The sequence below is a fragment of the Mustela lutreola genome, chromosome 7, assembly GCF_030435805.1.
Source record: "Mustela lutreola isolate mMusLut2 chromosome 7, mMusLut2.pri, whole genome shotgun sequence".
Lineage (NCBI taxonomy): Eukaryota > Metazoa > Chordata > Mammalia > Carnivora > Mustelidae > Mustela > Mustela lutreola.
This window is the reverse complement of record NC_081296.1, coordinates 36,764,936-36,816,035: the sequence shown is the minus strand read 5'-3', so window position 1 is coordinate 36,816,035 and position 51,100 is coordinate 36,764,936. Positions and strand designations below refer to the sequence as shown.

At 53.6% G+C, this 51,100-nt stretch overlaps 4 protein-coding genes across 15 annotated transcripts; 1 reads left to right on the top strand and 3 right to left on the bottom strand.

Annotated features, from left to right (window-relative positions):
• Positions 1–2,446: 2,446 nt before the first annotated feature.
• ULK3 (unc-51 like kinase 3) lies at positions 2,447–9,416 on the bottom strand. 9 transcript variants are annotated; one of them, XM_059180363.1, is made up of 16 exons: positions 9,241–9,409; positions 8,458–8,598; positions 8,251–8,371; positions 7,586–7,690; positions 6,713–6,856; positions 6,415–6,497; positions 5,771–5,926; positions 5,518–5,623; positions 5,274–5,314; positions 4,962–5,064; positions 4,767–4,831; positions 4,615–4,693; positions 4,491–4,531; positions 4,087–4,134; positions 3,742–3,808; positions 2,447–3,623 (listed from the first exon to the last, which is right to left on the bottom strand). In XM_059180363.1, exons 1-16 carry the CDS (start codon positions 9,340–9,342, stop codon positions 3,607–3,609), a joined length of 1,419 nt encoding a protein of 472 aa, XP_059036346.1. In that variant the 5' UTR covers positions 9,343–9,409; the 3' UTR covers positions 2,447–3,606. The 9 variants fall into 9 exon arrangements, 7 of the variants coding, with proteins under 7 accessions (XP_059036346.1, XP_059036349.1, XP_059036351.1 ...); XR_009355361.1 differs by lacking the exon at positions 4,491–4,531 and having other exon boundaries at positions 9,241–9,410; XM_059180366.1 differs by lacking the exons at positions 2,447–3,623; positions 3,742–3,808 and adding an exon at positions 3,815–3,978 and having other exon boundaries at positions 4,039–4,134; positions 6,415–6,480; positions 7,584–7,686; positions 8,256–8,371; positions 9,241–9,416.
• Positions 9,417–9,972: 556 nt separating this feature from the next.
• SCAMP2 (secretory carrier membrane protein 2) lies at positions 9,973–32,335 on the bottom strand. 2 transcript variants are annotated; one of them, XM_059180370.1, is made up of 10 exons: positions 32,153–32,335; positions 20,004–20,072; positions 19,495–19,593; positions 18,823–18,951; positions 17,626–17,743; positions 16,952–17,080; positions 16,091–16,250; positions 14,982–15,083; positions 11,758–11,878; positions 9,973–11,553 (listed from the first exon to the last, which is right to left on the bottom strand). In XM_059180370.1, exons 1-10 carry the CDS (start codon positions 32,207–32,209, stop codon positions 11,419–11,421), a joined length of 1,119 nt encoding a protein of 372 aa, XP_059036353.1. In that variant the 5' UTR covers positions 32,210–32,335; the 3' UTR covers positions 9,973–11,418. The 2 variants fall into 2 exon arrangements, with proteins under 2 accessions (XP_059036353.1, XP_059036352.1); XM_059180369.1 differs by lacking the exon at positions 18,823–18,951 and having other exon boundaries at positions 32,153–32,333.
• Positions 32,336–35,157: 2,822 nt separating this feature from the next.
• On the top strand, positions 35,158–43,172 carry MPI (mannose phosphate isomerase). The gene is made up of 8 exons (XM_059180357.1): positions 35,158–35,300; positions 35,790–35,917; positions 37,069–37,269; positions 37,983–38,124; positions 38,461–38,643; positions 40,759–40,932; positions 41,889–42,091; positions 42,458–43,172. Exons 1-8 carry the CDS (start codon positions 35,285–35,287, stop codon positions 42,674–42,676), a joined length of 1,266 nt encoding a protein of 421 aa, XP_059036340.1. The 5' UTR covers positions 35,158–35,284; the 3' UTR covers positions 42,677–43,172.
• A 2,713-nt stretch (positions 43,173–45,885) lies between these two features.
• FAM219B (family with sequence similarity 219 member B) lies at positions 45,886–50,099 on the bottom strand. 3 transcript variants are annotated; one of them, XM_059180359.1, is made up of 5 exons: positions 49,818–50,096; positions 49,517–49,604; positions 48,742–48,819; positions 48,281–48,329; positions 45,886–46,809 (listed from the first exon to the last, which is right to left on the bottom strand). In XM_059180359.1, the coding sequence occupies exons 1-5, from the start codon at positions 50,029–50,031 to the stop codon at positions 46,645–46,647; spliced, it is 594 nt and encodes a 197-aa protein (XP_059036342.1). In that variant the 5' UTR covers positions 50,032–50,096; the 3' UTR covers positions 45,886–46,644. The 3 variants fall into 3 exon arrangements, with proteins under 3 accessions (XP_059036342.1, XP_059036341.1, XP_059036343.1); XM_059180358.1 differs by having other exon boundaries at positions 45,886–46,812; positions 49,818–50,095; XM_059180360.1 differs by having other exon boundaries at positions 46,674–46,812; positions 48,171–48,329; positions 49,818–50,099.
• Positions 50,100–51,100: the final 1,001 nt, after the last annotated feature.

Below are 51,100 nucleotides of genomic sequence, written 5' to 3'. Positions count from 1 at the left end.
TGTAATCTGGGCGAATTCAGGAAGATGGGTGACCCTGCCCTGCTCCAGTCCCCTTCTTCTGCCTTCTATTTACCCAGACAGCTCAGGCCTGGTTGTCAGAGGGAGAGGGGCGCAGAGGGAAGCAGTGACTTTCCAGAGGCCAGCTGGTCCCCAGGGAGGATTTGGGAGGGTGTTGGGGTTTGGAGTTCAGCGGACTTCCCCTTCCCGCATTGGCCAGATGGTACCTCCTCAGACACAGATGCCCCCTGGCAGGCACTGGGGACATCTGGGGGAATGTTCGCTTGCAGAGCCCGAGGTGCTGGCAGTGCCTGTTGACCCAGCTGATGCCTGAGGTTGGGTTAGGACCGGGGAGCTGTGCGAGGGGAGTGGGAGGGAGCCATAGAGCCTGCTGCCCTGCCTCTATCCCCGTGCCTGGGGGCAGAACTGTTCCCAGAAAATCCTGCGGGGCAAGGCTCAGGTAAAGCAGGGGAGCCGGGGTGGGTGAGCTGGGGGAGCAGTGGAGTTAAGGCTGCCTCAGCCTTATTCGCAGAACCTGTGCCTGTGTGTGTGTGACCACGAGTGTAAGTCCATGTCTGCACGCATCTGTGAACCTGAACTTGGCTTTGTTGTTTTTGTGTCTGCTGCCCATGGCCTATTAGTGTCTCTGTGTTAGTGTGTCTGTGGGATTTCAAGTGTGTGTAGGAGTTACTCTAGAGAAGGTGATGTGCCCCCTCCCCTCATGTCCCAGCCTCAGGACTGGGCCATCTCCCATGTCAGGGCTGGGACAGCAGCTGGCTTCTGGTGACTGGAGTTCTACTAGGTAGGGGCACCTGGGTGGCTCAGTGGGTTAAAGCCTCTGCCTTGGACTCAGGTCGAAGGGATTGAGCCCTGCACTGGGCTCTCTGCTCAGAGCTCTCTGGGAGCCTGCTTCTCCCCCTCCCCTCTCTCTGCCTGCCTCTCTGCCTACTCGTGATCTCTATCAAATAAATAAAGTCTTTAAAAAAAAAAAAGAGTTCTTCTAGATGACCTCCTGCAGGAACCAAAGTTCTTGGTCCTTCCACTTCTTCCTACTTAGCAGAAGAAAGGGCAGGCTGAGCACAGGGAACCCTCAGTCTGCTCCAGTGGCCCATCTGCTGCTCCCAGGGCTGGCCCCTTGGGAGGCAGAGGGACCCGAGGCTCAGGGGCTCCCCCAGCTTGGCCTAGTGCTGGCTCTGGGCTTGGGGAACTGAGTGTAAGTGGGAGGATGGGGTGGGTAAGGCACGCGAACGCTGGGGCATGTCTGCTCTGTTTTGCGCACTTTCGAAGTGTTAAATGTGAGAGACAGAAACTCGCTCCTAGGAGGAAAAATATGTATTTTTTAAAGCAGATTAGCATATTTCCTATACGTCTCCACCATTCGAAGAGAACCCTAGAGAGCGAAGCCCACCTCCTCTGGCTGAGCAGCCTCCTTCCTTGGCAGGTGGCTTAGACACGACCAGCCTGAGGCCCCAAGAAGTTTCCTTCTTCTGGGCCTCCTCCACTGGCCTCAGCTTCCCTGGCCTTTCCTGTCCCTGAAGTGGGGTCCTCCTCCCCACCCCCATCTGTAGGAGTTTTGGGCTCTTGTTTGGGCACAGCCAATGAAGCACAATGCAGACATCACATACACACAGTGGGGTCCGCGGGCCAACGCTTGAGCCCATTATCCTTCTGTTCCGTTGGGTCTTTCAAGCCCGCCCTTCCTTATTCCCACTCTCCCTCCCATCCAGTCTTCTCCACCCGCCCGCCCACTGGGTCAAGTCACTCTCCTTCCTTTCCCTCATTTTTCTCGAGGCTTTCTTGAGCAGCCTACTCCCAGAGATAACCTGAAGTACATTCCTTTCCCTAAATCTGAAAATAACATTGTGTTGAACTTGTACTGTGTCAGGCTCACATACAGGAACTCCTTTCATCCTTACAAACCACCACCAGCCACTTACCTTCATCCTCATTTTACCAAGAAACCAGCTAATGGGTCCCAAGCTTCAGAGCCAAAGGGCAGAGCCAAGATGTTGGTCATGCCTTCTGCCCTCTAGACCACTGCTTGACACTGCCCCCTAATGGCCAGGCCAAGGGCTTGGGGGGGAAATTAAGGCCTTCCCAGTATGGAAGCCCTTCCCTGGCCACACTGGAGGCCCCTCAAAGGGAGGCAGCTCCCCCTCCCTTAACTCCCCAAAGATGCTCCTGGCTGCGTTCAGACCAGGACATGGTAGGGGGACAGCAGGCTGATGGAAACTGTTTCAGCTTGGGGTCTGGGGAGCTGGGTTTGGGCACTAGACCCTGGAGAGAATGCTCACTGCTGACTCACCAGTCCAGAGGACAAGGGCATGGGGAGGCTGGGGACCTTCCCTGCTCTCCCTCAAGTTTCCCAGCATTTCCTGGGGTCCCTCCAGCCCCAGCCTGTGAACCAGGAGATACCCTATTTTTTCCAGGGCAAGAAGAGAAGCACAAGTTCAGAAAATAATTTAATAGAGAAACCATGAATTACATTCTTTATACCTAGCCTCCTGCAAAGAAGACGCCTCCTGTCCCAAGGAGGCACTAAAGAGCACAAAGGTTATGTATCATCAGCACCCTTGTGGACTTTTAAAATTAAAAGAACCCCCAAATAATTCCACTGGGTGAACACTGTTCTCTAGATTAGTCACTTTGTCCTCTTAAAAGCCCATGTGGGGAGCTGAGGAGGTATTAACAGCGTCATTGGAGAGCTGGCGAGGTCGGGCCCAGAAAGGGGAAAGGACTTGCCCAGGGTCACACATGGGGGTGGGGGGTAGCAGCAACATCAGACCCAGAACCAGGTCCCTGGATTGCTGGCTCTTTCTTAGGGGGTCTGGCAGCCTCCATGCCTCCCCACTCCAAGCCAGGACCAGCTCTGAGGCAAGTAGGGGTGAAGGATGAAGGCTGCAGACCACTCCCCTTGTGCCCCCTGGGCCAGAGCAGGAACAAGGCATGGCTTTCTTAAATCGACCCCACCCCTGAAAAGTACATTATTTTCACGTCTGAAGGATTATCTTAAAATACTCAGAGGGTGAGCGAGGGTCAGCTCCCAGTAAAACTGGGCACTCTGTGGGCCTGAGTCCACACCAAGAGGTGGGTGGTCCCTGAGGGTCTTGGGAGTGTCCTGGTCCCATGCAAGGAGGGAGGTGAGTTGCACTAAGGGTTTCCAGGAAGGCAGGGGTGGGCACAGGGCACAGCTGCCTGCTGAGAGGGGAAGAGGCAAGAACAGAAGTGCCTGCGGAAGGCCCCCTGCCCCGTTCTCAGAGCAAAACTAGAGGCCTCATGTCCCCAAAGTGCCAGGCTTAGGATCCAGCAACCACCACATAACCAAAGTCACATGAAGGAATCTCTTCTCCCAGAGTCCTGGTCCCCTTCCCCCAGGGCCAAGGCCCAGTGCTGCCAACACCGACATGGGCCATCAGACCTCCTGGGAAGTGCAGAAGATCTTGAGGGGGGCTGGGGATCCTGGGATGTGTGTGGGGGGTTGTCTAAAAGTTGCCCATCCAGGAAGCCTGTTCCATAGTGTTCCGGAGGGCCACAGAATTCTGGGCATCAGTCTAAGGGAGTGTGTCCCAATTAGGGGTGGCTGTGGCCCATCCAGTCATCCCTCCAGGATCACTGCAGGGTGCACGCTGTGGAGAGGAAGGGGGGGAAAGTCCATTTTAAGCCTCTGGCACAGAAGCAGAATCCAGGGCCGCCCCCAGCCCTTCCCTCTCCTTGGTAAGGGGCCGACTCCAGGGCAGGACTCACAGCTTCGAACAGACTCCGACAGCCCTTCTTTGTCCAGGGTCTCAGCGGCCCAGTGAGACTCCCTCATCTGTGGAACGTAAAGGCAGTGCAGGGGTGAGAGACAGCGAGATATGGGCACAGGGCCACACTGAGCAGCCGCTAAGCGGCTGAGCATGAGTGCCAAGGACAGAGACAGCGATGGGGGGACCTTCAGAGGAAGACGGAAGGGGGAGACATGTAAGGGGGTGCAGGGGACAGGCAGCCACAGGCAGAGAAGGGCAAGACGCAGCCAGCCCGCAACAGGGGTGCAGGGGACAGGCAGCCGCAGGCAGAGAAGGGCAGGATGCAGCCAGCCCGCATGCCCACCTTGACCTGCTCCTTCAGGTATTCAGCTCGAGCCATGAGGTTCTGAACCTGCCGGGGGAAGACACGTCCATGGGGGTGTGGGCCGGAGGAGCCTTCAAACTGCTTTCCTCCTCATGCTCTCCAGAACCCTCCACACAACCCAAACCAGGCCCCCTGAGCTCTTTATCCGCTCCCTTCTCCAGGAGGCCTTTCCAACCAAAGCAGCGCCACCCTGTCTGTCCCCGTGCCCTGACCCCCGGCACCTGAGCCCCTGATGGAGCGCGCAGGGCCCCTGGAATTCCCCAGGCTGTGAGGTCTGACTCCCAGCCTTGGAACACCCTGCGGGAAGCTGAGGACCCCCAGCACGGGAGCAGGGGGAAGAGGGGAAGAGGAAGCCTCCCAACCCTCTCAACCACGGCAGGCACCTCAGTGTGAAGCAGCTCCCGCCTCCGGCCTGGGGGCTCCGCTACAAAGAGAGGGAGGGTGTGCGGTGAGCGATGGGCAGCCCCGCGGCCTGGGGGCCAGTGGTGATGGTGGGGATGCGCTCACCTGCCAGCAGCACCAGCAACTCCCCCAGGCCATGCTGGTACAGGTCCAGGGCATCCTGTTCCCCACCGGCTTCCTCCTCCTACAACCACGGGGACAACAGGTCACTTCATGTCATGCCCTGCACTTTTCCTGCCCTCGCACTGTGTGCCTACCTTGGCTGTGGCGGCCGAAGCCACTTCCAGGGCAGCAAGGAGGCGAGGCTTGTCCCGGGCCATCTCTGGGATGAGGACAAAGGCTCAGGGTGAGGAGGAGCAGCCTGCTTTCCATCTCAGGGAGACTACCCCATGCTGCTGCCCCCTTAGGCTGGAGGGAAGCTGCTGGGGCCTGAGGCCAGGAACCAGGCCTACCTCTGAGCAAGTCACGTGCAGAAGTCCCCTGCTTCAGCAGGGCCTGATTGGAGGAGGAGACGATGGCTTTGAGCTCCTCAGCCCGGGACACGTACTGCCTCACCTGCAGGAGGGGAAGGGCTGATAAGGTGCTGCCCCAACCTCACCTTCCTCCCCGGCACCCACCTCCAGGTTCTGCCCCATGCTGTAAGGACAGGGGGCCACTGAGATGGACCTGACCCTCCCTAGGAATGAAGTTTTGGTTCTTAGTTCTAAGAGAGCCGGTTTGCAGAGACCCCAGGATCGCCCACCCCAGGAGGGTCCCTCACCTACCTTTGCCTTAATTGCCTCCTTCCGCTGGGCATCCACTTCATCTGCAGATAGTGGGGGTTTGCGTGAGGTGTCTGCTCTGCCCCCCCACCAAATCCTCTGGGACCCTCAAAAGGACCAAGTGCCAGATTTACCCTCAAAACTGCTTTGTCTCCCACAAAACTCTGGGTGGGGAGCTGCTTCTGGAATCCATCCACTGCAGCTGGGGCTGCCCCCCCCGCTGCACCCCAAGGCTCAAGGCACTCACAGTGAAGGGCAGGCACGAAGAAGTCCAGTGCTTGGCAGTAGAGGGATAAAGCGGCCGCAGCCTCTCCGTCCTGGTCCTTCTTCACAGCCTGCACCACAAGGGCGGTCTGGGGGACAGGCAGGTCAGGAGTCAGGCCCATCCCCAGGCTCAGCACGAAAGGAGAGGGGCAGATCCCTGGTGCATCACCAAATGGGGTTAATGAGCGCCCCCCTCAACCTGCCCTCCTCCGCCGCCCCCCCACTGGCCCTTTTACCGCACGAGCCAGGCTCTCCCTGCTGGGCATGTGCTCCAGGTCCACCCAGGGGTGGGCAAAGAAGTCCTGGAAGGAGATGCGACGATTGGGGTCCCGCTCCAGGAGCCGCTGCAGCAGGTCCCGGCAGTCTCGGGAGAGCGGGGGCCGCAGGGGGAGCTGCAGGGAGGGTGGGAGCCAGATCACAGGGGGCCCCAGCACCTCAGCCCCCAGCCCAGGGGCCGGTCAGGGATGCCCCAGAGGAACATGTGTACAGGGGGAGAATTGGAGCCTCGGGAAGAACAGTGACAGGACAAGGCGCTGGGTGCCGGGGGGAGCCACGCCCTCGCAGGAAGCCTTGCTGTTGTGAACCCCATGTACTTGCTTCTCCTTCCCCGATCCCTCTTGGTAAGGCTGGGCCTGGCCTGCTGGCTTTGTTCCCACAGAGGGCCCGCACACAATCAGTGGGGCAGTCCCTTTGCATCCTGTCTGGAGCTGATCCGGGTTCCCAGAACCCTCTAGAGCCCCAACCTCCCCTCTAGAGCACGTCTAGCACCACAAAGCCAGCCTGGAGCCCATGCCCCAGGCTGTGCAGTGGCAGCGAGGGCACCTAACTCAGGGCCCCGAAGCCCACTCCCAACAGGTTGCCAGGGCTTTCTGAGACCCACCTCGATAACCCGGTTGCTCCGGATCTTCTCCTCCAGCTCTGAGAATGACCTGGAGGCAAAGGGGGGCTGCCCGAAGAGGGCTTCTGTGGAAGGGAGGCAGAGGGCAGGCTGGGAGGGGACAGGGTCAAGCCTGGCCTGGCCCACCCCTTGGGGTCGGGGGGCTGACACCTCTCATGGCAGGGACTCCGGGCCTGCAGAGTCACATTCATTAGAACCCCTTAAGAGGGGCCCTAGAGAGGTCTTGCCTGAGGACACATGGTGGAGGTCCGGGGGTTGGGGCTGGGGACAGAGCTCTCACCGTACAGGATGACCCCCACGGACCAGAGGTCCACACGGGCATCGTACTGCCGCTGACACACCATCTCGGGGGCCATGTATAGTGGGGAGCCACGGAGCACGTGCTTCTCGTCCCAGGGAGACATGTGCTGTGCAAAGCCAAAGTCTGCGGGCAAGAGGCCGGGCAGCAGGGCCCTGATTCTAGCTGCTGCATCTCCTGCCCTTTAAAGCTTCACCCTGTGCTCCAGGACAGGGCTCCTCCCCACCCGCCAGGCTCGCCAGGCTCACCAGGATCAATCCTCCTCTGTGGCTTTTGCTCACCCCCTTTCTCTCCAAATCCTAAAGCCTAAAACACCCTCCTCCATCTTCCTCTGGAAGCCAGCCCCCTCAGGCATCTTTTTCCAGGAAGCCCACCCTGATCACATCAGCTATGAGAATAAGGGCCCACCAGGAGTTAGAAGCTGAGGTTTTACCTTGCTTTCTGGCCTCCCAGCCTCAAGTCCATTCTTGGCCACAGCCACCTCCACCCCCCCATCCCCCCATCCCCCAACACTGTCACAGACTGAGTCACGTGTTGAGCCCCAACCCTGGGGACAGACCAGTTCCCAACCCTGCTCACACGGTCAGTCCTTCCTGTCATCACACATGGAGTCCTGACCCTGACCCCAGACTGAGCCCTGGCCCCATCCAGTCCATTGCTGGAGTCGAGCGAAGGGAGCTTGAGAAACGTCCTGCCTTTTGGTGGCGGGTCTATCCCTGCATTTCCCAGCCTGTCATGGCTTGATGACTCAATAGAGGGTATCATGAGAACTAGGGCTGCTGAGCGAGCCTGGGCAGCGTGAGGCCCCTGCACACCCCCCCTCCAAACCCCATCCCTGATGTTCCAGACTCACACCTGCCAGTTTGAGATGGGGCTTCTCCAAGGAGCTCAGCAGAATGTTCTGTGGCTTCAGATCCAGGTGAGAGATATTCCGTTCATGCAGGAACTGCAGGGCACTAGCTGGGGAATAAGACCCACATGGAGAAACAGGGGTCAGAGAAGGCCATCCCTCACCTGTCTTTCACCACCCCGCCTGCGCCCCTGCCAGCCTTATATCTGCCCCTTCAAGCCTGCCCAACTGGACTTCTACACTGGCTGCTCTACCAAATGTTTTAATACTTAAATATCAGGTTCCTGCCACTTCTAAGAATTTGCCCCCTATCCCCTTGACCCGTTAGCAAGTCCCCTCCCCCTCCTAGAAGCCTCCCCAGCCCCCAACCCTTAAAGTCTTGTTATTTTCCTTGGCAAAGCACTTGAGTCCTACCCTTAGGCCCTGGAAAATTCTATGAGTTCCTTATATTGTGTTCCATGTGTGGAAACCCGGACTCCCCACAAAAGAGGGTTCCTCTCTCTCTCTCATGTCATCCTTAAGCCAGGATAGGCACGTGGGAAAGATGGGGCCCTAACAATACAAGCTGAAGCAGAGACAACTACTAAGAATGGTTCTACGCCTGCAGTGGGAGGTTGAGGGGGGCAGAGATCACGAGAAGGGGCGTCAGGAGGGGGTCCGAGGCTTTTACCCAACTGCTGCATGAAGACACGGGCCACTTTCTCAGGCAGAATTCTGCGGGTATGGATGAAGCGAGACAGGTCACCCCCTGCGCAGAACTCCATGATGAGGTAGATGTTGTCGCTGTCCCACTGCGGTTATAGAGGCAGAGAGGCAACTTGAAGAGAATGCCCCTTCTCTAGCTCCCTTTGGGGGTGGCCCCACCCCAGGTCCACACCTGGAAGTCTTTCAGCTGTACAATGTGGGGGTGTCGGATGCTCTTGAGGATCTCAATCTCTGTCAGGAGGTTCTCCACAGATGCCTTGTTCAGACTCTTCTTGGCCACACACTTTATGGCTACCACCTCACGGGTGTCCTTCTGTGGGGACAGGAGATTTGAGGTTTCTGCCTTGAGAGGAACAGAGCCCATGCTGGGGCCCTCCTGCCCCATCACTGGGCCTCCCCACTCACATCAGCCTCCAGGCTTCCCAGCTTCCCCTTCCCAGGCCAGGGAGGCACTGGGCTTCTGGAATCCCGGGCTCCCCACCCAGTCTAATGTTCTCCATAATCGATTTCATTGTATTCTAGAGCGCCCCCACGAAGGTGTGTCATTCAGTGTTCTAGAGCGGCGCACTCCGATTCCTAACTGGGTCCAGCCTTCTAGAACTCTGTCCCAGACTCCTTCCAGCCCACCAAGGATCCTCCCTGTTCTGCTCCTAACATACGCCTATCTGCCTGTGACACCGAGCTTAACCGAGGCCTCACCTGCTTCTCCAGACAAAACAGAGCTGTGTGGGCGTGCGTTTTTGTTTTTAAAACCTAAGGGTGGCAGTCAGCTCCCAGCTCCTCCACCGAAGCGCGGCCGGCCGCGGGCCATTGCTCGCACGCCGCAACTCGCCTCTCTCTCGCCCATCCGGGCTCGCTCGGAGTCTGGCGAGCACACGGGCCGGGCCCTCACTAGTGCCCCAGCCCCGTCCCTGCCCAACGCGGGGGTCCCCAGGGCGCCCTGCCCCGCACCCACCTTGGCGTAGGCTTTGTACACCGTGGCGTACGTGCCGCTGCCCAGGCGCTCAGTGAGGATGAAGCCGTCCAGCCGCGGGGGACCCCAGGCGGGCCCCGCCATCCCCGCCGCCCGGTGCCCGCCGCTTCCTGCTTCACGGCGCCGCGTTCCGGCGCGCAGCCCTGCGGTCAGGGCGCGCGGCCGCGGGCCGGACTCCACGCTGCCCCCAGCGCCGCCCGCCGGGACTGCAGCGCGCTGGGCGGGGCGCTATCCCGCCCCGCCCCCACGGTCCCGCCTCCCCCAGGTGCTTCAGGTGCGCTTCAGGTGCCCTTCCGGGTGCCACGCCACTGGAGATCACGTAGTGGGAGCACCGAGTCTCCCTGTGGTCCGAGGCCCGCAAGCGAGGTCGCTAGGAGGGGGTACGGGGAAATCCCACCCAGAGTTTATGGCTCACGTGAAGGGCAAGGCGGGAGGAGTCCGGCAGAGCAGGTGTGCCCGGTAGGGGGTAAGAGTCAAAGAGGCTCCCCAGGCTGCCCCTCGGGCTCAGAACCAGCGGCTCTAAAGCAGAGATACTGGGACAAGGTGCTTTTGGCTAAGTAGTGTCAAGAAGGCGCTTGGCCCCTACCAGACCAGCCAGAGCAGAGGGGCCAGATGTGGAATCTTTGAGTCTTCACACTAACCGCTGCAGCAACTCAGTGCAGGCTCTGTTGGCCACTCCCATCCTCCCAAGTCCATCAGACAGGAGGACCAGCATTGTCTGAAAATGTCTTGTTTTTATTTAAAGCACAAAAATTGAGACATAACATATACATTTGTACATGAAGAAAAAAATACCAGAAAGTGTACAAAACCTTGGTCACTGCCATGATCAGTGGCTCTGGGGCTGAGTGGGCGGGCAGTCTGCACACTGCCTGGGGTGAGCCCCAGGTCCCAGGCGCAGGCAGTTGGCCAGCTTTTTGAGAAGTCCCCTCAGACCACACATCCGCCCCTGTAGATGGCTTTTAGAGGACAGGGTGCAGTTTTTATCTGTGGACTCCCAGGTGCCCATCACACGGGACACACCTGAGGAATCCACAGGACCAGTGACAGGTGACCTAGGTTCCATGAGGCGGGGGGGGTACAGGGAAGCCCTCAGTAAAGTGGCTCATCAGTCCAGCATGAGGGATGCAGTTCTGGACTGATTCTTCTGCCCCCCGCCCCGGAAGAGTCATACACACGAGATATTGCTAAGGGGAGAAGGCAGAGTGAGGAAGAATCTGAGGCCACGGCTAAGGGCCACTGTCCCTCAGGAGGAGAGGATATAGAAACAAGGCCAAACCACACCAGGATAGTCAGACTCCACCCACCTAGACAACTGTCAAAGGTTGGGCAAAGAACTACTTGGGGTCAATGTCCTCCATCCCTCCCCATCCCCGAATCCCAGCCAACCCCACTGCACATTCAGTAAGTCAACAGAGGGGAGAGGGCAAGGGCTCAGAGAGGGCCCCAGAGGGCACACATGCCTCCCACACCAGGAAGGTGCAGGGGGCACTAAAGGGCTATAAATGTGGGAGAAACAGAAGGCAAGGAAGAGCCTGGGAATGACCGTGTCACAGGCACTGGAAGCCCAGAGACCACCTCAGAGTGATCTGGGGAAAAGAGCTTTCCATCCACCTGGACTGCAGCTCATCTAAAGGGGGGCCTGGGGAGACTAGTCCCGCCTAGGCAGGAGAGAAAGGCAGAACTGTGGAAGCCAAAGGCTGGGCCTGTGCAGCCAGATGCAGGCCAGGCCTGGGGGAGGAGTGGAGTCCCGGACCCTGGCAGAAATAAAACTGCAGCTGGCATGGGCCCAGGTCAGCTGATGATCCCAACTGTGTACACCTATGTGATGTGTGTGGGTATGTGTGCGTGTGCACGCGTGCATGTACCTGTGTAAGGGGAAGTGAACTACAGTCCCAGTGCTTTGAACCTACACCACCAGAGAAGGAAAGACAACTTATTTTTTTCTTTTTTTCTCTTGTGTAAAAAAAAAAGTCCCTGTCCCTCCCTTCCCTCCCCTGGGCAGAATGGAGAGCTGGTAGCTAAGGAAGGAGGAAGGACTGTGCAAGACCCTCCCCAGGTCTGTGCTGGGCATAACCACTGTTTAAGGCACCCATGGAAAGTGCAGCTAGAAGGCAGATGAGAGAAAAGGCTGGGGTAGAGGAAGGAGAGTCAGGAGGACTAGTTCCCCTGGAAGGCTCCTCGAGCAGCAGATGAGGCAGCACTGCGGAAGGTCCTGTTGCTGAAGATGCCCTGGGAAAACTCCTCCTGGGCCTGCTGGAAGCTAGCCCCCGTCCGGCGGTACAGGGAGTGCACCTGGGGAAAGAGGCTGCAGTGAGAAGTGCGCCCTGGGGACCTGCCTAACCTCCCACCCAGAAACTTGGTGAGGACAGTCACTGGACCTCCGGGGCCCAGAAGGGGGTAGCCCAACTGCCTCCAGGGATGGGCATCCCCGAGGCGAAGGCAGGAAAGAGCTGTCTGCTTCCTCCGGCTGCTGTTGGCCCAGCACCCACCACTCACCCGCTTCAGAAGGAACAGTGAGAGCACAGCGCACAGGGTGAAGAAGCCAGCCACCACCATCATGATGATAGACACAGCCAAATGGTCTTGCTTCAGCGTAGACAGGGCTGCGATCCAACCACTGCGAAGGCAGGGAGGAGGAAGCCAGAGGGGACACAGTGAGAGGGGGCCCCAGAGGTCCCCATGAGGGGCTCTTTAAGTGGCCGCTGTAGACTGACTGGCCACCACCAGGCACCTCCCTGTGGCACAGAGCCATGGGCCAGAAGCCCTTGGGCTGTGAGAGCCCAGGCCTCTGTGAAGGCTGACAGGCCCCATGCTGCCCTCAGACAGGAGTGGTCCAGCAGAGGGCCTTTTCCTGCCGCTCTAGGGGACATGGAAAGCCTGGCTGCTCACTCCCAAAGCCCACCCCCGGGAAGGAGGACCACTGGCCAACCCACTGCCTTCATCCTGTCACCTCAGCAACTCCTGCCAGGACCCAGGGCAGCCCCTCTGCCTCCAGTCAGTCATGTCTCCTTCCCGAGCCCCAGTGTCCTTATCTGTAAGAGGGGATAGTCTCCCATTTCTGGACTACAAAGCCACAGTTCTCAAAACAGTGCTGTACTGGCACAAGGACATACAGATCAATGGAAAAGAACTGAGAGTCCAGAAACTGATACATCGACCATCAACTGATTTCTTTTTTTTTTAATTTTTATTATCTTTTTATAGATTTTATTTATTTGACAGAGGGAAAGGGGGAAGCAGGCTCCCTGCTAAGCAAGAAGCCGGATGGGGGGCCTCAATCCCTAGACCCTGGGATCATGACCTGAACCAAAGGCAGAGGCTTAATCCACTGAGCCACCCAGGCGCCCCCATCAACTGATTTCTGACAAGGGTGCCAAGACACCGGTCTTTTCAACAAATGGCGCTGGGCAGCCACACGCAAAACAATGAAGCTGGATCCTGACTTCAGCCAGGCACAAATCTAACTCAAGATGGATCAGAGACCTAATACAAGCTAAAGCCAGAATGCTTAGAAGAAAACCGTTTACTCTCCATGACTCTGGGTTTGGCCCTGGTTTTAGATATGACACCGAAAACATAAGCAACAAAAGAAAAAAATTGGAGACTTCATCAAAATTAAAACCTGTGCATCAAGTGACAATATCACAGAATGAAAAAATAATATAAAGAAGGGGGGAAAATGCGTTAATCTGGTTAGTATCCAGAATATATAAAGAACTCGAAAACAAAATGGCAACCCAATTACCAGAGAAAGACCTGAACAGACATTTCAATGAAGAAACACAAATGGCCAAAAAGCAAATTAAAGATGGTCAACATCATTAGTTATTCAGGAAATGCCAGTCAAAAACCACACTTGGGGTGCCTGGGTGGCTTGGCTGGTGACATACCAACTGAGTATGGTAGACATACGGGTTTTGGTCTCAGGGTTGTGGGTTCAGGCCCCATGCCAGGCTCCATGTTGGGTGTGGAGCCTACTTAAAAAAAAAAAAACAAACAAAAAAACCCACCACAGTGAGATACACTTCTAGGTTGAGAACACAAAAAAATAAAATAAGCACTGGTGAGGCTTCAGAAAAACAAGAGCCCTCGTATACTGCCAAAGGAAATGGTGCGGTCATGAGAACCCTCCTACACTGTGGCTACCCCACCAGACTTAACATGTGACCCAGCAATTCCACTCCGCATACCTACCCCGAAAGAACCCAAACCAGGTATTCAAAGGCTTGTACAAAGATGTACATAGCAGCACTGTTCACGACAGCAGAAAGGTGGAAACTACCCCAGGGTGTGTCCACTGATGAACGGACAAGCGGACGGAAGAGTACTTCGTAAAGAGGAGGGAAGTACTGAGCCATGTTACAGCGTGAGCCTTAAAAACATCACACTGAGTGAGGCCGGCGTAAAAAGCCCCATACTGTATGGTTCCATTTGACAAAATGTCCAGAGAAGGCAGATCCAGATAGAGAGAGCGAGCGAGCGCGCACGCACGAGAGCAAGAGAGCAGCTTCATGGCTGCCAGGGGCTCCGGGAAGGACGGAGCAGGATGCCTACTAAGTACAGTCTCCTCTCAGGGTGATGCAAATGTCCTAGAACTAACTAGTGGATGGGGCCACCTAACACTGTGGACCTACTAAAAGCCCCTGAATTTTTTACTTTAAGATGTGTTAAGGGGTCACTAAAATAAATTTTATGTTCTGTGTATTTTATACTTGATAACAAGAAAGGGGGGTTCTATCCACCCAGCCGCGGGGTTCGGGAGGTGAGGTGGGGAGGCACTAGGAAGCAGGAGGCTGCCGAGCTTATGAGGGGGCAGGACGGGGGGGCGGGGGGGGCAGACCAGAATGCCAGCCTTCTGACTCCCGGCCTGGGAAGCAAAGAGCACTTACGGCACAGCCTGTCTTCTAGGATCTCACTGAGGGTAGTGAGTGATGACATTTTCAAAGAGAAAGGGGCAAGCCCAGAAACAGCAGGGCGAGATGGATGAGGGGCGGCGGCAGGGCAGTGGGCACGCTCGGAGCACAAGGTGAGTCAGGCCCCTCCCTCCGGCCTGCATTTGCCAGCTCTGCTGGAGGGAAGGGACCAAAGTAGTGCAACCCTTCCAGGCTCAGGCTCTCAGCCAAGCGGCTGCCTGACCTTTCTGTAATGTCCCCTGTGCACTGGGGCAGAAAGGAAAACATCAGCCGGCAGCTTTTCTTTTTGAGGCTAATTTTGAGCTGAGGACTCCAGCACCCAGGAAACTCAATCCAGCTCTGTGCTCAAAGCCAGTCCAGAAGAGGCTGGGGCTCCACCTTCTGACATTACAGGGTCTCTGGACAAAGTCACAGCACCAAGTCCACAAAAGACCAGGGCCTCTCTTGGCAGCTACCTGAACCCAAGGGCTTGCCTGGGGCCTGTAGAAGCAGCACCAGCCTCTGGGAGGGAACAGCCAGAGGAAAGGAAGAGGATGCAATTCTCCACAGGACGTAGTCCTGGTAGCCTAAGGGTTTAGGGCCAGTCCACCCACAACACCTCAGAAAGCGGTGAACAGGTGAGGCAGTGAGTGGTGACCCGGGAAGAATGGGAGGGGCAGAGGAGGACACCAGGCAGCCTGCCCCCGACCTTCCCGGCCAGAGTGGAGGATGGGTGCTCTCGGAGGGCTCTGTGGGAGTGAGAAGTCAGGGCAAGGGAGGTCAGGCCACCTCCAAAGCATCACCCCCTCATGCTGCCCCAGGACTCACCTGTCCCCCAGGCCAGGGATGCCTACCAACTGGATGATATAGATCCCTATTTGACAAAAAAATATGAAGAAGAACACGAAGAAGCTGAAAGAGTTGTCGGACCTGTGGAGAGAAGGGGAAACCTAAGGTCATTAGGTAGGCCGGGGGTTCACTCCTCAGTATTCCTCGCTTGGCATTAGGAGCCAGAAGGCAGGATGGGAGCGCAGACAGCTCCAGGGGATGAGCCACACTGGCCAGAGGACACAAACAGCCACAGACATAATCAGAAACAACTTGCCACTAACTGCCCTCCAGTTTGACCCCTTACTCAAAGAGCTAATAAAGTTGCTCCCACTGGGGGAGCAACAACCCCATTTTCTGGGGTGTGTACCTGCATTTCGTAAGAGACAAGGAAATCAATGCCAAAGATAGAAATACCCAATAATAAAACCATTGGCCTGGGTCAAATAAAAAGGTATTTGGGGAACACAGAACTGTAGACCAAACCTCCATTCCCATGTCCTCAGGGGCTGACGTACTGCCTGCAGAGTACATGCAAGGGTTCAGCCACCGCCTGCCTCCTCTCCCTGGGGCCTGCTAGGTTCCGAAGCCTGAAAGCAGCAACTGGGAGGCACAATGCCACAAACGCTAGGGGGTCTATGAAGTAGATCTGCTTGAGCTCATGTATCTATTCTCCACTAGCCCATCTGCACTCAGCAGGCTCAAGAGTTACTGGGGAGGCAGGGGAGAGGCAGAAACAAGCTAGGAGCAATCAGCCATGCAGCCCTTATCAAAGTGGACTCCTTAAAGCCTCGGAAGGGAGCTGAAGAAGCCCTGCCCTCTTCCCAGTAATGCAGCAGACCGCAGGGGAGCGGGTGGGAGCCCAAGGACCCCTCTCTTAGGTCTCCTGTGCCTAGACCAAGGATGGTGCTCAGAGCAGACCCCTGATACAACATCTCAGGAAAATGGCTCCTGACCCCCGTCTGCTCGCACTGTGGATGAGAATGGGAAAGTGGATTCCCCCCCATCCTGTTCTGCTCCAAGACTGGGATGGGGCCCCTGGGCATAAGGCCCTTGGCCTGCTACCTGGGATGCTAGCCATACACTCCCCTTGCCCCAGCCCCACTCACCTGAAGGCCTTATAGATGGGTCGGTACCAACAAAGGAAGGCACAGGGGGTGAAGATGATAAACCACAGGATGGAAAGGCCGAAGTCCACTCCCTTGGAGCTGTCGACTAAGAACCAGGCCAGGCAAGCAAGCAGGTTCAGAAACAGAGTCACTGAATGCACTGGGGAGGGTGAGGAGAGAGAGAAAGACAGGCTGGTGCTGAGGGGACAGAAGGGCTCCCGGGCCCAGCAAACCAGCCCCAGAGAGGATGTGAGGTCCCTACAGTGAGGGCATCAGCAGAAACGCCAGTCCTTGGTCTGCACCAAGGCAGGGTGAGCTCCCCAATCCTGGTTTTTCTGGGACAGCAAAACCAGGGACCAAACCAAGTTCCTAAAAGGTGAGGGTACAGCCCAAGCATATGAAGGAGGGCAGAGGGGGAAGGGAAGATGCAGACTCAAGGGCTGATCCCTGGGGAAGACGTCTTTCAGTGACTCTTGTCCCTGGCCCTAGAGGGCCCACAGTGGAGCTATAGGGGGTCTTATATCCACTCACATTCCTAGGAGCCAAGAGGCCTGTGGGGAGGGAAGCCTTTGCCAAAGGAGGGCCTTTCACGGGCAATGAGCCCCAGAGGAACTCTGCCTCCTCCGGCTAGTCCCACCCTACTCAATCTGTGGTGTGAACTGGGGTGAGTGGGCCTTTTCGGGGGGTTTCCCAGGATAGGGAGTAGACAGTGGAGGGCCAATGTGTGGGCAGAAGGCACCCCCCACCCTGACCCCAGCCCAGCCCTGAAGAAGGCTGCAGTGAGGAGCAGCCAGAGCACAGACAGGGCTCTGGAGTTACACCCCACTTCCCCCTTGCGCTCAGAAGACGGCCCGGACTCACACATCCAGAGATAGTACAGCATCTTGCATATCCGCTGGTAGTCGGCAGGGATCTCCACTGAAAAATCCTGATAGAAACAGGGCTTGACAGGGCACCAGAAGGGCAGGGGTGGCCAGTTGTTCTCTCTCACTGTGGGCCAATAAGCAATACAGTCAGGCTTGGCCTCTGTAGCAGCATGTGGGGTGCACACTCCTGGAGTTTATGGGCCAAACCAGGGCTCCCAGAAGGGGCCAACAAGTGGGAGTCAGGGTCACTATGGATAGGGAGTGGATGGGCAAAGTGGCATGGGGCACGAATATCCACAAGCCACTCCAAGATAATGGATCCCAAATGTACTGGGAAACAAGAGGGCCCAAGTCATTATTTTTACAAACAACCAGCCCATAAACACAAGGGGTCATCATCCCGAAGATGAGGGGGAGTCACACACAGGACCAGTGCCCTACTCTAGCAAAACCCTCCAGAGCTGGGAAGGAGCACAGAAACAACCTATAGTTTGAGGATCACACTGCAGGTCTCCCGGCCTCCACCTCGCTGCCCTTCCGGGCACTGGCACTAGCACCGCTGAGATGATCTAGAGCCCAACAGAGCTCCAGGGCTGCCCTGGCCCAAGCAGGCTCAGGGAAGGCTCCTGCGTCAGGCATGCTGGCCCAGAGGCTGGCAGCCTCCCTTACCGTGTAAGTTGGCCACTGTGTTCTGCAGCTCCCGCTCCTTGCGCTCCAGTTCGGCTGCTTTCCTGTCCAGTTCTTCCTGCTGCCGGAGCAGGCTTGCCTGCGCTGCGGAGGCCACAGCCTGGGGGACACAGAGGGTGGGGGCAGCCGGACACAAGAGACAGAGGGATAGCATCAGCCTGAGCTGAAAATGGGAGGGCCTTGCCCCAGGCAGGGAGAGCCAATACCAGCCCCATGATGTCTTGGGTACCAGAGACCACCAGAGAGATGCCAAGGCCACCTACTGCCTCAACACCTCTGTCCTCTTAGGTGTTAACCAGCCTTAGGCAGGGCTCGTCTCCCCTTCTTCCCTGAGCTTGAGATTAGAGTACCCCCCCTTCTAGAATCCAGGCAAAGTTCAATTACAGTGACCTTTGGGGTAACTAGCAAAGGGAAAATGGCCTCATAAGAGACTAACCTGTACAGAAACCTGAAGAGCCACACCTCACCTGAAGAGCCTGGCGGGTGTGTGTGTGAAGGGGACACAGTGCCAAACTGCCAGCAGTGAGTGCAGCGGGGAGGCACTGGAGGGCAGACCAAAGTGCACCTAGGGCCTCAGGGATTTTAGCACCACCCCACCCCACCCCCAGGAGCAGCCCCCTGATGTCCACCTGAACTGCAACCGGTACACCCCAGGCCAGCGCCCTCAGTTGAGCCCTGCTCTGTCCGGCTCTGGTGACATGCATAGTCCAAGCTTTATCCCCTGTCCAGGAAGAGCAAGGCCTCCCAGAGAGACATCTAGGGAGCTTCACGTGAGGCATTCCAGTGCAGAGTCCTGGGCCCCGCTCCTAACAGGCGCTACAGCCACAGGCGCCTGGCTCCTCCTGAAGTCTACAGTCCTTAGGCAGCGGATCTCAAACCAGTCACCTTGAGAAATGACCAGCCAGGTGTTATGTGTACATACATATGTGTACTCATACCCACACTCGCTCTCTCGCTCTCTCCAAAAAGAGTTCTCCGAAGAGCTGAGGCTGCCTTCGGAGGTAAGTTTCAAGCCCTGGGGGCAAAAGCAGGACCAGAACTGACCACGCTGGACCCTGCTGAGGGTCTTGGCCCTCCCTCCCAAGTCCAGTCAGATGGTGGGAGCAGCTTGGGGCCCATGAGAGTCCAAAACCCAGCTCGGGCCTTGCCCTCACTCAGGCTCATCTACACTTTGCCTACCTTCGGAAGTTTTCGCGTGTAGCTGTCTCTGAGAATACTAGCTCCTCCTAGCAGCATCTGCCTCTCTGAGAGCTCCCTCACTGCCAGGAGTCTGGTAGGCAGGAACTCGCTGGCCTGTCTAAGCAGGAGCTGCAACACACACTCCACTGAGGGCCACGGCCACCAGGGGTAGAGGGGATGGGGGGCAGAGGGGCAGGGTAGTGAGGTGATGGCAGAGAGGGTCAGGCATGAGGCAAACCAGAGCCCCAGCATTTGGTGAAGGGACAAAGGGCAATAGGAAGGAAGACAGGAATGAAAGAGGTGAAAAAAAGAAAAGCGAGAGTGCGAGAGAGAGATTCTGGGCCCCGAGTAAGAGAGAACAAACCAAAGGCTCCAGGAGGATCTGGAATGGCAAAACAGGGGCAAATGCTCTTGCTCAAGACACTGAGGACTCCAGCCTGGTAAGCAGAGCTTAGTTTCTGGTGGTAGTAGTGGGGTGGGGTAAGGATGGAGCCTGGCTGAGCAGACCCTCCACATGCAAATGACTAGCTCCAAGGTCAAGAGGGCCCTTGAAGGGGAGCTGGGAATGAAGGCCCTCGGTCCACCCCCTCCCCCAATCTCAGGGCTCAGCTACTGGTCTGGGGGCTTCCCTTGTTGGAAAGGAGAGGCTAAAAGGATCTTTGTTAACAGTACCTGGGGGGTTGGCTGGGTTGGTTCCACTGAAGGCTGGAGAACCGCCGGCTGCGAGGGCCCAGGGAGCTGTGTGACAGGAACAGTTGTCGCTGCATTTGTCTGCACGGGACACACCAAAAGAGGCAGGTGAGTGGTTGCACCGGTCAGCCTGCCAGTGAGGGGCATTGCCCCGAGGGCAGGCCTGGGCCTACCTTTGCGACTTCCTGGCCATCAATTGAGCCTCAGGCGCTGGGCAGTGTGGTGCTTCACCCAGCACCTCTGGTCTCTTGCTGGAGCCCCAGCTCCCCAACACAGTCCTGCTCTCTTCAGGGAAGGGCCCAGATACAGATCCCAAGGGAGGAACTGGTGACTTCTTCACCCTTCCCCCTACCCCATGTCCATGTTAGGGCTATCCCTTTGAGGATGGAAGTTTCTCAGAGCTGTTTCTGCCTCTGCCAAGGCTTCTTGCCCCAGAAACCTAGCACCAGCCAGAGGGCCCAGGGACTCAGAAAGAAGGCATGCTCACCAACCTCTGAGAAGGGGTTGAATTCCGCCAGACCACCCTGTGGAGCACTGGTCAGCTGGGTCACAGAGGGATCCTGGGAAGGTAACAAAAAATAGCCGTGAAACACCAGGGAGAAGAGAGAACCTTGATGAAGGGGAGGGACATAATGGTCCCTTGGCCCCTCCCAGGGATACCTGGCTGGAGGGACACTGCTGAGGCCCTTCCTGGTGCCCTGAAAAGCCTCTCGGGAAGGCTTCTGTGCCTGGCCCCTGCCACACCAGAGCTGTGATCTCTTCTCCTGGAAAAGGACAAGTTCAGCCCCAATGACTTCCCAGGAGAGACCCAGAACAAGGTTCCCACTATGAGACCTCGGAATAGACACCACCCATGTCCTTGTTAGTGTCCTTTCCAGATTCAAAATGGTTCACAGCATTTACCTCCAGGGACTGGGGGTGTGGGGGGCCGCGGGGGGGGGTGGTGTAGAGAATTATTTTTTACTTCATAACCTTTCTCTACTGTTGTATTTATTATTTTACAGGAAGCACTTATTCCTCTCCATTTTTAAAGGACAGTTTAAGGTTCTGGAACAAAAACGTGCTGCTGGCTGCCAGTGCTGGTTTTATTAAATCAGGCACACTTGCTAGGAATAGAGAGGCATGAAGGGCTCAGATGAAAAGCCGGGAAAATGTTTTGGGGTTTTTTTTCTGGATTCTTTTCAAAAAATCCAAAAATGTCCTCAGAACACAGGCTTTTCTTGAGTTTTCCTTCCTGAGTCTTCCCTTCCCCATCTGACCTCTGCCAAGGCCAGCCCTCTGGCCTAGGGCCTGCACAGCACTCCCTGTCATCTCCTTCTCCCCAGCAGGCCCCTGCTGGCCCACGGTCAACAGGCAGTGGCCTCATCCTGCCCCCTCCGCACCCTTTATCATCCATCCCTTCCCCTCCCCCTTCGCCATATGTAATAGGTACGGGGCTCAGGTCCAACTCCACAGCTGTAAAGGATGGGCTCAGGGCCACTGGACTCTGCCAAGTTCCCGGTTACAAGGCCTCCCCTGGCCTGCCTCTGTGTATCTAACCCTCCCAACCCCCAACCCTCACTACAGTCCACATGCTCCCGTTCTGCTGGCCCAGCTTCACCTCCACTAAATGGATTCTCAAACACGGTATTCACATGAGACAGACCTTCAGAGGACAATCCCCTTACATGTCAGATGTGGAAACAGACCCTCACCATGGCACTGTACTTGTCTTAAGTCTCAAAATGGCTGGCTCCCTATTCTGTACATTCACAAAACCAAGGGTCAGCTGTGAGTGTTCTTTCTGATGTTTTTCACACACACCAATTTTCGTCTTCCCACCTGGGCCTCCGATTCCTGACCAGTGAGACTGGCTGGCTGGCCCCTGGGCCTAGCCCAGAGCTGGGCATGCAGCTCCAACTCCCTTCTTCTCTCTGGATACCTCATCTCTCTGTACCCCACCCAATTTCCTCTGCAGAGAGGCCACCTGGCTATGTGCTCTCTGCTGGCCACCATCCCCATCTAGTGGCCCCTGAAACTTAGGACAAAATGACAAGGTGAGGTTCAGAAGGCCAGCTGAGCTGGAGGAACTGGCCTTGAGGTTATTCACTGGATGAAAGACTAGCAGATTTCTCCCAGAATCACTGGGCTGGCTTCTTGCAAGAAAGATTTGGGGCTCGGGCTCTGTTCCCCTTTTCGACTCAGCAAAGCACCAAGCCACAGCAGACTGTGTGAGCTGAAGTCACTGAAATCAGATCCACCATCCAGGGAACTGGTTACCTGAGTCTGTGTCACAGGACAGAGGACAGAGAGGTGGCTCTGGTAGCAGTTTTCGGTGCTGGCCCACATGTCTGCCTGAGGCGCATACGTCTTAACAGGCAACCTCCAGACCATGAAGAGAGGTCACTTCCTTTACCAAGGTCAGCCAGAAGAGGATTCTGGGGGTTGGTGAGCTGACTACTCTGCTTATAGTGAGCTCTCTCCTTTTCTCTAAAATCTTCAGCACTCGGTTCTGGACCCCTCACCAGACTCACCACAAATACTGTCTCAGCTAGCAGGCCGTAAACCTCTGTGGCCAGATGCCTCTGTGTCTAGTTCAAACTTCCAGCTCCTAGTGTTTGGTGAAGGGCCTGATGTGAAGCAGAAGCTCATGGGATCTTGAAGCTGATGTTCGAGAGGACCTGCTGCGTGCTCTTCTCCACTTTCTCTGGGGAGGTACTGCCCAAAAAGCTAGGGGGCGCCCGTGCCACTGCAGCAGCCCCAGGGCCCAGGAGCACCCTGCCTCAGAAGAGGGGCCTAGAACACTCGGGAAGGCCTGGGCTCCTTCTGAAAGATGAGAAGCTTAGGCCTGGTGGGAGAGGAAGGGAGCTGACATTTACTGGGGATCTACTATGTGCCAGGATTACACAGTGATGCTAGAGTGAAGTTCTAGTCACCCCAGAACAGGTCACGTTTTCAAGCCATCAGATATGAAGGTTCTACCAGCCTTCTTCAACCTGATTCCTTGGAAGAATTATGGCCCAACGCCCTAAGGCAGTCACTGTCTGCAATGAGTTGCCTTCTCCCCCCGTGCATCTACAATAGATCTGGTTCTAATCCATCCTTGAGAGAATGGAGAAAACCCTCACTTCAACCAGCTTCCGTGCTCTGCAGCTCAGCTGAGCAGCCCTGGCCAAGAAAAGCTATACCCCCCCATCCCCAACTTCAACATCATGACCACCCTGCAAGGAATGATTCTCTTTAGTTTGAGGCTGGAGCAAGCCCCAGCTCACAAAGGGGAAGTAGGTTTGTCCAAGATCACAGGGATAGTGGCTGAGCTGGATCCTGAATTTGTCTATCTTCAGGAACATAGTGGCAAGCCTGAGAGGGGAAGGCTTGTTCAGCAGTGCACCCCCAAAGCCTGTTGCAGTTGACAAACAGAAGGTGCTCCATGTGTGACTGAATGAAGGAACCCTGCTCCTGAGGAACACAGATGGGGCAGAACCAGGACAACGGTTTCTGTTTGGTTTTTTATTCCTGGACTTCAGGAAGTCCTTGGGGGATACTCATGGCAGGAGACATGCAGAGTCTTGTATGAAAGACCACACTGGCTGGTCTGAATGAAGACCCTTGGCTTCTACTCCGAACCACAAATAAGAAGTCCACAGAAGCTACGTCCTTTCCTATTCACCAAACGTCAGCTGACTTGTAAGTGGGTCAAGTAGTTATTTCAAGAGATGGCAAGAGCTGAGTTTCACCTATAGAGAGGTAACCCAAAACCCATTTGGTACACAAAGGACTCAAACTGCCTGATGCCCTTTGCCGAATCTGTAACAAAGAAAACACGCCTGCACTCAGTTCTTTCCATTCGGGGAACAGCCCGGGTGTGAGGGACACACCAAGACAAAGAGGGTGCGTTGCCCTCCCAGAGCCAATGATCGATGATCCTAGCAGAGACGTGTGCACAGCACAAGAGCCCAGGGCAGAGTGAAGAAGGGAGGGGAGGAGAAGGGAGGACCCCGGAGGGGAAGAGAGGCCCACCACCACTGGAGAAGGGGAACCCTTCGTGGAGATGCAGTGTCAGGGAACAAAGGGAAAAGAGGCGGGCAGGCAGGCAGGCAGGCTGGAGCTCAGCCGAGAAGGGCCGGGGAAAAACATACTTGTTTCCAGTCTGGCAGTCACTTTCCATGTCACAGGTCCTGGCTGCGCTTGAGCTGTGACTTTGCCATCCTACACTCCACCCAAGCTCCCCGTGTGGGATTTATTTCAGGCTCCAAATAAACACATTAAATAAACACCTAATGAATAACAACAACAACAAAACACTCAGCCATTCTCTCTGAGAGGCAGTTACCAAGACTTTGGAACCTCCGTGAAATCCTATTTGCTTTGGAGACAAGGCTGTGTGTCATATGACAAAAAAAGGGCAATCGTCCCCAGACTGGCTGGCTGGGTCCCAAGTGAAAAGAGCGACAGTGAACCTTGGTACTCTCTTACCTGAGAACCCATCCTGGGGAAAGAGGATAAAAATACATAAAAATCTGGATCTGCAAAGATGTTTATTGCACCAGTATTCCCCAGGAGGGAAAAAATCAGAGGCACCTGGGTGGCTCAGTTGGTTGAGCATTTGATTTTGGTTTCCACTCAGGTCATGATCTCAGGGTGGTGAGATGGAGCCCTGCGTCGGGTTCCGCGCTCAGCGAGGAGTCTGCTTGAGATTCTGTCTCTCCCTTTCCCTCTGCCTCTCCCCCAACTCACTCTCACTCTCTCTCTCTCTAAGAAATAAATTACCAAAAAAAATAGGGCGCCTGGGTGGCTCAGTGTGTTAGGCCGCTGTCTTCGGCTCAGGTCATGATCTCAGGGTCCTGGGATCGAGTCCTGCATCGGGCTCTCTGCTCAGCAGGGAGCCTGCTTCCTCCTCTCTCTCTCTCTGCCTGCCTCTCTGCCTACTTGTGATCTCTCTCTGTCAAATAAATAAATATAATCTTTAAAAAGAAAATTTACCAAAAAAATAAATAAATAAAAATTTTTTAAAAACCCAGAATCAACTTAAATATCCAATGACAGTGAGCAAAGAATGTTTTGGTACACATCCCCCCTGATGGCCTAAACAACCGTTAAAAATCATAGCTACGGACACAGGGCAGCAACACAGAAAAGTGCTTTGTTATATGAATCCCAAATAACAATTTTGTCAAAAGCGCTCATATGAAGAGACTAGCAGGAAAATGCATCAAAATAGCAATGGTTTCAAAAGGCAAGAAATTGCAATGATCTATTTTGTCTTCCAAATTTTCCATGTGATTACATTATTTTTCCCTTCAAAGCACATGTACCCACTCATTTTTAAAAAGAGCCTGAGGACCCACCAAATGAGCAAGGTGCAGGCACGGCCTCTCTCTCCTGCAGCCCAGGAAAGTGAGGCTAAAACACTGGCTGGGCTCCCAAGGCCTTCCTGGCCCTGGCGCCCGGCCTGTCTGCCGTCACACTGACCACCTGCCCCCTCCTTCCACCTTTGTCTCCTCCCTACGCAAACCATCCAACACCAAGCACAGGGCTAGGATGCTGGAAAAAAGCCTTGGTTCCTGTCCTCAAGAAGCAGACAGTGCAGAGAACCAGTAGGCAGGAGGGGAAGTGTGGCAGGAGGCACCCTGGAAGCAGGCAAGGCCAGGCACCTTCACGGGGGAAGAAGGGACTAAGTGCTTGGGGAGGCAGGGAAGGCAGTATATTCAGGCGCTGCCTGAGCTGGATCTTGAGTGATGACAGACGTGTAGCAAGCATGGAGGAGGGAGGCAAGAGCAGCATTTGCAAAGGCACAGCAGCGCTACAGGATGTGGGGCAACCCAGTCGGGGGGCTGCCAGAATTCACCCAAGGTAGGACCAAGGACATTGAAGTTTACTGAAAACCCTGCAAGGGAGCAGCAGGCAGGACAGCAAAGGAGAGACAATCTGCCATGAGGCAGGGCAGGGGAGAGGGGGCTGTCAGGAAGGGGAAGTGAGAAGGTATGAGAATGTATGGAATTTTCCTTTTTTGGTACCTGTGCCTGGGTGTAAGCAGCCTGTTTGGTCAGCCAGGGCTCAGGGATCTTCTGCGCTGGGTCACTTAACAAGCTTGTTTGCATTCAGCTATAGGGGTCACTGTGGGTCCTTTTACCTGACTCAGGTTTCCAGTGCTCAAGTCTGACGCTTAAAACCAGCTTCTAGGGGCGCTTGGGTGGCTCAGTTGGTTAAGCAACTGCCTTCGGCTCAGGTCATGATCCCAGCATTCTGGGATCGAGTCCCACATCGGGCTCCTTTGTTCAGCAGGGAGCCTGCTTCTCCCTCTGCCTCTGCCTGCCATTCTGTCTGCCTGTGCTTGCTCTCTCTCCCTCTCTCTCTCTCTGATAAATAAATTTAAAAAAAAAAAAATCTTAATAAATAAATAAATAAGACCAGCTTCTAGGGGCGCCTGAGTGGCTCAGTTAAGCATTTGACTCTTGGTTTCGGCTCAGGTCATGATCTCGGGGTGGTGAGATCAAGATGAGGGTTGGGCTCTGTGCTTAATGGGGGATCTGCTTGAGATTCTCCCTCTCCTTCTGCCCCTACCCTTGCTCTAAACAATCTTTAAAAAATAAAATAAATCGGGACACCTGGGTGGCTCAGGGTTTGATTAAAGCCTCTGCCTTCGGCTTGGGTCATGATCCCAGGGTCCTAAGATCAAGCCCCACATCAGGCTCTCTGCTCAGCGGGGGGGCCTGCTTCCTCCTTTCTCTTGCCTGTCTCTCTGCCTACTTGTGATCTCTATCAAATAAATAAATAAAATCTTTAGAAAAATAAAATAAAATAAATCATAAAAATAAATAAATAATAAAAGCAGCCTCTACACAGGAGAAGGCTCCGATCGCTGTGGAGTGAAGAGTAGAGAGAGAGGAGCCAGGAATGCCAAGGAACCAGCCTGAAGCAGGGCTGCCAGAGTTTGGACTCCACCTGTGGGCAGTGCTGAACAACTGGAGACGGGTGTCTGCCACAGTGAGGACAGTGCAGTGAGCGGGGAGAGAGGCCTGGACGGGACCACAGTCCACAGGGGTGACAGAGAGAACTGGCATGACAGCTGGGAGTGGAGAAGGGGGGACAGACTCCAGACACCTTGCTTGGGGAGATGCCATGGGCTCCGCCACTCTCTGAGCCAGAAAGGGGAAAGGGAAGTTGAGGGACAGGGTGGCCAGCTTGGGTGACTGGTGAACAAGGGCAGTGATCACAGGGGAAGAAGAACAAGTTTTTCAGGAGTGGGTGTGTGGGAGCAGGGAGAGGCCCGGAGAAGATACTGAGCTGGTCTGGAGATACCTGTGGATGAGGTCTGCTTGACTGTCAGGCAACCTGCAGGCAAGATGTGGGAATACTGGTCTGAAGCTCAGGAGGAGGGGAGGGCTAGAGTCCTGGATATGGTTGGTTTATCTGTTTTCTTGAACTCACAACAATCAAGAGTCGTGCTCTACCAGCTGAGCGAGCCTGGTGCCCCTAGAGCTGTAGACCTGGGATGGCGGGGAAGCAGATGCTACTTGGAAACCACAGTGGGAGAGGACAACACCCACCCCCCACCCTCAGTCCCCACTCGCCCAGTTATGACCTCAAGCATTCTAGCTGGCTGCTACTTCTCAGCTCCTCCCAGGGTGCAGGCTGAAGACCCTGAGGGCAAAGCGGCCTCTGCCGGAACGTGAACTACCCCCTGAAGCAACAAGGGCTGTCTGAGCCACAAGACTCCACATATGATTGACTTGAAGACAATAAGTGATTTAACTATCAGACTGACCTTTGTCCCAAACTTTCCTGAGATAAACCTGGAAGTCTTCCCTCCCCCCAACGCTTTGGAGATGTCTTTGAGATGCTAGCCCGCCATCTTCCGTCTCACCACCGCTCATCTCTCTGCCTCTGGATTTACTCAGGGGCAAGTGGCTGAACCTGCTTTGTTTGGGTCCCCGGGGCCACGTGGTCCTGCACCCCATATGCCGGCTACAATGCAAGTGGAAGCACTTACTCAGAGAGGTCTACAGTGAGAACAAAGTCAAGGACGGAACTCCAGGTTTCACAGCCTGCAAACAGGTGGAAGGTTGTGAGAGTCCCAGTGTTAAAGAGTCCAGGACAGAGAGAACAACCAGAGTGACTGGGCCAAGCAACTGAGTGTGCCTCAAGTAGCGGATGTGCCCAGGCCCACAGTGGGAGAAGTTGGGGTGGGGGGGGACGTGACTGGGGCTGGGCAGCAACAGTATGTGGAAGCTTCGTTACCTGAAATAGGAACTACCCTCTCTTCCCATCCAGCGGGCTCTCTGCACCACGCCTATCCCTGTCTACCACAGGACTCTACCTTTCCTCCTCAGATCCCTCACAGCTCCTTCTGGCAAGTCTTCACTGCCCTCATCATACCCAGCATTACCGTGAACAGATCAGAAGCTCTGGCAGGTCATGTGCTGCTCATTTACCCTGTCTCCTGTGCCGGCCCTTGGAGCGTCAGGAGCTCAGTGATGTGCCTAAATGTGTCAGCATCTCAAGGGAGCACTGCTGGACAGGTCATGCCTTGCTAATGCACACTGCGCTCTTTTCTGAAAGAGTGGTGAGAACCCCTTGTTTGTCCTGGTTAAGTATTATCACTGCTCGGAACATGGGATTATCCTACTCCCAAGTAGCCGCAAAGACAACAGAAGTGTGGGGCTCCAGTTCCGCTGTGTTTCCAGCCAGGCACTTTCTAGCACCCAGCCTGGCTCCAGGTGCCAGCCCGAGAGGCAGGGAGACGACTCCCACCCCCAACACCCCAGTCTGGCAGCTGCCTGGACTCCCACTGTCTGAACTTCACCGTTTTCAACTTTCTCGAGACAGTGCTCCTATTCCGCAGGAAAGTTCTAATGGGCCCATCTGGTGGGTTTAAGAATCCCGACAGTTAGAGTCAAGCTGGAGCCCACCCTCTCTGGGAAGTGGCAAAGCCTCCATGTCTGAGCAGGGAGCTTAGTTCATGCCCAAATCACGTTTCTGCCACCACTTTCTCCTCCCACAGGAGAGAAACGTTTTAAATCCTTGGGAAGCAGCCACACTGCTGAGACTATCTTTTAATTTCGAGGAGGCAAGTGTCAAAGTGATATTGTGTGATCTGGCAACACGCACGACACTGAAAGGTTTTGTCTGTTCAAGTGCCGCCAGCCACTTTACTCCCCCTCCTCGAGATCAACGCCGTCTGCCTGAGGCAACGTGGCAGATGTGCCCAGGAGGAAAGTGGCCCTGGCACGGGCCTGGGTGACCTGCTTGCCAGCAGGCTGCTGAAAACTCCAACCGTGCGCCAGTGCCCACCTCCAGCCCTCTCCTTCCCCACCCAACAAGCCCTTCCTGAGAGCTTTGGGGAGCAAACCAAGAGAGGGCGGAGCAGAGGCACCACAATAACAGGGGGGTGAGGGAGTGCTGGGGAGGTTGTGAAATCCGTAATCCTTGGCTTGCAGTTTCCTGCTTCCTCCTGGAAGTTTGGTAAAAAGCTTTGCTGCGCTCTTGTGACAACTCTGTGCTCACAGCTCTTACTGAGCAGGGAGTTTGCTAAGAATCCCAATTATAACTCTAGGCAAAGAAGCCTAGGCTTCTTTAAATTTAAAGGCACAGCGGAAGTTGCATGGCCTATTACAAGAGCTGGCAGAAAAAGGATTCCATGGCTGGATAACTTTGGGAAGTGGTGGGTCAGACAAAGTTAAGCAAATGTCGTTACTGTAAGATTGCTCAGAGCCTTTCACAAAATAACAAGCCTTGCCAATCTGCAACAAAAATGGAATACAGAGTGATTCCCAAATTTATTTGATTACATAACCCTGAGTAGCTTTCAGGACCAGTCTTACTCAGAAGCTATGCTGCTAAAAAGCACAGTATAATCTGTATTATTCCAGCCCCACACACTGTGGTAGGGGGAGGGATTTGCGTAGCTAACACTAATTAGTGAGTACTAATTAAAACTCACTTAACTAGTACTAATCAACCCTACCAGTATTCTCATTTCAAGAATGGGGGCAGTTGGGGCACCTGGGTGGCTCAATTGTTGGGCATCTCCCTTAGGCTCAGGTCTTGAGATCGAGCTCCATATCAGGCTCCCGCCTCAACTGGGAGCCTGCTTCTCCCTCTCCCACTCCCCCTGCTTGTGTTCCCTCTCTCAATGAATCTCTCTCTCTGTCAAATAAACAAATAAATAAAATCTTAAAAAAAAAATAGGGGCAGTGATGATGAAGATACATTCTTTCCTTAGCAGGCCTAAATAACCCCAATGCAGTTTAAGACCAGTATGTGCTCCTTCCTGCTGCGAATTAGTTAGTAACTCTAGCATGCCCCATCCTCACCGGGTTCCTGGTTTCCTCCTCTCTAGACTAAGGGGTTACAATAGATTTCTGAGGATGCCCTGACTCTTTAACAGTCCACCATGGACTCTGAACATTAAGCATACTTTCATGACCCACCATGGAGTGACAGAAAACATGACTCTGCTCTGAAAGCTAGCTAGGTGTGACAGTTGTGGAGCCTATCGCCATTCCCCTAACTCTCTCCTGAGCTCTGTGTTAACACCCTGGGTAAATGAAGCTGGGCTCACACCCAGTCACCCCAGGGCTACACCCTCCCAATGTCCCAGCCCTGGCAGTCAGGGAAGCAAACACTTCCATCACAAGGACGGGGAGGGCGGCTCTCCAGGAGAGCTTGAAGGCCCCATGTCCAAAGCTCCTTCTCCCCGTGGGGCTGTGTGCCAAGAGGAAAAACCCAGTCCAGCATAAGAAGGAGCAGAGTCACAGCCAGCCAGCTTCCGTCTTCCCACACAGGATTCCCCACCAGATGCTGCTCTTTACAGGACCACAGCTGCTTCCTGTCCTGCCATATCCTGGAGCTGCCTGACGGACAGACTGTCTCGCTTGAATGCAGAAGTTACTTCTACCACAATTTGCACAATCACTCCTGGGGCTGAAGATGTGGTTTAAGCCTAAGACTTTCAAGATGCTATTAATACAGAGCAGCGCCAATTATCTCGTCCACTGCTACCGCTGGAGACAAATTCTCTGCATTTCCGGAGGACTGCCTCTCAGATAGAAACAGACATTTTATTTCTGATTCTGACAGGAAAAAGAAAAAAAAAAGCCAACCATTACACAGAACGCATTCCAAGAGACCACTAGATCCTTACTAAAACTCAAAGTCCAGTGTTATAAAGCAGTTTTGTAATTAAATTAAACTCTTACCAGATGACACTGACAGAAAAAAAAGATGCAAATGTTTTTTTCTTTACTCAACTAATAGAGATGAAGGCATTACATAAGAGACAAGGTCCCTGCAAAGGTTCCATCAAGAAGCATTAAGCCGCAAGAGAAACGTTCAGGACATTACAAAGACCAAGCTACTAAAATTTGCCCTGAGGGCTCCCTTTGACTAAATACCTTGAGACCAAGAAAGAGGGATAGAATGTTGACCTGATAGTATACAATTATTCCCTGCTGGTCTCCTGTCTTTGCTCTGATCCTTAAAGGAATTCAAGGTGAGAAAACTCATGCAGAGAGTTGCAGGAGGACCCCTCTAAGTACTTCCCCGATACCTGCAGGAAACTTTGCAGCTGCCAGTGACCAGAATAAAATACAAGCATGACAAGTTAATGCGCCTGGTGACATCCTGACAGAGCAGAAACCTCGGGGCTCATAAATCACCAGTCAGCGCAATTAAGCTTCCCTAGAACTGGTTTTAAGCAGACATAAAATAAGAGGCACAGGAGATCTGGAGCTAACAAGCTTCACAGGCTTTCCAAAGCCCTTTACTGGGGAAAAAGAATACCCCTGCACCCTCAGCTCAAAGGTAGAAAGGTTTCAGCTTTAAGTAGGAAGACTTCTTCCGCGATCCTTTCCTCAAAAGATCAGGCCAGCTCAAAGGTCAACACGTCTCAACTACCCTAACAACACACACAGGTCCATCAGATCGCACTTCTTGAGCTTCAAGACCCTCAGGCTCTCTCCACTCCCTAAACTTGGGCTCTCTCTCCTATCTAGCCAAATCCCAGTCCAAACTAGACCCGTGGCCAAGGTGTGGCATTCTTATCAAGTCCATATTTCAGTGTGCGTTGGCTACCCACCCTCTCCCAACCTTCCTTTCCTAGCGAATCTCAGTGGGTCTCCTACACCTCGTAGGCTAGTTTGGCTCTTCAGCGGAGGCTGGGGAAGGGGTAGAGGGGTGGGAGGAGAGCTGAACTTGGGATCTTCCCACATTCCTCCTTCCCAGCAGAGGCTTCCACCTCTCCATTATGTTGTTTTCACCTCCTTTCCTAACGTGACTCAAGGAAGATGTCTTCCCAAGACTGCGGGATGGGGTAGCCACACTTCCCCCTCAGTTGAAGTCGGTTCTCTCCCCGACACTGGGGGGGTCTCCCTGACTGCGTCTGGTTCAGTTCCTTTCCCTAGCAGGGTCCAGCCAGAGGGACGACACCCGGGGAGCTAGAGGGTCCCACCACTTCTCTCCAAGCTACAGCGCCCCGCCCCCTCCTCGGTTACACCTGCTACTAGTCCCGCCCCACAGACACTACGATAGGCCAGCCCTCAGAGCCCATTCTCCCATTGGGCAGACAGCCTGTCTCTTCTACGCCACGTCTCCCGGCTCCAGCGAAAGAGGCCCGAGCCGCGGCCTATGGCACTAGAGAGAATTGAGTTGGGGGCTCTACCTGGAAGGGGTTTACGTCCACTGGGTCTGCGAAAGGGTTGGTGTCGAAGGACGACATGGCGGTCGGGGGCTGACGAGCGAGCTCCGCCAATGCTTCTGCCTCCGGGCACCCAGACCCAGCGGCGCTCTCGGTGCAGACCCTCCACTTCCGGGAGCGAGGCAACCGTTCTGGCGCAGGCGCGGCTCCCTCTGAGGGGGCGTGGCCCTTGACGTCACAAAGATCCGCCCCGCCCTCCCGTTCAGTCCACTACAGAGCGGCCGGCGGGCGTTCGGCTTCTATTTGCTCTGTACCTTCCATTGCTCTTTGTCGGAGATCACTGGTGATCCGCACTGGGGAGGGCACCCAGGCTCGAGGGAGCGGGAGCCGGAGACGTTATCAGTAGCCTCTCCAACTTCCTCTTTCCAGCTTCGTTTTGGAAAATTCCCAAGTAAACTGCTAAGTGGAGTCGGAAAGTTAAATCCTTAATTTTCCTCGAGGGCAAGTTTGGAAAGTCGCACTGGTCCAGACGGGAGACAAGGGTTGGCCCATTTCTGCGGGAGTGGGGAACGGAGTTCCTGACCCGAAAGGACTTTGCTGAGCTAGGCGAGGATTCTGGTGGTAGAGCCCAGCAGAGAGGTTCTTCTTGGAAGAACCGACCGTGCATCTGTCGCACACAGGTGCTGAGCCCTGATTCTTTTTAGGTCTTGCCCTCTGCGGTCAAGTTTTATCGATTTAGTGATGAGGATCCCTGAGCCCAAGACTTTTAGGATCTGAGCTGGGATTTGAATCTGGACATCAAGCATTTGTTAAATGAATGAGGGATTTCAGCAATGGAGGAGATGCTCTCCACTACCCTTATTTCTTCACACTCTTCTGCTTCGTTCATTTGTGCTGCCACCGAATCCAGCCACTATCATTCCTTAACCAGCTCTGGTACAGGGCTGCTAATTGGTCTATTATTTATGTTGTAACCAAAGATCGCTTTGAAGGGAACAAAATACTATAAAATATTATTATAACAATACCATTTATTTAAAATATTATAAAACATTATTATAAAAGTATTATTATAAAATAATATCATCATTTTAAACATTACTGCTTAAAGTCCTTCAATTATTTTCCTTAAAGGCCCCAATTCTTGTATGGCCCTGTAGGACCTGCACCTATCCAGCCCTGCTAGTGGCTTTTCAGTTCCTCAAACTTACCTTGTTCCCTCCTACCTGGGAACCTTTGCCCATAAAGTTCCCTCTTCCTGCTATGCTTTTAGCCCATGCCCTCATCAACCCTAGTTAACCCCTACTTATCCTTTTACCCAAGCTCAGATGCCCCACCTTCAGGAGTGGCCTCTCTACTCTATAGGTTAGATCACCTCCGCCCACCACAACAAATGCTTATATTACCTTGTAGTTTTGCTTCATAAGAGGTATTGCAAATTGTAAGTATATACTCGTATTAGTGGTTATCTGTTTATGTCTATCTCTCCCACTAGACTATAAACTCCACAAGGGCAGGAGTAGGGTCTATTTTGCTCACTGTTACATTTCTGGCACTAACATAGTACCAAGAACATGATAGGTAATAAGTAAATATTTACTGTTTACCTCACCCACTTTTCTTACCTTCCTCTTTCCTGTCTAAATTCCAACTTCTCCCAGAAGGCTCATATGGCTGGGGGAGTGGGGATGAGGAGAAGGAGAGGTATTCAAAGGTAGGAGGTATGTGAGATGTGCTGTTTGTAGGATTCTCGTATTTTCCATTTTATTATTCCTTAGTGTATGCTGAAGTTTCCTGTGAAGTGCAGGCTGATTTATCTGATCCAGGGGACCCTAGAGGAGGGGGATGTCCACAGCCAGGCAGAACATTACAGAGAAAACAGCACTCCTTCTTTCCGCTGGGCATCTGAGGTAGAGATTGTGCAAATTGGGAAAGGGGCAGAGGGAAGCACAATCAGGACTGTAGTCCCTTATTCCAGTTGTCTCAACTGGCTGCCCTCCTCCTGGGCTGCTGACTGAGGTCCAGATGTCAGGGCCTATTTCCAGAGGATTTAGCAACATTACTCCCCAAACAAGGCCCAGCCCAACCTTCAGCATGCAGAGCTCCAGGTGATTCTCCCTGGCTTGTGTGTGTGTGACTTGTGAGCAGCTCAGCCTGGAGGAGCAACTGGGATTTTGCGTCTGCAGTACCTAGGCCAGGGAGGATCAGAGGAGCACCGAGCACTGACTGCCTTCCTGCACCTCACACCATCTCATCTCACTCTCCCACACACCTGTCAGGCTGATATTGTTATCTCCATTTTATAGAGGAAGAAACTGACACTGAGGTGGTTAAGGGCCTTGCATGTGACATTTACCATCATCAAGCATCAGTGAGTCCCTACTTAGATCACAGCAATTCTTTGCTACTGACTGAACTACTCAGTAAAACCTGATGTTCTCACAATAGCCTGCGAACTTCTGCCCACTGCCTTTCTTCTCTGACCACCCTACGTGTACCCTGCACCCACACACATGCTCACCCTGCTCCACACACACATTGGCCCCTCTGCTCTTTACTCCAGAATAGGACAGGCACATTCCCAGATGCCCAGGTTCCCATCGTGGAGTCTTTGCTCAAGCTATTTCTTCTGCCAGAACATTCCTCCTCACCTCTAAGTCTGTGCTCAAGCCTTTCCTCCTCAGTGAGAGCAAGACATTTAAAATTCTGCAAACAGCTTCCCACTCCCACCCCCTCTGACTTTCTGTGGCATTTATCTTTCAACATACTAAATGATTTACTTATTTATTTGCCCGTTTTCCCTGCACCAGAATGTAAGCTCCGTAAAGGCAAAGGGATCTTTGTCTCGTTCTCGAATGTCTCGCCAGCCCACGGCATTTTGCCAGTGCTCAGTAAATTTGTGTCCGGTGAAGGAACGAACGAATACTGAGACCCAGGACTGCGGGCGGGAAGTCTCTGGGCTGCTGGAGGCTCCTTCCTCGTGAGAGCTGGAGCCGGGAAAGGTGTTCGGAGTGCGGGGAGTGTTCTCGCAAGGCTCACGAGTCTCCAAGAAGACTCTCGAGGAACTACATTTCCCATGAAGCTCTGGGAGCAGTAGGGCCGCAGGTGCTGACGGGAAGGGCATACGTGCCAGAAGCCTGGGCCGGTACCCCGAGGATGGCGGTTCAGAAAGGTGGGCTGCGGACTGGGGTGCTGACGGGAACGTGGGGGTCGGTTGCGTCGCGGGGATCTTTCCCGACCTGATATGCCAGGTGGGACCTAGGCTTGTGACTCTGCGGAAAGACGGATGGGCTTTGGAGAGAGGAGGGGGCACCTGCGATAGGGATTGAGTCATTATTTCAGAGCTCGCAGGAGGGTCTTGAGGGGAGGAGCCGCGCGCGGGTCACTTCGAAACGGCGTGTCCTGTAATAGGTTCCTCCCGCTCCCTCCCCGTCCCTCCACGCAACTATTTTCCTCACGTCTGCGGAGAAGCCTTACTGTCCGCTTTACAGATGGGAACATCTCACCTGCGGAGAAGGGTCCCAACAACCTACAGACCCCTTATTTGACTTTGTCCCCCAGACAGAACCCTCAGCCCGTGTCTAGTTTTCCCAAGACCGTAGGGTCAGGCCTCAGGAGTGGAGTGGAAGCTGACCCACTGTTTCTGCTCCCCTGTCCCCAGTATTCCCACTTTCCTGTACGGTGCAGCACTATGCCTGGGGGAAGATGGGTTCCAGCAGTGAAGTGGCTCGGCTGCTGGCCAGCAGTGACCCACAGGCCCAGATCTCGGAGGACAAGCCATATGCGGAGGTGAGACCCGGGTTGTATTTCACCTTATATATATATTTTAATTTTATTTATTTATTAGAGAGCGCAGAGTGTGAGAGAGCAGGGGTTGGGAGGGGCAGAAGGAGAGAAGCCTGGCTCCTTGTTGAGTAGGGAGCCCAAGGCAAGACTCCATCCCAGGCAATGACAGAGCCCCTGTATTTCACTTTAACAGCAGGTGAGCCTGCTGTATTTCAGGAACCCTTGTATTTCACTTTAACAGCAGGTGAGACCAAGGGATTTCTCCATTCAGAGGGCCTGGGGTAAATCATGTGGATCAGCTGGGAGAGGGAAGCAGCAAAGAGGGAGGAGGCTATTCTTGGCTCTTCAGATCCCAGAAAGTGATGAATCCAGATGGCAGCCCCAAAAGAAGAGAGTTTTTGTCATCATAGGCTGAGATTTCTGGTACCCTCTCCCCGCCCCCCACCCTAAGAACTCTCAGCACTTACTGAATTTTAATTTAACCCTCTTGGACAATTAAAAGTTTTACTTTGACTAGCTTTTACATTTTAATAGCCCAATATATGTATTTTTCTTGCTCATTTAGGTGCGATAAAGCCAAAGCATAGTAAGGCCTCCACTTTTGAGATTGGAATAAGTGAATGTTGACACTTCCCATAGCCATCTGAGAGAGCTTTTTTTTTTTTTTTTTTTAAAGATTTTTTATTTATTTATTTGACAGAGAGAGATCACAGGTAGGTAGAGAGACTGGCAGAGAGAGAGAGAGAGAGAGAGGGAAGCAGGCTCCCTGCTGAGCAGAGAGCCCGATGCGGGACTCGATCCCAGGACCCTGAGATCATGACCTGAGCCGAAGGCAGCGGCTTAACCCACTGAGCCACCCAGGCGCCCCCTGAGAGAGCTTTTTAGTGACCTTGACAGTGCAGGTGTCATTCTCATTGGACAGATGAGAACATTGAGACCGACTGACTAGAACTAACTAGCCCAGGCCTCCACATCTGGTTGCAGGCAGAGCCTGAACTGGGTCTCTGCACTACTGGTGTCATGGGGTCTGCTGCTTTCTTATATGCCTGTGATGGCATGTGCATTTATACCCAGGCCCGGGAGACTCCACTCAGGATTCAGGTTGGTGGTGCCAGGTTCTTCCTCTTTCCCTTTCAAGTTTCCTGTTTTTCCAGTTGTGGATGGGGTCCCACCCCCGGGGAGATGCCAAGATCCTCGACAATCGCATCTCACAGAAGACCCTAGGCCAGTGGATCTCTGAGAACCAGGACTGCTTGGGCTCAAAGGTCAAGGAGACTTTTAATGGCAAGCTGCCCTTCCTCTTCAAAGTACTCTCGGTTGAAACAGCGCTGTCCATCCAGGCACACCCTAACAAGGTATAGGACCGGAGTGGGGTGCAGAGGTCAAGGTACAGCAGAACTCATGTCAAGGCCCTCCCCCTACTTTTACTGCTGCGTTTTACTCCACCCACGCTGCACTCCAGCCCAAAGCTAAATCCAGGCCTAATGACTCCCAATTTAGCTCTGGAAGGCTGGATGCTGGTGACACAGGTTGGCAGCTAAGTCTGAGTGGACAGCTGACCAGCCCGTGTCAAAGAGCTGCTCCATGCCCTTCCCTGGGTTCCCCTCATGCAACCAGGACTATTCATATCTGCTGTTTTCCCCGCTGGCTCTCTAGGAGAGTTCACCTTCCAGAGCAGGGAAGTCATCCTAGCTGCTGCCTCAGCTCCTAGGCACTTATCTGTCCAAACTTCTCATTTCTAGAGGGCAGAGTAAGACCCAGGAAGACAGGGATATAGCCAGAGTTACACTGCTTGTTCATGTCCGAGCTTGGCTTGGTGTTTGGGCTTCCTGATTTCCAGTCCAGGCCTCTTAAAGTTTCCCCCAGATTTGGCCTGTGTTCCTGCCCTGGTTTGAGTGAACCCTGAGTTTCTACATTATGCCCTGACTGGGCTCATTGCTGAAAGTATGAAGCCAACTGCTGTCTGGCGACTGGGGAGGGTAAGAGAGCAAGGGTCGGGTGGGACTAGTGTCCTGCTAGGTGATGACTGCACCTTGACCATCCTCCTCTTCCCCTGGCCACCCCACAGGAGCTGGCAGAGAAACTGCATCTGCAGGCTCCACAGCACTATCCTGATGCCAACCATAAGCCAGAGATGGCCATTGCCCTCACCTCCTTCCAGGGTTTGTGTGGCTTCCGGCCCATTGAGGAAATTGTGACATTTCTGACAAGTAAGGTTGGGCAAAATGCTAGAACATGCATACTGGGCCTAGGATGCATGGGCAACCCCAGGCAGAGCTGGAACAGTGGCAGAGAACAGAGGCTAAGTGTCACAGGAAGTGAGGGGCTGGTTGGCCCGATGAATTCTTGAGGGGTGGGTCTGTGAGACCAGGCTCAGGTGTGCTTGCTGAGGCTGGCGCTGAGCAGTCGGTTTTCACTTCCGAGTTTGCTTAGCACTGTGTGCCTCCTTGTTGAGGGATGGGATGGGGAGGCCTCCTCAGACTTCCTGCTTCTTCGGGTTCCATCTTGTTGGTCCTGACATGGGCTCTGGCCTGGCCTTCCTACAGAGGTGCCTGAGTTCCAGTTTCTGATTGGAGATAACGCAGCGGCACAGCTGAAGCAGAGCTCAAACAGTGACTCCCAGTCAGCGTCCTCAGCTCTGCAGAGCTGTTTCTCCCACCTGATGAAGAGTGAGAAGAAGGTGGTAGCGGAGCAGCTCAACCTGTTGGTGAAGCGGATCTCCCAGCAAGGTGGGTGTGGTGGTCCTGGGTGCAGTGCCGTGTCCTGCCTGGCCCCAGCGCAGACACTAGTCCATGGAGCTTTGGCTCAAGTAGAACACCAAAATGGGCCTTAGATGACTTAGATGGGCTGTTAGCAATGGGCATTTCTTTCCGTCATTGTGGAGCAGGGCCCTCGGCTGAGTGCTGCTTCCTAACTGGCTCTAGAGGGCTGGAGACAGATGGGCCTGGACGACTGTTAGGAGGTATTACCACCTAGGCATTCTGAGACGTACCTGGGGCCTACAGTTGCTCCCCGTGGCTGGGTTTGTACTTTGGGGCTAGAGAGCAGGAAGGAGACAAGGGATTCCTCATCTCCTTTTCTTGGAAGGCCTGAAGCCCAGAACTTTCAATCAGTAGATCTTTCCTTTTTGTGTGTGCGCGCGCGCACGCGTGTGTGTGTGTGTGTGTGTGTGTATACACATATACATACACACATTTCCTTAAATACCTGCTCTGTGCCCAACCTTGTGCTAACTAAGGAGAGTTCAGGAAATGACTGTGATGGGTGTGGTTGTCACATTTGCATGGGAAATCAACGCAAGCAGTATAAACCAAGGCAGGAAGGGCTCTGGCTGTGAGCTTATGGGGTGTACGTGATGAGGCCCTGTCCCCTTCTCTAGGAGTCCCCGGAGCTCTTCTGGTTCTCTCTCTGCACATTTCGCCTGCTACCTCTGAGCCATAGAGAGCTATTTTATCCAAGCATATCCTTTGTTTTCTTTTGTTTGTTTGTTTGTTTGTTTGTTTCGTTTAGTTTTTGGTGTTGTCTCTGCTTTCATGCCTCCCCTTTGGGGCTTCTTGCACTCTCGACAGAACAGATTACTCTTGCCGGGAGCTCCCAGAACCCCTTGTTTCTAGCACCTGTGGGTCTGTATCATTACAGACACACTTGTGACAGCTGGGGTTTTCTCCAGGCTAGGGACTTGGCTCTTTGGTCTTTGTGTGTTTCCAGTACTTAGCACAGAGGTGGTATTCATGTTTTACTGTGAAGACTCAGAACCACCCTCCAATCCAGACCAGCTGGTTTCTTCATTTTGGCACTGACACATTCAGCTTTCATTTACTCATGCCCTCCCCACTTCTCTGCACACTCAAGAAATTTCAGCTCACCTCCCTGCCCTCCCCTCATTTCCAAAGCCTTCCCCCACTACTCTAGCCCAGGCTGAGGACACATTTTTGGTCCTGGGCATATTCTGCCTCTTGCTTTCTGGGGTGACCAACTATCTTGGTTTGCCTGGGACTTAGTGATTTTCTTTTTTTTTTTTTTTCAATTTATTTAAAAATTATTTTTAATAAACATATAATATATTTTTATCCCCAGGGGTACAGGTCTGAGAATCGCCAGGTTTACACACTTCACAGCACTCACCATAGCACATACCCTCCCCAGGACTTAGTGATTTTCTGAGACACAGTGCTTTCTGGGCTAATAAAGGGAAGGGCCTAGTCTGTCTGGGACAGTTGTTCACCCCATATGGAACTCTTGGGTTATCCCCTAATAGATCAAGTTCTATAGCAGTGGTTCTCAATCAGGGGACACTGGCACTTGTCTAAAGACATATTGTGGGTAGAGGCCAAAGATGCTCTGAAACATCCTACAAAGCAAAGGACAGCCCCCATAACAAAGGATTTTTTTTTTTTTAAAGATGTTATTTGTTTATTTGACAGATAGAGATCACAAGTAGGCAGACAGGCAGAAGCAGGCTCCCCGCTGAGCAGAGAGCCCTATTCGAGGCTCGATCCCAGAACCCTGAGATCATGACCTGAGCCAAAGGCAGAGGCTTAACCCACTGAGCCACCCAAGCGCCCTCTCCACAACAAAGGATTATCTGGCCCCAAACTTTAGCCCTTTCAGTGGCCAGAATAATGCTGGGCATATAGGCAGTCAGAATGGGGAAATAGCATCTGTATGGGCTGGAAGATCAAGGAAGGCGGGCCCCCAAAGGGTAGGGATGTGGCTGGGAGAACACACCCACCTGTTTCTGGATTTCCCTGGGCAGGGACTTCCCCAGGACTTTATGGCCAGGGTGGGGCTGTGAACACCACTGAGAGTTCCTAAGTGGCCTTGGGGTGCTCTGTGACCGTCAGTGGCTGCTGGAAACAATATGGAAGACATCTATGGGGAGCTCTTACTGCAGCTGCACCAGCAGTATCCTGGTGATATTGGATGCTTTGCCATCTACTTCCTGAACCTGCTTACCCTGAAGCCAGGAGAGGCCATGTTTCTGGAGGCTAATGTGCCCCATGCCTACCTGAAAGGAGGTGAGCCACACTTGGTTTTTTTAAAAGATTTTATTTATTTGACAGATCACAAGTAGGCAGAGAGGCAGGTGGGGTTGGGGAGTTGCGGGGAGTGGAGCAGGCTCCCTGCTGAGCAGAGAGCCTGATGCAGGACCCGATCCCAGGACTCTGGGATCATGACCTGAGCTGAAGACAGGGGCTTTAACCCACTGAGCCACCCAGGTGCCCCTAAGATTTCATTTTTAAGTAATCTCTGTACCCAGCGTGGGGCTTGCATTCACAACCTGAAGATCAACAAGAGCCGCATGCTCCACTGACTGAGGTAGCCAGGTGCCCCAAGGTGAGCCATGTTTTAGCAGCAAGCCCTATTATCAAGCCTTGCTTCCTCATTTAGATAAAAGGGGGAGGGGGAGGTCAAAGAGAGACCTTTAAGGTCCCACCAGGTCTGACCTAGGCTTCCTGGGATGGGCTGGGTAGTGGCCAGTAGGGATGAAGAATGCCAGCTTAGTGCTGGACACTGCTTGAGTCTTCACACGGACCTGTGAGGTCACGATACTCTCCTGCTACCCCGTCTGCATGTGTGGGAACAATCTGAACCCAGGCTACATTGGATCAAGGCTGTTGTTCTTTCCCCTGCATCACCTTTGCCTGTCTGTCCTATCTATCCAGAAATTTTTGTGAGAAAATATATTTCCACAGAAAGGTGTCACATTTTGACTATTGGCTATTTATCTACTCACGGATAGGATTCTGTGGTAGAATAGTCTGGGGAAGGTTGGGGCTCCCCCAGGGGCTAACATGACGTGACCTACCACCTGTTCTTGGTATCTTAGCCCATTCTCCTGATGGTGCAGTTCACACATTTTTGCATAACTGCAGGGGGGTTCATGGCCCTCAGGTTGGGAGGCCCAGCCCTGGTGAGCCAAACTCCAAGACATCCTTCATCAGGTTAGCACATGACAACTCTCTGTCCCCAGACTGTGTGGAGTGCATGGCGTGTTCAGACAACACAGTTCGTGCTGGCCTGACACCCAAGTTCATTGATGTGCCAACCCTATGTGAGATGCTCAGCTATATCCCCAGCAAGGACAGGCTCTTTCTTCCAACTCGGAGTCAGGAAGACCCCTACCTCTCTATCTACGACCCCCCTGTGCCAGACTTCACTGTCATGAAAATTGAGGTGAGTGGAGGGTGGTGGTGGCTATGGGGAGTATCTTTCGTATGGCATGAAAAAGCCTGGCAAGGGCCACAGTGCGAAGTACACCTGGGGCAGTGTTCCCTTTTCTTTAAGCACACTTGGATGTTGGGTGTCGGCGGGGGGGGGAGGAGGGGAGCACACATAACAGCCACAGCCACAGGGCCTGCCCAGTCCTCCTTGTACCAGGAACCAGACATGGGCCTCCATGCTGACAAGAGCCTGAACAGTGGGGGAGGTGGTGGCCATGCTCTCCCTCTTGCTGCCCCTGAGATTGTCCTGGGCCTCCCCCTTGCAAGCTGACAGGCACAGGAAACGAGCTGCACCATCCCGTTGTTTCTTCCTGCCCAGGTCCCCGGCTCCGTCACTGAATACAAAGTCTTGGCAGTGGACTCTGCCAGCATCCTACTGGTGGTCCAGGGGAGAGTGACAGCCAGCAGTCCTACAGCCCAGACGCCAATCCCTTTGCAGCGTGGTGGGGTGCTTTTCATTGGGGCCAATGAGAGCGTCTCACTGAAGCTCACTGTGCCCGATGACCTACTGATGTTCCGTGCCTGCTGCCTGCTGTAGAGGCCACAGCCTTCCTGGCACTCCGACAGTTACTCTAAGTCCTGGCCAGCCTCTCCTCAGGCCCAGCTCCAACCCCGTCCCTGCCCTGGACTTGGGTATGCCCTTAAGAGCGGGGGTAGAGTAGTGAGCTTGAAAGTAGTAACTCCAGAGCAAGCCTTGGACAAACCATTCTTCTACTGGGAGGAGGGCCCTGGTGAGGACTCTGACCTGAAACTCCGCTTGTATTCTCACAGTACCCGAGCCAGGCTCTCCTCAAGGCAGGAGGCGGCAGCTCTGTTCACAGCATTAGGCAGCTGGAAAAATCTATAATTTGTTCAGCATCACTCCCAGCAAGAGGGTAGGTAGTTAATTTCTAAGAACAGGGTTCTGGCCCTGGGACTGCCCACTTCCTCAGCTGCAAAGGAGAGGAAAGAGTAGGCCTGTGGACTAATACTATTCATTGTCACCCTCTGGCTCTGTCAAAGCAATTAAAGGATCACTTGTGTTGAGGCTGTAAGAGCAGTCAGCCTTCAGCGTTCCAGTCCTTGAAGTGGGCTGATCGAGCCTTTCCGGGATTGGACGTCCAGTTTTTGCTTTAATTCCTGCTTCCAACAGCTCCCAAGGTGAGTGTGTATGGAGCCCTTTAATAGGAACATATGGGAGGGGCAGCCCGCTTCAGCCTTAGTGGCAGAGCTTGCAGATGACCTCAGGTCCTGAAGACGTGGAAGGTGAATCTAAAGATAGGTAGTGCAAGATTCCTTGTTTTCGCTTGGCCTCAGGAAAGGCATCAGCAGGCTGGCTCAACGCTTTCAGGCTACAGTAGCAAAATGGAACACACACAGACTGTATGCCTGCACAGCCAAAGTAGTGACTGGCCCTCCACAGAGAAAAGTTTATCAGTCACTTCTCTAGAACACGCTCAGTTGCTGTACACTGGGGATTCAGGGACAGGGTGATCCCATTTGTGTTGTGAAGAGAAACCTAGCTAGTTTTTCTAACCTGGCGGGAAGTGTACAGAACAGCATCTCCCCGTGCTTACCCTCTAGACATGGATACGCCTCTGCAGGAGGTGGTGCAGCTGTCTGAGGTCCTGTCACCTCAGACTAAGCAGACCCCCAGGCTGTTCAGGCCTTCCTGCAGAATAAGGGTTCCAATTGGCACAAAAGGATCCTTATGGGTGGTTGCCCATACTAGACCCCCTGCACAAGGGAAATCTAGGCAAGTACATTCAGAAAAGTTCTGGCCAATTTGTTGAGGGTTTTTTTCTGGCCTCCAGATTTTCTTCAGCTAAAAACAAAAGATGACCTCACAAAAGGGTCTGCCAAAAGGAACACCATCTGGAGAGAAGTGCTGTGCAAAGTCCTGCTTCCTCCAATGGTGCTGGTCTGACAATGGTGCCCACCAGGAACAGCAGGGAGAAGGCGGGCTTAGGAAGAATGGCCACAACTGGGGCTGTGAGGGTCATTTCACAATTCAGAGGGCTGTAGTCTAGGCCTTGCTTTAAAATCCTATGGAACACAGACACAGCTCAATTAGCATGATTGTATTTATTCTTAAAAACTTCCAGAGCTGTAGAAGCCTAAGCCAAGAGTTCGTAGAGTACTCTGTAAACACCATAAACATATTCCTCTGTGAGGTTAACTGCAAGTACACCCCTCTCCCCCCAGGACACTGTCACCTGCAGATTACCCAGCTCTCTGAATTAAGGCAGTTTGGCTGTAGGCACCTTGGTGCCTTTACTGGTGACATTTTAGCCTGGGACCTCTGGCCCCAAACAACAGACCATTTCTACCCTGCCTAGCGGCCCTGTTCTGCAACTTTCCCCACAAAGATAATGTCTTCCACATGGAGTCAACCAGTTCTGGAATATCATCCAGGAACAGATTCAAATACATCCATGTTGACTTAAGTAATAACCATCTGGAGGGCCTTGGTCTTGGGGTCCTGCTGCCACCCTCCCCCACAGCTGCTGCTAACTAATTCTGTTCTAACCAACTTCCCCACACAAACGTGGCCCCACTGGGCTTCCTGCCACCACCACCGTCTCTCCATACCGCCCTGCATCTGTGCCCTCTCTTCATGTGCACTCTGGCACCTCCAAAGAAACCATGACAGCCTGAAGACAGTCTCTGTGGAGCTGCCCTTGGCTCCTCCTATCTTCAGATGCCTGCAGGCATGAGCGCCAAGGGCTCAGCACATGAGGCACCTGTGTGGCACTGTAGAGTCCCAGTCCTGAAACTGTCTGCATCCCCAATTCCCCAGACCCCAAAGTGCCTGAAGTGGCCTCCATCCCATTTCCCACCTGCTGTGATGCTACTAGATGAGAAAATGCTAACCACAGCCCTCTGTACCATGTATTCTTCTCAACTTTCTCCCATCCAAGTACTAACCAGGCCCGACCCTGCTTAGCTTCCGAGATCAGACGAGATCAGGCGCGTTCAGGGTGGTATGGCCGTAGACTTCTTCTCAACTTTCTATGATTTGACAGAAGCACCAAGATAGAGGCCAATCAAGCACTGACAGGTTACCCTCATCATCTGACCTCAGCCTTCCAATCACCTCATGGTGGTAGAACAAGAGTCCGTGTCAGCCCTCATTTCTCTAGATGCTGCAGGACATTGAATAAATCACCAGATCAGGCACTTCCTGTGTAGCACCCACACCCCAATCCTGACCACCACGCCCCTTGGGCTGGGAGCCATGTCCACTCTCCTTCAGTTCTCACCACAGCTCTAGATGAGCTGTGCCTCCTCCGCCCCCAAAAAGAACCACTGAAAAATCTAGAGAGGACTGGTAGAGCAAGAGATACCATCTGGGATGGGGGTGTGATCACTGGGGGAGATTATGCCTGTCTCAGCTGTGCTCACACAGGGCTGAGGCTGGGGTGCCCCAGAGGTTTACTGTAAAGCCCAATCCTCCGTATCTAAGGGGAGGCCCTCTGCAATGGCCGATATCTCCTCAAGCAGGGGCCCAGGGAGCCAGCACGCATCCCTCCCCCACATCCTGTGAGCCTCTGCCCACCTCAAAGCCCCACCCAGCCAGGCCAGAAAACTTCTCACCCATTGCTATTCTCAAGTTTCAGAAGCTAAATATGAAGGCACCTGACAGATCCCTGCCACTCCCTCTGCTGGTCACCCACACCTGCAGGCTTCCCAGGGAGCTCCAGTCCTTTCACCCAACCGTGACACTCAAAAGACTGGATGTTGAACTAACGAAGACAGGAGAAGAAAGACAAATAAATAAATATGTACATAGCGGAGCAATTTTTCTCCAACTAGGGGTGGGCTGACCACAGTCATTAAACCCACCCAGACAGTTTAAGCCAGTTGGGGATGGTCCAGGTCCAGGGATTCTGGAAGCCTTGATCCTGCTGTGTCATCAAGCAGCGTGCTGTGTTCCCTGCCAAAGTCAAACAGGTGCAAGGGGAAGAAGGCCAAAGGGCCTTGCTTTATGCTTTCTTGAGGGCCTCATAATGGAGCCAGGAAGACCGAGCATTGTGGAATTTCTTAAAACTGGTCCCAAATAGTTCAGCTATTTTTTTCAAAGGCTCCCAGCTGCAAGCCATAAAGTGCTATTTTCTGCTTCCATACACCACCATCCAACAGCGCCAGGGCACAAAAGCTCTCTCTCTCTCTCTCCACAGAGTAGGACAAATACCAGTCAAGATGTCTGAAAGATTTCCTTAGCCAACTTTGTCACCACAAGAATCAGAATTCCTCTGTTCCTGCCCTTATTAAAGTGGTTTTTCCAAACTCTAACAGCAGAGGAAAACTGCAGAATTCCACCTATCACCCTATGGTCCAGATGGGGGCCTCTGGCCTTAGAAGCACCATAGAAGGCATTAGCTGCAGGTCATTGACCTTCCAAGAGGGTCAGTGCCTCCAGTGTTTCTGGGGATGACCGCACTCCCCACTGCACTCCGTGACCGAAGAAGGGCCCACAGGGCTCTGCAGGGCACGGTGAGCAGGGTCTGTCTTAGGGGGTTATGTCTACTGGAGAGTACAGGAAGGAGAGTCCCCAGGACAGCACCAGCAGCAGGAGCACGTTGAAGAGGCCATAGGCTTGGGAGGAATGAGGTCCAAGTCTTCATCATCTGGAATCTCATCAAGGTGATACCCATCCTGGAGCAGCTGCCGGCTCACATCCTGGTTCACCTGCTAAGAACAGAAGAGGAGAGAACTATAAGCCACACGGCAAAGCAGAAATGACTGCTGCCTTAAAGGCAGACCTACATGCCCTTACCGGAGCTTGCTGTCCATGCTCCACCCTCAGGCCAACTCCATGCATCGCTGGACAACATGGGGAAGTGTCCCCACCCAGCACTGAGGGGCCCCAAGCAGCCTGAGCCAGCACCGTCCTGGCTGCTGTGTCATTAACCCCCAGGGGAGCTGTTCTCACTGAAGAATCCTAAGGCATCTGATGTAAATATCAGATTCCAGTTTATGTTTGAAAGTCAACAGCCTGACCATTCAGAACGACTGGTCCCTGTGAACACTGAGGAATATGGGACAGTGATAGCAGAACAATGGGGGAGAAGATGAGTTACACAGGATAAGGGTGGTGAGCAGCTTCATCCCCACTGCTGGTTAAACGCGTTAGCCTTTATGCCAGCAAAGCTTTGTTCTCTGCAAAATGGAACCTGTCAGCCTTGCTTCACCAGTTCCACTGAGCAGAAGGAAATGGAGATCAGGAATAGTGTAGGACTTTCTCTGGCTCTTGGCTAATTTTTCTTTTCTTAGTTTAGTCTTAGATACCCAGATATTCAAGGAGGATGTAATTTACAAACTGCTTCTATTCTCTTTGGCAAAAACTCGAGGGGTGGCCAAGGGTTTCTAGAACAAGGAAAACACCAGTGGCGTTCAGTCATGTCTCAAGCACTCTGCCTCTATCTAAGGCAGTCAGCTGCACATGCCACACATCTTTCCATCCCTATGTCTCTGGGACCGTCACTCTGGAAATGTGTGCAAAAGGCCAGCCCACTGGTATCTCAGTCTGAATTCCCACTGAGGGAACAACTGAAGGAACACAAGTTGTTTGGCCTGAAGAAAAGCTTGGTGGATGGCCGCCATGGGAGGGATAGGAATGTTGATCACAAATAAAAGGCAATCAAAGGAAGGGACACTGGAATTACTGGGTGATACTGGAGGGCAGGCTTAGGACCACTGACTCTATCCTCTAGGAGACACTTCAAATTAATAAGAATTCTTAAAGAGCTACCTGAAGAAGGAATTTGTGTGTGTTTGTGTCTGTGTGTTGGAGGGAAAGCAGGCAGCAAGGCTTCCTGGAGAGAATTAAGTACTCAGTTACAAGAAGCATTCAAGCAAGCAGAGGCTGGTAAACACTTAGGTGGGATTTCTCACAAGGATTCCTTTTCTAAATGGTTGCCTGGGCTAGAAGACTTGTGAGGTCCTTTGAGCCCTAAAGATCTATGGTCTCTTGGATTTTCAACAACTTTCCTCAGACACCTATACCTCGGCTGGGGGAGTAAGGCAGAAGAGAAGATTGGAGAACAGACCGGAAGTCTGGCACAGTGCTGTGCACACAGCAGGCACAAGACAAGCATTTGGCAGTGGCGGTGACGCTGCCTGCAGCCTGGCCCCGTGCAGAAAGGCGCTCTGGACTTGCCTCTGCAGAGGAATACCCGGAGGAATATCTGGATTCCAGCTCCCCATCACTAGGAGAAGAGGAAAACAGTCAGTTCAGGGGGATGCCTGTGGAGCTCAGCTGAAAATAACGAGGTGGAGAGCATGCAAGGGGGTCCTGAGGACTTGTGAAACAAAGACCATCACAGAACTCAAGCCCAGAATCCGTCCTGAGTACCACAGGCTCTTTCCATTGGCTCCAGCAGGGACAGGGTCACTGTCACAAACAATGAAGCTGTAAAAGGGGAGGATGATTCCCCCACACAAGGTTAGTGCTCCAAATCGAAGGGCAGCATGAGCACCTGAGCCCTCTAACCCAGCTATCCTGGGTAGGGATAAGGCCCTGAAGAAGACTGCTCTGGAACATGCATGAAGGGTCTTGGGCGAGATCTGCAATTTTACCCAAGTCACTCCCCAAGGGATATTTTCAAGGAGACCACTCACCTGTCAGAGTCGAGGGACACCAGGTTTTCATCTGGATTCTGACTAAGGGCAGTATAGCCCTTGTTAAACTTCACTGACCTGAGGGTAGACAGGGAAGAGACCAAGCATAGATGAAGCAACAGTTCACAGAGAAAGCCAAAGTCCTTGCCCTTATGGAAAAAGGACTGACTGTAGTACGCCTGTCTGGCCTTCCTGTCACACAGCCACTGCAGCCTGCCCTGTATCCGGCGGCAGCGGCTGGGAATATGCACTTCCCCACACCACTCCCCCTACTGCTCCTGAGGAAAGGCACACCTACTCCTCCCAGTAGAAGGAAAACTCCCCCACTTCAGCTTAGTTTAACACAGAACAGAAAAACTGCAAGTCCTGGGGGCAAATCTCTTCTCGAGTTTGAGCTCTTACCTAGAAGAGGCTCTGGGAAAGGTCTCGCTCAGCCCTCAGACTTTACCATTCTGTTGAAAAAGAAATACAGCACTGGCTGTTCCCACACTGCTTTCTAATTTCACTCCTAGCGAACCCAGCCACTGTGCTGCTCCCAGACAATGATCCTATGCACTAACAAAACTGTTATTCCAAAGCCCTTTTCTTGACATCCTTACATCCTTAAAGGGAAAAAAACGGTCATTTCTCTTCCCATTTTAAAATAGTGAAAAAGACGGGTTGGCGTCAGGTGAATCACTAGCTCGGTCTTAAAACGGGAGAATTGTCTCCCAGCCTGAGGACCAAGGCCTTTTCTGGAAACTGCTTGCACAGAGGAGGTGGCGCCTGCTGAGACCTTTTCGCTGAAGAGTCGGGGCGGTTCGCCGAGGCCCCCAGCATGCCTTTTCTTCGAAGAACAGCCTTGGCCAGATCCCGATGCTTCTCTGGAAGTCAAAGGGCCCGGGTCAGGGGGGGGCTCTTCCCCACTCCGCCGTGTCTCCCAAAATGCCAGGAGCCCGCTTTCTCCGAAGAGATTTTCGGGGACGGGACGGGCTGCAGCTTCCCCCTCCGGGGTCGCCCTGGCGGGACTCCACAGCCTGCCCGGGGAACCAGGTAGCCCGCCCAGGCAGAGACACCCCCCACCGGGCCGCACTCACGCAGCTTGGCCTGAATGGAAGGCGCACGCGTCACCATGTACGGCCCCCTCTTCTCCACAACCGCCGGGAGCCGCTCCCCCAGTCGGGGGACTCCACTGCCGCTTCGCCCGAAAGGCAGCCCCGTAGCTCCCGCTGCGCAGTCCAGGGTCCCGGCGGGGCGCGGTCCCGGGGTAGACATCCATACCCCGGGCCCGCTGGGATCCGCGGTCGCCATGCCCTGGCCACGGCCCGCCGCGACGCAGAACCCCGCCTCTTGGCTTACGAGTCGTGGGCAGGGAGGGAGGCGGTCTTTTCTGATAAAGATGGCGGCGCGCAGGCGTGGGCCGTGTCCGCCTAAGCTTTCCCGGCCTGCCTGCAGAGGGGAAGGCACAATTGTTCCGCACTCCCGGGGGCGGGGCACTTTCAGTTCCGGCTTTTGAGAGACGCTGCGGTAGTTGCAGTCGGCCGGAACCTGGGCATGTCGAAGGCAGTTTGGTGTCCAGTGGAAAGAAAATATCGATATTTATGCAGGGCCGTGGCTGCGCGCGCGCTGGGCGAATCCCTTTACCCTCTGGCGCGCACACGCTCTCCGCAGTGTCTCCGAGTGGGTCATCTAGTCACATCCCGAGCTCCCAAAGGCGAGCCCTGGAGAACCTGGGTTGAACCTAAGAGAGCTGTTAATGATGAGGGAGCAGGAGGCTGGCTGAGGACAAAGCAAGAGCTGGCGCCTTGCACCCCCCCCCCTCCATCCGCTCCCCTCCATAGGTGTAGCATTCCTCAGGCACCCCTGACTGCCATAAAATGATAAATAGTTAACTTGCTAAGATCACAATCCTACAAGACAGGAGTCTCCCTTGGTTTGCAAATGTCCTTGAGATTTACAAACAAAGAAGTTACCTTATCAATAGCCCAAATTCCAAAGACACAGAACTCAGTTTCTCAAGCCTAATGTCACCCTCCCCTCCATAAAAACCGAAGGAGGCGGAGGTAGAAGGAAGAGTAAATAAAGTTAAATTTCTTCTAAACCTAAATCTCATTAACAAGGATGTTTGATGGCAGGAATGTAACATTCCACCAGGAGACTCTCAATTGTCTTTACTTAATAGTAACTAAGCCTTCAATATCCTGATAGTATTCTTTGCCCCAATAGCCCTTCTGAATACCCCTTTGTCCTCACCTACCCAACTCCTGCGTATATAACCAACCACTCCTAACAACCCCGGGCAGCCGCATCTCCGCCTGCCCACGGGCCCTGTCCCCGTGCTTTAATAAACCACCATTTTGCACCAATGATGTCTTAAGAA

Bases quoted from the DNA above. Each gene is read 5' to 3' on its own strand.
- ULK3 (XM_059180361.1), bottom strand. From the start codon at position 9,342: ATGGCGGGGCCCGCCTGGGGTCCCCCGCGGCTGGACGGCTTCATCCTC. The intron at 8,372-8,457 runs GTGTGGACCTGG...CTATAACCGCAG, and splicing joins TACAGCTGAAAGACTTCCAG to TGGGACAGCGACAACATCTA. The intron at 4,135-4,490 runs GTGCCTGCCGTG...TTCCCCCGGCAG, and splicing joins GGGAGCTGCTTCACACTGAG to GTTCAGAACCTCATGGCTCG.
- SCAMP2 (XM_059180370.1), bottom strand. From the start codon at position 32,209: ATGTCGTCCTTCGACACCAACCCTTTCGCAGACCCAGTGGACGTAAAC. The intron at 19,594-20,003 runs GTTGGTGAGCAT...TGTCCCGTGCAG, and splicing joins AATTCAACCCCTTCTCAGAG to ACAAATGCAGCGACAACTGT. The intron at 11,879-14,981 runs GTGAGTCCTGGG...CTGCCTTCGCAG, and splicing joins ATCCCTGGCCTGGGGGACAG to TGGTTGGATCGCAGCCCTGT.
- MPI (XM_059180357.1), top strand. The intron at 40,933-41,888 runs GTGAGCCACACT...CTCTGTCCCCAG, and splicing joins CCATGCCTACCTGAAAGGAG to ACTGTGTGGAGTGCATGGCG. The intron at 42,092-42,457 runs GTGAGTGGAGGG...CTTCCTGCCCAG, and splicing joins TCACTGTCATGAAAATTGAG to GTCCCCGGCTCCGTCACTGA.
- FAM219B (XM_059180358.1), bottom strand. From the start codon at position 50,031: ATGGCGACCGCGGATCCCAGCGGGCCCGGGGTATGGATGTCTACCCCG. The intron at 49,605-49,817 runs GTGAGTGCGGCC...TTTGACTTCCAG, and splicing joins TTCCATTCAGGCCAAGCTGC to AGAAGCATCGGGATCTGGCC. The intron at 48,330-48,741 runs GTGAGTGGTCTC...CTCTTCTCCTAG, and splicing joins GTGTCCCTCGACTCTGACAG to TGATGGGGAGCTGGAATCCA.